At 44.7% G+C, this 70,955-nt stretch overlaps 3 protein-coding genes and 1 long non-coding RNA gene across 5 annotated transcripts in view; 2 read left to right on the forward strand and 2 right to left on the reverse strand.

The window, feature by feature from the left end:
- Positions 1–1,474, forward strand: part of AAMP (angio associated migratory cell protein) — a 5,067-nt gene extending 3,593 nt beyond the window's left edge. For both annotated transcript variants that reach the window (XM_082658300.1, XM_082658301.1), the window contains exons 8-11: positions 1–9; positions 131–221; positions 416–570; positions 992–1,474. The exon at positions 1–9 is cut by the window's left edge and continues 95 nt beyond it. In XM_082658300.1, the coding sequence (XP_082514426.1) occupies positions 1–9; positions 131–221; positions 416–570; positions 992–1,067 (331 nt within the window). In that variant the 3' untranslated portion in view covers positions 1,068–1,474. The remainder of the gene's footprint in view (positions 10–130; positions 222–415; positions 571–991) is intronic.
- A 281-nt stretch (positions 1,475–1,755) lies between these two features.
- On the reverse strand, positions 1,756–4,713 carry GPBAR1 (G protein-coupled bile acid receptor 1). Its single transcript, XM_082658161.1, has 2 exons — positions 4,583–4,713; positions 1,756–2,912 (listed from the first exon to the last, which is right to left on the reverse strand). Exon 2 carries the CDS (start codon positions 2,865–2,867, stop codon positions 1,878–1,880), a length of 990 nt encoding a protein of 329 aa, XP_082514287.1. The 5' UTR covers positions 2,868–2,912; positions 4,583–4,713; the 3' UTR covers positions 1,756–1,877.
- Positions 4,714–9,819: 5,106 nt separating this feature from the next.
- Positions 9,820–39,444, reverse strand: ARPC2 (actin related protein 2/3 complex subunit 2). Its single transcript, XM_082658141.1, has 11 exons — positions 39,322–39,444; positions 39,021–39,102; positions 30,818–30,852; positions 29,054–29,166; positions 25,378–25,423; positions 21,767–21,953; positions 21,024–21,117; positions 15,049–15,175; positions 13,397–13,497; positions 12,966–13,066; positions 9,820–10,281 (listed from the first exon to the last, which is right to left on the reverse strand). Exons 2-11 carry the CDS (start codon positions 39,092–39,094, stop codon positions 10,257–10,259), a joined length of 903 nt encoding a protein of 300 aa, XP_082514267.1. The 5' UTR covers positions 39,095–39,102; positions 39,322–39,444; the 3' UTR covers positions 9,820–10,256.
- Positions 39,445–39,497: 53 nt separating this feature from the next.
- Positions 39,498–40,838, forward strand: LOC309825465. Its single transcript, XR_014297033.1, has 2 exons — positions 39,498–39,605; positions 39,857–40,838. It is a non-coding gene; the product is annotated as an uncharacterized lncRNA (long non-coding RNA).
- The last annotated feature ends 30,117 nt before the right edge of the window (positions 40,839–70,955 follow it).

Consider the following 70,955-nt stretch of genomic DNA (forward strand, 5'->3'; position numbering starts at 1 on the left):
TTGCAGTGTGTGAGTGTGAGCGGGGCCTCAGCCTGACACGAGAGCAGGGGGCTTGGGGGAGGGGGCCTGGGCTGGGGGACCCCGAGTCCAGGTCCCTCCACGAGCTGTCGTGATACTCTCCTCTGCCCAGGATGCCTCTGGCAGCTGTTGGCTACCTGGATGGGACCTTGGCCATCTATGACCTGTCTACGCAGACCCTCAGGCACCAGTGTCAGCACCAGGTACAGGCAGCCTGGAGCCATGGCCACGGCCATGGGAATCCCAGGTCTCTGGGAGCGTCTGCCCCAGACCTGGCTCCTGTCTGGTCCTTCCCTATGGCCCATAGTCCCTCCCTCCTTCCTTGAGAGGTGGGAGCAGATGCCTGTCAGCTCTCCCGCCCCTGACCGCACGCCGCTTCTGCCGTACCCTGCTGCAGTCGGGCATCGTGCAGCTGCTGTGGGAGGCAGGCACCGCCGTGGTTTACACTTGCAGCCTGGATGGCATTGTGCGCCTCTGGGACGCTCGGACCGGCCGCCTGCTTACTGACTACCGGGGCCACACAGCCGAGATCCTGGACTTTGCTCTCAGCAAGTAAGTGAATTGGGCAAGGGCTGGGGTCTCTGTGTGTTTGGAAGGTGGGAATAGCCCATGGGGGTGTCACAGGGTCCTTAGGGTGTAGGGGGCAGCTGGGCCCCAAGGCCTGGGCCTGCCTGTGAGGCAGGAGAGCTGGCAGGCCTGCGGGAGTCATCTTCCGTTGACGGTGCGGCCTCACATCTCATCCCCTGGGCGCAGGGGCTGGGACCCCTTCCCCTATGCGGGGGGCTCTCCTCTGATCCCCTTGCCGGTTGCTGGCTTCAGGCGTGTTCACTGGGTGTGGGTCCGCCCAGCGCCAGGCACTAGGGGTCTGGAGTTGAGGATGAGCTGCAGGAGGTCCCCAGAGGGCCCCTGGGTGGTGGGCCTGGGGTGGGCCCGAGGTCTTCCAGTCCCTCCCAGCTGTGTCTTCTGTCCACAGAGATGCCTCCCTGGTGGTGACCACGTCAGGAGACCACAAAGCAAAAGTATTTTGTGTCCAGAGGCCTGACCGCTAACAGCTGCAGCCTCTGCTTTGTGTCTGGTGTGGCGGGGGCACAGAGATCCCCATCAGCAGAGGCGGTAGGGTAGGAGGGAAGAGGAGGGGACGGGCCTCGGACTCACTTTACAACCACTTCAAACTGACTTGCCCCCTCTCTGTCCCTTTCTTAAGAGTCCCACCCCTCGGGCCCCTCCTTCCTGCCCTCTCCCTCGTAGTCCTCGCCCAGACCTGGCACGCCCTTCAGAGGGAGGTTCAGACCTCTTTCTCTTTCACTTCCTTTGCTGGTGTGAGCCATGGGGGTGTGTATTTGTATGTGGGGAGTAGGTCTTCGAAGTTCCCACTCTTTCCCTTCCCAAGTCTCTGGGGGCGGAAAGGAGGAAGAGATATTAGTTAACAGATTTTAAAAATGTAAATAAAATATACTTCCCAGAGACGTGTCTGTGTGGATTTCGTGGTGGCCGGACACGAGGAGGAACCAGTGAGGGGCGTGTCGGGGTGAGGCTCCCTGCCACATCTGCTGGATCTCAAGGTGCCTCAGCTCACCCCCTCAGGCAGCAGCATCCTCACCTACAGCTAGCTGCCTGCCTGTCTGGAACTGGAATCTCCCTGGATCCTCTAGGTTCTTTCCGCAGCTGCTCGCCTGTCCCTCCCTTGCTAAGATGTGGAATGAGATAACCACAGCTGGGAGCCAGGGGAGCTTTATTCAGTCAGGGTGGGGTCGTATAGGGGCAGGGTCTCTGATCCAGAGGTGCGGGGATAAGTGGAGATGGGCTTGGTGGCCAAGATGGACGGATGCTTCTAGTAGGAACGAGCAGGGGCCCCTCCCCTAGTTCAAGTTGAGGTCCATGCTGCTTTGGTTGCTGGTGTGGTAGGCGGGGCTGGGTCCAGGACTGCCCTGGGGTCTTCCCCGCAGCACCCGGAGCCACTTCTGGGCGGCCGCCCTCCAGGGGGCCGTGTAGCGCTGATCACCCAGCCCCATGGCCACGGGCACGGCCGCCGCACTGGCGCTGCCCAGGGAGATGAGGGACAGCAGAGTTCCGGGCCCCAGCGGCGGGCGCTGCTCATAGGCCAGGACGGAGAGGAGCAGGGTGGCCACGTAGGGCCCCCAGCACAGCCCGAAGAGCAACGTGGCTCCAGCCTGTGCCCTGGCCTGCCGCCAGGTGAGGGCGCGGGCCAGGGCCGAGGGCGCGCCGCGGCACACGGCCCGCTCCAGCCGGCGGATGTCCTGCAGCTGACGGCGGGCGGTGGCCAGCACGTGGACCGAGAGAAGGGCGGCAGCGCCCACGGCGGGCAGCAGGACCCCATAGACTTCGAGGTAGAGGTAGGGGGCTGGGAAGACAGCCTGGGAGCTGCAGTTGGCCCCAGGGGCCCAGTGGTTCCAGCCCAGGGCAGGCAGGCTGGCAAAGAGCAGGGGGCCAGCCCAGGTGAGGAGCAGGGCCATCCTGGTGCTCCCGCGGGGCCGCAGAGGCCGCAGCACTGCCATATAGCGCTCCCCGTGCACCAGCAGGAGGTTGGCAAGCAGGGAGAGGAAGGAGAAATTGGGAGCCAAGTAGAGGAAGAGGCAGGACCAGTAGCCTCGGCGGCTCTGGTTCCATAGGCCTGGCAGCACGGGCAGCGCCAGCCCGGTGAGCAGCCCGGCCAGCAGCAGGCTCAGGAAGAAGCAGCCAGCGGGTGGGCCGCGCAGGCGGTGGTCCCTGGCGATGCCCAGGGCCAGGAACAGGTTGGCAGCGACGATGAGGCTTGCCAGGGCCAGGGAGAGCCCCAGGGCCCCTGCGGGAATGGGGCTGGGCATCTCCCTGGTGCTGTTGGGTGTCATCTTGGGCCTGGGGACGGGGGAGACCTGGAGCAGCAGCGGGCGTGCCTAGACGGAAGATGGGGCAACCGGAGTTAGGGTGGGGCTGCAGGTCACTGTCTGCTCGGCAAGGCTGCACATTAATCCAGAGGTCGCAGACCAACAGACTGTGGGCCATATCCTGTTTGCTGATACACATTTTCCCCCCAATGAATTGCCAATTAAAATTTACATAAAAATTCATATTTTGGGCTTAAAAAAAATCAGGTCCTGCCTGTATGATAGCAACCAGCTGGAGTTGAGTTGTGGCTGCCTTCAGACAGCTCCCACAGTCCCCACCCAGCCCCGTCGGCCCATTTCTGTTATCTGTCTGGTCCTCTCTGGGCAGCTGTGTTTATGCCTCTGTTTAGGCTGAAAAGTGGACCCACCCATCCCCAAAGCATTTTGACCATCCCTGCCTCCACCGGGTGAGGCATCTAACAAATTAGCTGACAGGATAGGATAGGGTCTGGCTGGTGTGTAGTGGTCCTCTGGCCAGCCAACAGTTGATGGCCTCCTTCGGGCTGGGGCCAGAGCCGGGACAAGGGACTCGGGGTGGGTGCTAAATGAAGGAGGGCGGTCCTTGTCTTCAGATGCTCGCAGGCTCGTGGGCACCCGTGCATTAAGAGGTGGTAGGTTGCTAAGGATTCGGGGTGCAGGTAGGGGCAGAAGTCACCCTGAGGCAGGGCTCACTGAGTTAGTGATGAGGCCAGGGCAATGGGTGGCAGCAAGGGGTTGCCTGGTCCCTTGCACCTCCCCTCCATCCGCCTTGTCACCAGTTACACCTCAGTGAGCAGCCTCCGGGCAGGACTTCCAGCCCATAAACTTGACGCGTCCCGACCTCTCTAGCAACAGGGCCTTTCCTGGGAACTGGAGGAGGGGAGGAGTTGCTGGGAGGGGGAGGGTTGGCAGTGAATGTGCAGATGCCGGCGGCAGAGGGCTGAAGCGAGCCCAGAGAGGGAGGAGGAGCCGCTGGGCAGGGCCTGGCCTCTCTGTGGCTCTGACCTGTCCCAGTCCTCCCATGCCCTGTCCCCACTGCCACATCATAGGGATGGGGGACAGGGGAGGGGTCCTGGGCCCTGTGGGAACTCCTGCTTCTGTCAACGGGAGCAGCCGCTGTTGCTAGGATTAAAGTCAAGAGGGAAAGGATTCCTACCTGCCCCCTCCCCCGGGTCAGAGGATTAGAGGGCCCCACGGCCACCCTGAGCGCAGGAGATGTTGCCCCTTCTATCCCCAGCTCCCCTCAGGTCCCCCCAAGCTGCTGCACCCCTTTACCCTCAGCTTCTGTTTCTTCTTCCTCAACCTCCCCCAGTGCCGTTCGCTGGGAACATCTTTGCCTCTCCAGCGGCCCTCCAGTTTCTGTTCCCCTTCATCCCTGCACTGTCAACTTTATTAAACCCCAGGAGACCTCAGAGTCCGTAACTTCAATCCTGGACTCTGGAGTCATGGGCTGGAGCTCCCAGCTCTTCGCTGGAGTGAGTCTCCCACCCTACCTCCAACAGACCAGCGAGAAAGGTAGGGTCGGCCGCCGGGGCGACTTCCCAGCAGTCTTATGGGTGTGCTGGCTGTGTGACCTGCACAACCCGGAGGCTCTGGTGGCTCAGGCTGCGTGCAATGGCCTCTGCAAGATCTGGGATCGAGGTCTCCAGGTGTGGCCCCGGGGGCCGGGTGGGGAAGGGGGAGAGGGGGTAGGTACTCACATGGCTGTGAGGGACAGGTGTTGCTCCCCCAGCCTGGGCTTTCCTCTGAGTGTCAGGGAGTTGCAGCCAGCGCTGCAGGGCTTCTGGCGATGTCTGGTGTCCTGACCGGTGAGGGCATGGTACCTCCACTGTGCGAGGACAGCAGGGCCCCAGCTCTCCACTGCTCTCCCTGGCTCTGCCGTCGCCTGGGTTCCTGGAGGGATGGAGCTGAGGCTGGCGGGGATCAGCCTGGCCCCGCCTCTGGGGGGTGGGACCTGGCACACCCTGAGCTGCAGTACTGGGAGGCCTTCCTCCCCTTTCTCCAGTGCCCCCTCCTTACCCTCCTGTACCAGTGGCCCCCTCTCCAGCCACTGGCCATAGCTTGCCACCAAGGCAGGTCACCCAGCTTGGAGCCCTCTGGCCTGCTACTGCTTAGCTAATCTGAGAAATGCATTCCAGCTAGTGAACAATGATTTAGTCTACCTTCTCCACTTCCCAGCTCATATATTTACATTTTATGAGCCTCAAACCCCTGGAGTGGCCAAGCCAGCTGACAGCGCATTCACCTCTGTAATTCTGCCAGTCCGCATAGTGGTGTGTGTCTGATGGTGGTGGTGGTGCGGGGATGTTTGGAATATGAGAATCTTCACTGCCTGCCCTTCCTATCACCTGGTAGGGAATTTCAGCTTATAAAGCCAGGCTTGCCTTCCAGAATCTGGGGTCATTCCACACTTTTCTCAACTACTTTGTGAGTCAAGTTCTGGGCTATGAGGCACAAATAGCTCTGGGGTTGTGACTTGGGGCAAGCTACCTCTGGGCCTCAATGTTCTCACCTGTAAAATGGAAACAAGGAAAACCACCTGTCACTGTTGTTGTGGGGAATACCATGGGATAACATGTAACTGCATACATCCCAGTACCTGACACCTAATGGGGGAGGGTTCTCAACCAGTGATTCCCTTCCTCCCTCCTCCATGACAACTAAGAGGCATGAGCCAGTGCTGGAATCCGAAAGCCTGGGTTTAAATCTCAGAATCCTTTTTGGATCCTATTTTTTGGCTGTTTAAACGAGTAAATTATTAAAGTTCTCTTACTTTAATTTCCTCATCTGCAAAATGGGGCTCATATTGTATTCACCTCTTGTGAGACTATATGAGAAAATGTGTGGGGGACTTTGGCAGTCTAGCGGTTAAGACTCTGCGCTTCCACTGCAGGGGACACAGGTTGGATCCCTCGCCGTTGGGATCCTGCATGCTGCCCGGTGCAGCCAAAAAAAAAAAAAAAGCGTGTGATAAGGACTTGGGTCAGTGCTCGGCACAGAAGCACACAATGAAAGGGATTTCTGGCCTTCTCTGCACATCCCTTCCCTCCAGCCACCTGTCCCCTCTGAGAATTCCATTGAGAAAGGCTGATAGGGAGCCTGTACAAAGCAAGAGGGGAATGACACTTTCACTCTACAGGGAAACACAACTAGGCAGAGTGAGAGGAAGGGCAAGTTCAAGGCTAGGAAGACCCAGTTTCCAGCTTGTGTCAAGTGAGGCTTTGGGGTGAGGGAGACAAGCAGTTACACTCTCTTGACGCCTGAAGTGGGAGGGAACAGGCTAAAACTGCAGCAAGAAAGCTGGAGTTTAGACATTAGGAAAACGCTCCTTGTAGACGGAGCAAGGGATTTTCTGTGCTCTCTCGGTGAGACCTGGGCCTGAAGGGCTGGAGGCCTGAGAGGTCTAGCTCTGCCAACCCTGCACAGCAGTCAGGAGTCCTGGAGAGAAGGACCTCTGTTGGGACAAAAACTGGGAAGAGGAAAGCACCCAGCCTCAAACCCATCCTCAAGGGAGCTGGTGGGTGGGAGGATGCTGCATTCCAGTGGACGCTCTCGGCCCCATGCTATCTGGCGGTGCAGAAGTCAGAGGCTCTGGGAGAGTTCACCCTGGGGCCTTGACAGAAGTGGGAGTGGGGCGTCTCATGTTGGATTGCCAGGAATAAACAGACCTCCTTCTGTTCCCAGCCCTGGCCTCCTCCCTGCAGGATCCAAGATGTCTGTGTTTCTTCTTCGCTACTCTGTCTAAACACTGTGCGGGATGACGTGTAAAGGAGAACAAGTTCGGGAGCCAGAGCCGCGGAGCCTGGGTTCTGTCCTCAGCTCAGCCCTGTTTCCTCCTTATTGGATCATTTAGTTCCTCTCTGTTCCATCAGTCCCTGGGACTGACTTATCCCCAGCCTTCTCTCCTTCGCCCACAAGAGGGCTCTGGTGCAGACAGTTTTCAGATGCTCCATCCAGCGGATCTGTGGGCCCTAGAGTTCCCCACCTCAGTCCCCGTTGTCCTCTCAGGTAGAGCCTGTATCATGGTGTCCAGTCTGGACTGTGGCAGGAGATCCACCTGGGTCTCCTTCGTGCACCCCATTCTCCTGGAAATTTTCCTGTCGGCCCTGGGTGGCTCCCCATAGGCTCCGGCTGATGAGCCCTTGGGAGCCTCTGAAGGGCTCTGGGGACAGTCCTGTGACCAAGTCTGGCCAGGATCCTGGCTTCAGGAAGACTTTAAAGTCAGCTATATGGGCAGAGGAAACTCTGGTCCTTCCTGTCAGGGCTACGACAGATTCTTCAAGCCTCCCTCGGAGTCACACAAACTGCAGTGCTTTTAGCAATCCCCAGAAGGGGGAAGCATTGAATTCAAAATGGCCTCCAGAGCCGACCCAGGCTTTGGTCTTAGGTCTCTGTAGCTGCTGGGACGAGGGTCCCTCAGGCCTACTGCGAATGAGACTGAAGGGAACTGAAATGGTAACTGTCAGGTATCAGCTCTGGGTAGAAGGGCTGACGCAGCAGCTGGCATTACTTCCTCTTCCTGGCTTCAGCTTCATGTCCTCTGGTTCCACACCTCCACTTCCTGTTACAGTCTTATTTGCTTTTCCATCAAGCTCCTGGTTCTTAGCTTGCCCAGGTCGCACTTTATCCAGACTTGGAGCTTCCCACTAACACCCTTCTCACCCCACGCGGCAGTCTGAGGGCCACCAAACAGTGAAAAATATCACCGTTTTTGGTGAGGACCTGAAAAACCCCAATGCAGAGCGACCTTGGTTTATGCTGGACTTGGCTTCTCAGCAGTCCTGCCACTCTGATCCTCTTAGAGTACAAGAATGTAACTAAGATTTATTAGACGGTGTTATCAATGATAATTATAGGCATTATAAATGCCTACAATGTGATAGGCACTTATTATCTGTTCTCTATTCCTTTTTAAGAGCCCTGTGAAATAGGTGGTGTCATGTCCAAAGATGAGGCCATCGGGGCTCAGATTAAGAAATTTACCCAGTCACATAGCTACTAAGTGGTGGAACATGGATTCAAACCCAGGTCTGTCTTAAACACTGCTTCCACCTCTCCAGCTTATATCCCAGCTCATCTATACCTCCCAGGTATGGACCTTTAGGGTAAGGCAGCAAATTAGCAGCAATTGAGACTAGATCCCGTTTCTCATCACCCACATCCTCTCAGCATGCTGACCCTCAGCTTGAGACCTCCCTCCTCCTACAATTCTATGGGCTTTGGCTGAAGTTACAGTGTGCCTTTGTCCACAAAGGGGACGGAGGGTCCTTGAGAAAGAGTTAACTGTGCCCTGGAAACAGATGAAGACAAAGGAGCATGTCTGGAGAGGGGTTTTCACCAGCATGGGTTTTTATGCTGACAAAGTCTTGGAATTAAGACAATTCCTTAGGGTTTATTAAAAAATATTTAATGCCTCTTTTTCTCCTAACTCCATATTTTCTAAGCAACTCTGGTTTTGCCATTTACAGCACTTTTCAGAAGTCTGATCCCCATTATTGGCAAAATACAGTGAGTTCCAACTTACTAAGGAGTTATGTTCTGAAGTCAGCAGGAGAGCAAAAACAACTTCTGGCCAAAATTACCCTTGCAAACCCCTTCAATAGCTCCTGGGGTACAGAACACTTCTATGTCACTGTCTCTCAACAGATCTAATTTAGCCCAGTTTTCCATCCACCAGAAGTAGGTGATGAGGCGCCACATCCCAGGAAAACACTGGGAAGACTCGATGTGGTGAACTCTCTCCACTGAAAGTCATGGTCAGCCCCACCAAGGGGACAGCACTCTCCCGGGCACATATTTGTTGAGGGGATGGGAACGTAACTGATCCTGAGTGAAACGAAGCCAGGATAACGAAATGACCTGTTGCTTTTAAATCTGATCATGACCCACAGTAAAAAGACATTTTTACAATCTAGTCAACATGTCTATAACTAAATCAGTACTTACCCTTAATAGGAGTGACGCATTCTGATTAGTATATATATACTACTCTATTTTTAAAAAACGTTGATGAAGTCACACGTGAAAAAAAATGCACGGAAGACACAACACACACACACACACACACACACACACACACACAAACGAGTGTATGCAAAACTGGTGCAGTCTGAGCAAGGCTGGGATTGTGTCAGTGTCAACTTCCTGGCTGTGATACTGTACTACAGAATTTCTGTACTATTTCTTACAACTGCAGTGAATGTACAATTATCTCACAATAGTTTAGGAAATAAAAATGTCAGGACATTTCACAATTCATTAACAGTCTCAAACCAGTTTGAAACACACTGAACTTGATGGAGACAAAAGGGAAAGCAAGAAGGTAGAAACCATTAGGGTCACCCTTAGACCATTTCAGGTGCCCCTAAAGTTCTTTTCTTCACCAAGCCAACTTTCTGAACCAACTGTATTTTAGGGATCAGTGGGGACAGCAGGATACCTTGCTAGGCTCTGTCCTGTTTATTAGGTAAGCATCTCCCACAGTGAGTTTTGTGGAATGCCAGGCTATTGGGCTCTTGTGTGAGAAAGAAACTGCCCAGTTGTTTGCATTAGACCCACAATGACCTGCAGAACCACACACACCATGAAACACATTTGGGGAAACGTTATACATTATTCAAGATAAAAGACTTCACCAGAAAACACATTATAAAGTGCCTGTCACTGTCCTGCAAGCTTCTTGGCCACAGCCAAGACTTAGTAACCAAGCTTTACAGTGAGCATGTTTAAGTTTACCCAGAAATGCCAACTAAGAGCTTACCAGTGAGCCATTCTCTCCTCTACAGGGAGGCTGGCAGGGGGTGGGGTGGGGAGGGGCCTCCGGAACCTAAGCTTTTCCAGTGCAGGTTTGCAGGTTCAAGGGCAGTACTGGTGCACCCTTCATCCCTTCTCCTCTCTTGTTTGGACTCACAGTCCAGAAACCCAGTGAATTCTCATGTAAGATAGAAAGATTTTCTTTATTAATGACCCCAACCGTGTTTCTTTAGATACAGGAGTTCTGAACTCAAATACTTAGGAGAAAACAAGTTAAGATTGCATTATCCTGCAACTCATTACCAGTAACATACTGCAAAGCAAAACAGCTTGGAAAAGAGGGGGAGGGGAAGGGGAGTGAGGGAGGGAAGATAAAGAAAAGGAATTAAGTTGATCAAGTGGAATTCGTTTTTTTCCTTTTTTTTAAAATTCTTGGGAACCATGAAGTCCTTGCAAGCACAGCTCGTTTTTGCAGATTATTTTCCAAACGTGTACAAAATGGAACCAAAACGGAGAATCCCTTAAGAACCTGAAGAGGTGCAACATTAAAAGCTACGATTATCCAGTAGCAAGTGTTCCAGCCTTCAGCTGCCAGCCGCTTCCTCTTCCTGTTCCCAAGAGTTAGCGGGATGAAAACGTCTTCCCCCTTCAAAAGCAGAGAGTAAGTGTGAAGGCTGGTTTCTGTTCACCTTTCCGTCCACCTCATGCTCTGGGCTAGGAATGGGGTCCCGGAAGAGACAGCAAACACGAGGTGGTAAGGTTCCTCAGGCAGAGGTATGTAGGAATTCCAGGCACGGGCTAAGGTCCAGCTTTCACAGAAATGTCTCATCATCTCTTCCTCCCTATTGAATACTTTGGGGTACCAAGTAATACCTGTGCTAATAAGCCCACGAGGACAGTAAATGTACCAAGTTAGACAGGAGAATCACCTGCCCACAATTTCTGGATGGCCTAGACCTATTTGCATTTCAGACTGGGCTCAATCCTCTTCCGAGTAAAGCATTCAGGGTCCTCCTACACAGTTTATACCTATTCGGGCTAGCAGACAGCAGTTCCTTAAATCTTTCACCACGGGGGCAGGACGTCCAAAGAAGCAACCTCCAAACTTCCAAGGTTAAAGGTGCTTCGTGCTGTCACGTGGTGACTACACTCAGCCACGGAACACCTGCCTGACTTAAGGTTCCTGAACTGGGGCGTCCTGTTCCACCCAGTTTCTCCCCAGAATAGCCAACTGTGGGAACAGGCTGGTTCCCGAAGATAGGGGTGCGCATTTGGTAAAGCATCCTGGAAGCTAGAGCTGAGAACTACGGGAAACTGAGGCAAAAATACAGGCGCTAAAGCTTTCCTGCCCTGATCGTCTCATCCAACCCCAAATGAAACTAAAATATTTTGTTATCCATTCCCCGGTAAAAAGCTCACGTGTATCCAATTCAGGCAGAGCTCTGCGGGGTGCTGACGGTTGGCTTCTGATCATAGCAGACCCGCCATGCGCCTTCATGCTGCTCTGGGTTCTGAAACCTCACACAGCAGGGCAGGGGTCCCGGCTTCTTCTGCCCACCCTTGGGAACACGATCTGGTTTTCAGGGTGGATGCAGTTGTTTACCTCACCCTTCTCCTTTCTGGGGCCCACCTCTGCCATTGACGTCATAGGACAGAAAAAGGCAAAGCTGTTCCTCGTAAGTTCCAGGAAGGAGGTTTATGGACAGTTTGCTCATTTCACGGATTCATCTCTTCCCAGTCCCCCATCAGGATAGGGAATTGTCCCTGCCCTCTGTCCACTGCACTCGCTTTGCAATGACCCCCCACGACCGCCTGCTGGCTGTGTTAACAGGGCAGGGGAGAAGCCGTGCAGGGAGACACTGGGTGGTGGCTGCCTGGTGGGCCCTTCTCCTGAATGGACAAGGCAGTTACAGGGCTGACGGTGACACAGCAGCTCATGATGCCCAGCCTTCCTGTTCGGTGGGCGACAGGCTGGCCAGGTCAGGTTGCCTTCTGCTGGCTCACCTCCTGGCCTCTACTGAACTGCCTGTCTCTTCACTGGGCCCTGAAAGTGGCACAAAATTGGCTGCCTCACACTCAAGGTCACCAAAGTGGTGTGGGTGAGAGAAGCAAGCAGGGAAAGGGGGACCTGTAAACTCTAGGACGGAGGCAAGGTTCTGCAGGGCAGCGAGAGCGTCCGTCCCCCAGGGCACACACCCTGCTGTCTCCCCCCTTGTGAGTTCTGCCTATTTTAGGGTATGCCACGAAGCTGGCATCTGTGGCTATGCCACGGTAGAAGGAATGATACTGCCACGGCACGTGGACACCTCTCTCTAAGCAGAGGATTGAGCTGTGGACTGAACACTCCGCTGGCTCTGGGCAGTGGGCGGAGCTATTATAGAGAAAGGCCTTTGGTACCAATTTCCTAACGAAGAGACAGGCAGCCTCTAAAGCCTAAAGAAGGCAGGGGCGACTTAACCTGTTCTGTATAAATGTCTGAGGTTAAAACCCTCTGCCCAGGCAAGCAAGCGTCAGACGCCTCTCTCACCCTGCTGAATGGCAGCAGGAACTAGCTGGGCAGAAGAGGCCAGGGGGAGGAGCCTGAAGCCCTAGGCACACCATACCTACTGAAGGCTCCCCCCAAGATTACGGGGTGCTGGCAAATGCACTGGCTGTGAGGGTTGTGGGTAGGCTTAGTTCACCTCAAGATTTTTAACTCAGTGGGCACAAAAGACAGCAGATCAGCACTTATTACTCTACCTGGAGAACAGGACTGCCTAAACTTCACCAGAGGGGGACCCAAGATCTGGCACCTGGCACAGACCCAAATCCCCAGGCCTCAGACCACGCTGGCCTCCTGCATGTAGAGCCTCACACCATTTAGGGCTCTCATCACCTCCATCCCTGATAAAGGTAACTTCCTCTCCATGCAAAATTCCTGCCGCGAAGTGGACCAGGAAAAAGAACACTTAGGGGTGGTTCCACACCTATTTACTCAACTAAATGTCCTTAAGCAAATTACTTCATTTCTCCAAGAAGACCCTGAGAAGGACAAGACTGGCCCCTCAACTCAGGCCCAAAGAGAACACAGCTGATGTCAGTAAAAAGGTCCCTCTGTATTTTATCCTAGCTGCCACTCTCCTCGCTTATAAAGATGTAGAAACAAGGAAACCCACTAAGAAGTGAAAACCTGTGTGTCCCATCTTTAGTCTGCTGGGCAGCTACAGGCCCAACCCTGCCTGCCTCACATGCAGCTACTGCCCAGACACACCTGGGCCACCGACACCACTACCTCCTTCTTGGTGAGCTTAGGAGAGGAAGGTGGTCCTTCTGCAGGACGGTGTGACTCACGTGATTGTTTTCATTTCTTTTTTCTCAGCATCTGGGCGTGCACGATTCAGCACCTTGAGGAAGTCAGATGTTTTTGCCCGCATACGTGTGTGAATATAGGCCTGGAGGCAAACACAATGGGCACTGAAGCAGAGTCATCTTCTAGAAAGACAGCTTTGCTCTAATTAGCAGAAATTATCAGGAAGGTCTGGGAATATCCACCCTAGGGTTGACACAGGGCCATGCAAGGAAGCATATATTCACCTCTCTGCTATGGGGAGGGGTGAGTGAGAGATGGAGAAAGGCCGTGATTTCTTGAAGCCTCTAGAACCACCTACAAGAGGTCATAGCAAGAGCCTGGAATACAGAGATGACTTTCTACGGCATCAGCTCTGGTGGAGAGAATGACCCAGAGCACAGGACACTGAGGCGCTGCAGCTGCTCTCACTCACCTTTGAGCACTTGATGTGGTAGTGCAGGTAGTCCCGGAACGTGTGGATCAGGTTGATGGTGTTGTCTCGAGCACTGGCGTTGGTGTGGCGAGGGAACAGCACTGGGCGGCGGTGGGGGAGGGGGATAGGCAAGGCGTCAGGGTCTAATAACACCAATGCCAAAGGGCGGGACGACCAGCAGCCTACAGTCAGCTCCATCTCTCCCTCCTTAAGGACCGTCCACTCATTTCATTATGCCTGGGCTTTGTCAGGGTTTCCTGCCAGTGAGTGCAAATGGAGGCGATCATGGTCGAAAACCAGAGCTCCTCAGGGAAAGGGTTTGGCCCTGGCATTCATTCCAGGTCTGGATTCTCTGGCTGTGCACTGTGAAATCTACTCCTTCTGCCACACACCTATGAGCTCCTGCCTCTGCAGCTCAGCAGTCTCTCTGGAGGATGACACTACTGGCTACCTGGGTGGACTGTGGAGCAATCAGGATTAGAGAACAAAGCCTGCCTGTCCTAGGTCCTTGGTGCTGAAGCAGAGTAAGTCTTCAGATAAACTAGATCCACAGAGGGTCATGTAGTCTGTGGTGAAAACCGAACAGCAAGGGAGAAGGATCTGAGCGCTCTTGATGAGGATGGGCAGGAGAAGCTGCTTTGGCTGGGGGCTGAGAAAAGCCCCCCTGCCGCCAACCCCCTGAAGCCCTGTGCAGTCACTCAGCCCTGCGCCTGGGCCAACCTGCACACCTCTCCTTCTGGCTCCCTGGAGCCCTCTCTATCTTCTGCACCCACTCTACTCAGTGGTCTCACCATAAGCAAAATCCTCAAGTATAAAGATTTGTTGAAATGAAAAGGAATGCCTCATAAGAAAGGGTGGGACCCCTGTGTCAGCTTGCCCTGAGAGAAAAGAGCACCAGGCCAGGAGATAACAGCATTGCAAAGGTGCTGAGATGCTAATGACTGTAAGTTTACCATCAGTTTAGGTACCATAAAGAGAGATGCTGCCAAATTAAACTGTGGCAGCCTGCGAATTGTGAGCTGTGTGCCAAACTCAGAGAGTAACGTGAAAAAACAATGTACCTTAGATTTAATGAAACCTGGTAAATCAACTCGCTCATCTTTGATAAACTGGTGCACCTTCAGCACTGAGGTGAATTAAAGAAAACTCCAGAAAGGGGGACATTTTAGTGGCATCTGGGGCAGTGGGTGAACAAGCTGCGGTTCTAAACCGTCAGCTATAATGATGAGCCAGCTCACTAGGCTGAAGCAACTGTAACAGGGGAGCATGTGAATTTTTTCAGGGGGAAAGTGGAGTAAGTGAATCATGGCTGGAGCTCTGGTCTAAATCAGCAAAAAACCAAGAAACGCCAAAGGACACAGTATTCCCACCCAGCTGCTTAGCAATGCTTACATGGCCCTAACTCCTCACACTTGGTATCACAGGCTACACTTTTTTCCTTAGGATTTAGGAAAAACAGGGAAAAAAGGAAAATGATTACTGTATAAAAATAGCACTCGACCTGTACTAGCGTCCGTGGCAGGCCTCCTACAGTCATGGCAGCGGCAACAGGAATGATCGATATGCCTGCTTTCACCCCCGCCCCCCTTAACCACTTCAACTGCAGTATGAACCCATCAAGGTGCGCAAACGCGGCAACCCGCCCCGCTCACCGAAGGTAATGTAGCCGATGTTGTCGCCCACGGCGGCATCGGTGTCTTTCAGCTCGAGAGGAGGTTCCCTGTGGCTAAAGAGGACCTGTGGGGCTGTGTGGCTGGCTCTGCGTCCTTCTTTGAACTCCTGCCAGGATGAAGCAAAAAGCAACCAGAAGAGAATCTGGTGTGAGATGAACGGCAACTTACGCTCCAGGGTGTGCCCTATGGGTGTGACCTCTGAGCCCTCTGACCAGCAGAGGCTAATAATAACCTACACCTAATGTGAAATATTACAAGTGCTGGCTGCTATCAATGCACTTCAGATTCAGAGGAGAGATCACAAAGTACTTAACAAGCCCGATCCTCAATGAGTGTGGAAAAGCACTGTTAATCCTTTTGCCTTTCTCTTGTTCTGGAAGAACATAGGTGATAAAATTACTTCTGAGACTAAACAGACAGCAAATTGCAAAGCACTGGGAGAACCAGATTACATTCAGGATAATGACTACTGCTTATTAGTCTCTTTTGATTTAATGTGAAAAGAGGTTACATTTTTCAGGAAATTTAAAAAATTTCTGGGTGAATGGAACCCAAGCTTTAGCGTAAGACTTCAAGTTAGGGACTTCCCTGGTGGTGCAGTGGTTGAGAATCCGACTGCCAATGCAGGGGACATGGGTTCAATCCCTGATCCAGGAAGATCCCACATGCCGCGGAGCAACTAAGCCCGTGAGCCGCAACTACAGAAGCCCATGTGCCACAACTACTGAGCCCGAGTGCTGCAACTACTGAAGCCCGGTGCCTAGAGCCCGTGTTCCGCAACAAGAGAACCCACCACAATGAGAAGCCTGCGTACCGCAACGAAGAGTAGTCCCCACACAACCAAAAAAAAAAAGACTTCGAGCTGAAGTCTTAACTCATTTAACCTTTGCACACAAAGCCCTTTATGAGCTGACCGATTTTTCATCCCTCCTCTCACCCCACCTCCACTTCTTCCAGTTTCATGAATACTATGCTTTCTCTGGGCTCTGAGCCTTTGCACAAGTCTTGTTTCACTGAGGTAACTTAGACCCTGTTACTGTTTATAATTCATCAATGAGAACTTTAGACCAAATTTAAGCCCTTCTTGGGAGAAGACAACAATGTTAAAGAAGTTGAGCAGTCTTAGTGTTCACTGAGAAAAGGAGACTGTGTGACATGAGAATTGGAAGTCCGACTTTTGACTCTCGCTCTAGAACGGCCGTGGATGAAATCACCACCACCCTGCATAAGAGCTCACCCTTGACAAAATGTATCCACCCTCACCAAACTACAGAAAAATGCCTAAGGAAGTAAAACACCAGGCCATTCCTTCCATGTTCTAATCTCCACATCTCAAGCTTTCCCAATCTATACATTCCTGTGTAAATAGACAAGTGATACAATGAATCCCTGTCTCAACCCAGATCTGCAAGAACAGGACTAGATTTTCCAGTCATGCCAGTAAAACCGCCGATTCAAATTCTCTGAGTGATGGCAGAAGGATGGAACCAAAGGCTTTCCAAGGTCTCTGAGTTTTATGAGTATACTGAAAGCATGTTATATAGCCATTTGGTCTGCAACGCTCTTCTACTGCTGCTCAGATATGACCTCTTCTATAACGTTATCTCCAATAGCCTGGGGGTAGCTGGCTGCTCTCCCCTCAGGGTTCCCATGTCTTTTCTCTACTGTGATACTTTACTATTCATTAATGCATCTGGCTTCCCCACCAGGTTGTGAAAGTTCCTCAAGCCAAGGATCCTGCTTTTATTCATCTCTGTATCTAGTCCTCTGCCCTTCAAAGAGGCTGTCTAGCACATGGCTTGCTGAATGAAAGAAAGCACCTCTACCCTAGCTGACTTCAGTGCCAGTGTCAGGACACTGTAAAGGAGCAGGGACTATGTTTCCATTTGCAGGTAGGAGAATACGCACTGATCAGCAAGCCTTCAGTAAACGAGGAAGGATAACACCTGAGGAGGTCTAATGCCCAGTCTGGGATCTCGCCTGTTTCACCACCCTGCCTCCTGAGCTCACTGCGTGGCTTCTAAAGGTTGGTGGGAAATAAATTAACATCACTGGGTTAGGTTAGCTCCCCTTTGAATTTTGTTCCCCAAAGGAAAAATACTTGGAGAGGGAGGAAAGGATCCAAGATCATTCAAAATGGAAATTCTTAAAGCAAAGCTTGTGAGATTGCCCTTCTCTAGAAAACACCTTTCATTCTGCAACTGGGTTGGGAGGTTCTCTAAGTTCTGTCAGTTTTCCTCTTTAGCCTCGGGGGAGAAAACAGAACAGATAATAACTGCCCGCCAGTATTTTCTTGTGTTTAGTAAGCTTCCTGAAGGCTCCAGTTCACTGGCACACGTGGCATTCACAACCAGCTGGAGTATTTGTAAGCCTGTGGTGACTTGGCAGCATTTCAACAGTTCTGTATATGGAAAGTGATACATTTCAAACCTTTCAGACTTGGTTAACAATATACATCTGATTTGGGGCTATCCTTTAGGCAATCTCATGTTTCTCCTTGGTTTTCTCTCTTACATAACACTTAAAAGCCAATCAACCCACCAACCAGCAGCTCTCTTTTCCTTAGTGTCTTTGTTACATATGTATCAGCAATACTGCCTCTTTTTTCTCCCTCCAGCTGGGATGTCTTTTGAACATCACAATACTATTTCTTTCCTCCATCAAAGCACAAATGACCACAGGAAGTTTAGAATAAACGCAAATATACACAGAAATTTAGTATATGATAAAGGTAGCATCTTAAAATCAGTAGTGTAAACATGGGCTTTTAAATAATTGCTGCTGGGACCAGTGGGTAGCCACTTAGAAAAAAAGATGTATCCACCTTTCATACCATGTACCAAGAGAAACTCCACACAGGTAATAAGATTTATGTGTAAAATATGAAACTATAAAAACACCAGGAAAATAATACAGGTAAACTTCTTTATAACCTTGCAGTAGGGAAGGAGTTTCTAACTATGACTCAAAATCTGGAAGCCATAAGAGGTTGACCAATTTAACTATGTGAAAATAAAGTTCTGCATGGGGAAAAAGCAAAACAAAACAACAACAAAAACAACTCACAAAGTCTAACGACCAACTGGAAAAAATATTTGCAATTCTTATCACAGAAAAAGGGCTAATCTCCCTAGCATATGAAGAAATTGAGAAGATCAATAACCCAACAGAAAAATGCATAGGGGACATAAAGAGACATTTCACAGGAAAAAAGAAACAAATAGCCTGCAGCATAAAAAAAGATGTTTTGACCTTGTTCATAAGAAAAGTAGATAGCATTTTTAACCTGTCAGATTGGCAGAAATCCAAAAGTTCAACACTTTGGGGAAATGGACACTCTCATGCATTGGTGGTGGGAGGGCAAATGGCACAACTTCTATGGAGAAGAGTTTGGCAATGCCCTCCAAAATTACTCACTTTGAATCAGTGTTCCCAGTTCAGGAAAATATCCTATAGATACAACCCCACATGTATACAGGTAGCAAGGGGCCTCAAAAGGGGCATCTTCACAATTGCCTAAGAGGCAAATTGCTTCTGTCTTGTCTCTGAACATGGAGAAACCAGTGGTTTCCACTTAACTTCTCTTACTTACTGAACTAACTTAAAGATCTAATAATATAAAAAAATCCTAGCTCACCATACTCCAATGTCCAAAAGGGTAACTATTGTTTCTATTGCTTTTCAGGTAATAAGCGTTGAAATGAGGATATCTACCAGATTTTCCCTGGTGCTCAGCTCACACGCCTACAAAGATAATGCCCCAAAGCCGAGCACTGGGACATCCTTATGAGTGGGGAATGGAAACTCCCTGTTTTTTTCCTTACGGCAGCAATAAGCATCCCTCTAAGTCTGCCTGCCAAATGACAAAAGCAGGGACTGTGCTCTGCCCCGGTTGGAGGTGCGTATGCCGGCATGAGAAAACAGAGACCTGCAGCAAGCAGATAGTGACCACAAGGAACTGCAAACAGCCTCCCCAGGTCACAACACTCTGTGCTGGGCATCCACTGTTCTCCCTTCTCCTAGAAATTTAAAACAACTAGGCCCAGGACAATGATCAGATGATTTATTCTGGAGGGGAAAACCAGCCAAATAAGTCCAGCTTTCTATGGTCATTTCAAATAAATTACCTCAGCCTTTGAGTTTGGAGAGGGAGGCAGGGCAGATGGCTTCCTGAGCACTGCCTTCTCACATGGTGCCAGTCCCATCACTCACTGGAGAAACTGTCAGTGCAAAAATGCAGACTTTCTTTTTCCTTTTAGAAGTGCCCTACCACATGTACTTTGAGGGAGAGCTTAAGTTCACATGCAAAAAAGAACACACAAAATTCTCCTAAGGAACAAATCTCCAGTACACTCTCCAAGATCAGATCTGTCTAAAGTATAAAAATAAGTTAAGATGTTGTCTGGGATAAAATGGAACAAGACTGGTAAAAAAACAGCCAAATCTAAATATATAGTTCATAGCTTTTAAAATTAGCTTGTCAGTCTGGATTTAGCCCAATTTCTGAGCTACTGCATTTAATTCCCCTGTCAATTCTGCATAGAAACGCATGAAATGCCTGCCTGAGGCGTACATTTAGGACCTAAGATATACATATCTATATATACATGTACATACACACACACTTTCGTAAGTTTGAGTACTCTCAAATGCTGCGTCAATATTCCAATTTTTCTGCACAGGGACTACAAAATTAGTTTCTGATTAATTAGCTTAAACACAAAAAGCCATGGGCTTCCCTGGTGGCACAGTGGTTAAGAATCCACCTGCCAATGCAGGGGACGTGGGTTCAATCCCTGGTCCGGGAAGATCCCACATGCCACAGAGCAACTAAACCCATGCGCCACAACTACTGAGCCTGTGCTCCAGAGCCTGCGAGCCACAACTGCTGAAGCCCGCACACCTGAGCCCGTGCTCTGCAACAAGAGAAGCCACCACAATGAGAAGCCTGCACACGGTAACAAAGAGTAGCCCCCGTTCGCCGCAACTAGAGAAAGACCGCGCGCAGCAACAAAGACCCAACACAGCCAAAAATAAATAAATTTATAAAAACAAAAAAACCCAAAAAGCCACCACAGATGGATCAAACTGAGAATATCCTTTTTGAAGATTTCCCTAGCCACTTAGAATGGCTACACATAAAGTATTCTCACTATATTAAGCACAATTGTCTTTCAACCTAACCTGGCAAAAGAGATTCTGTCCCAGAATTCTTAAACCTCTTCACCCTGCTAAGGAACAGAATGAACCTACAAGTGTTTTGAAATTTAACCACTGTACTAGATTTTGAATGCTGAGCCATCTCAGAAGAAACCAGCCAGGATACCACTTCACCAATGAGCTCTCACATCCTAAAGCCAGCAACTGGTTAGCAGACAGCATGACAAAGCCACAGCGGGTGTGTTGTGTCAGACCTGAGTCCAACCGTACCAGAAATCCAATTTCAAAGTGTCCTGCTAAACCCATTACTCTTCTAGTAGATGAGCTTCTTCTGAGGGAGGCACTCCCTCCATGGGGGCCTCGGTCAAACTCAGGCCCCTTCTCGTCACTGTCAGTTCGACAACTCTACCCTATTAATGCATTACCTACTACTTAAGAATTTTCTCTAGATTCCATTCTAAAAAGACTTTATTTGGGACTAAGCCAAGCCAGTAGACCTTGCTGGAAACTTGAGGAAACATAAGAGGGCAGGAAATGCGACCAAGCTTTAAATTAAAGACCCCATGGCAGGAAGGATGCTTAATATTCAGTCATTTTGTCAGTATGTTTAATATTCAATTCACCCTCTAGTCCAGTCCTGCAAAAGGGCTAAATCCACCAAGAAAAAAAATTCAGTGAGTTTGATGGGGGCTGTTTAATCAAAGGAGCTGCCAGTTCTATGGTCATGGTGTGCTTTGATGACGAGGTGTAAGTCACCAGGCCATGGCTCCCCCCACAAGATGTCTGCTCCATACCTGCATGAACACCTTTCCAATGACCACATCGTCGTCATCCTTAAACACTGTGCTGAAGACTACTGTGACTCTGTCCTTTTTAGACTCAACATACCTGAGGGAAACAAAACCCATGAGAGTGAGTGCAGAACCAGAACAGGGTTTTGTCAAGAACTTGATCTACAAGTGAAGTAGGAGGGTAAAGTCACGAATCTGTTAATTCATAAAACAAGGTGGCCAACAAAGTCAGTATAATAAATGCATGCCTAAATAAATAAATAAATAAATAAATGCCCTATGTGAGGCAAGAGATGAAAATCACCCAAAGTGGATGTTATTAACTTGTCTACATGCTCCGACATGGAATCCAGAGTTAGTGATTCTCAGAATTCCACTTTAAAGAATGTATTCCTTTATATACTATGAGACTCATAGCATGTAGATGATCCAAGAGTTGCAACAACACAGAACCTACAGTCACCCTCTGCCTCCCGATTATCCAGCTATACTACTGAAGGGGACTCAAAATGATGGTGCCTTCAAGGAGAGCACTGGATTCTCTTTTCATCTTTTGCCAACTTTCAGTATCTGGAGACAAGAAGTGGCCTTTCTCCCTCAACACTTACATCCTGGGTTAAAAAATTTTATGAGAAAGACACTTGGGGGATTCACACAATAGAGTTTAAGGTTTGACTTAGCCGAATGACTTTCAGTAAGCATGCGTGACAGCCACACCAGGCTTCAGGACCAAATTCTATACTCACATGGTCTCATCATCCCTATAATGGATAACTGCCCTGTTCTCTCCTTCCTTGCCCTCTTCTTGGAATTGGAAATATTTCTCAAAGACAGAGGCAAAACAGTTTCGTTTCAACATGCCAGCCTGATGCACGATGGAATCCTTGGATGCAGGCAGATTTTCAAGGTCATATAGCAAAGAGACATTGTATCCTGGAGGGGAAAAAAAAACACCCAACAATTATATTAAAAAAAACTTTACAGGTTCTAATGACATTTTATTTTGTCTCAATGTCTATACTTTTAACCCAGGTAGAAAGCTGTCCATTCCCATTTACTTCAAAGGGCAAATGAGATGAAATAAAAAATCTTAATTCTTGCAGAATTACTGTAAATATATATATAGCTAATTAACAGATAATATGCAAAAATTTGAATCAATATCAAAGATGACTGATTACAAATAAGGAATGGGAGGAAGTCATAATCCTGGAAACTTCATTAGAAATTTAATGTTCCAGACACAGCTGTGAAGGGGGCTGAAGATGCTATCAAGCTATAATATGAGTTACATATTTTCCTCATGAGGTTTAACATGCCAAGTGCCAACACGGCCAGCAGTTGGGTTGCTTTTTGATAATAAAATATACCCGCTTACATGCTATCACAAACCCTGAGGATGGAGGTAGGGAAAAAAACCTAAAAAGGGGAAAAAAAAGGGTACATATACCTCCCCAATAGATTTGTGTACCCTGTAAAATTTTCAAGGTGTTTTAAAATATTTGACTTCATTTGATCTCCATAAGAATTCTTTGGGGACTTCCCTGGTGGTGCAGTGATTAAGAATCCGCCTGCCAATGCAGGGGACACGGGTTTGAGTCCTGGTCCGGGAAGATCTCACATGCCGCAGAGCAACTAAGCCTGTGCGCCACAACTGAGACTGCGCTCTACAGACCGCAAGGCAAAACTACTGAGCCTGCGTGTCGCAACTATTGAAGCCCGCGCGTCTAGAGCCCGTGCTCCACAAGAGAAGCCACTGCAATGAGAAGCTCTCACACTGCAACGAAGAGTAGCCCCCTCTCACCACAACTAGAGAAAGCCCGCGTGCAGCAACGAAGACCCAACGCAACCAAAAATAAATACATAAAATTAAAAAAAAAAGAATTCTTCGAAATAGGTAGGCTAGAATATGGTTATTCTCATTTTAAAGGGAAAAAGAGGTTCAAAGAAGCAAAGTGCCAGGCCAAATGCAGCATGATATAAAGGTGGAGGCAACTCTTTCTTGAGCTGAACAAAAACTGGGTCCAAATCCTGGCGTTGACACTTCTGGCCTTGGACAAATTGCCTAACTTCTACAATTCCTGCATCTGTTAAAAAAAAAGGGTGGTGAGTTGGGGGAGGCTGTTGGGAGAATTAAAAGAACACACAGTATTTAAAGTGCCTGGAACATAGCAGGTCATCAATAAACGGGGCAGAACAGAGACTGAAGTCTGAGTGTACTGACCACTACACTATTCTGCCTCCTTTATAGCGTGTCCAGCACAAATTCCAACAAGGCTGGGATGCTTTATTTTATAATCTAGTCAAATAATACCTGCCCAAAAATCTATAGATGATTCTGCAAGAGTATCTGTACATCACTGAGGATCATTTCATATTCTAGACAACTGATCGCAATAATTTTGCCAGAACTGTATAGATTTCACAGTTCCAAGTATCTTAGACCTTTATACTTTGTTACTATTTAATTTTTTCCCAAAAGCATTCCTGGGGTCTGTGTTTTTTGTTGGATCTATCCTCACTGAGAGCACTGGCTGGCTATCTAAATCTCTGTTCTAGACAGTGCTTAGCACATTTTTGGCACTCCAATATTAAATAATACCAATCACCATTCCATTTTGGATACCTGAAAACCAGATAAATAGACCACAAGATTAGATTAAAAAAGAAAATATTTAAACTTGAGGTTTGCTATTTTTAAGAAGCCAAATAAAACAAACGAAATAAAACTATAACTGAAGCCAGACTTAAGTACGGCTTCTGACATGATGAACAGAACATACTGAAGAAAAGTAAAAATCTAGTATGCCCTGCTGAGTTTTCCAAACTTGCCTAGATAAATCCATAGAAAAAGAGGAAGAGACATGCTACCTTCACATCTTTTTATACTTTGCACTCGCCTGAACACAAGGTCTGCAATTTGGTAGCGTGTGCTTTAGCAAAGAAAGCGGAAGAGAAGGCCCAGAGACAGAAACATAAGCTCTCTGAGTTATACTCTGCTTGTTCTGATAGATTTTAGGATCTGAGCGGTGACAAGCATGTCTGAGAGTTCCTTTATGCTTTTTCTGCTATAGTTCTTTTTTTTCCTTTCTTTCTGAAATTCCTTGATTCCTCTTAAAGCCTACAGTGTTATTTATCTTTTGGCTTTTATTTCTGAGATACGTTTGGACCATCAATTTGGGGATTAACACATTTCAGTATTCTTTAGGAGTGCAAAGCTCTCATCCATAAATACTCCTAGTAGCAAGTTACATTCCAAAGGCGCTTTTTCTTTATTAGATATTTTGTTTCCAAAGCAGCATATAAGAGTCACAGGAAGGTATTCTAATGGGAATGGTGAGATGGTGTCATGTTGTTGTTGTTGTTTTGCAGTACGCGGGCCTCTCACTGTTGTGGCCTCTCCCGTTGCGGAGCACAGGCTCCGGACGCACAGGCTCAGCGGCCACGGCTCACGGGCCTAGCTGCTCCGCGGCATGTGGGATCTTCCCGGACCGGGGCACGAACCCGTGCCGTGTCCCCTGCATCGGCAGGTGGACTCTCAACCACTGCGCCACCAGGGAAGCCCTGTTGTTGTTTTTAAAGTAACTTGTTAAAAGAGACAGACACACCTTCCTTTTTAGAAGGATTTGTTAGTCAAGGTACCACAGTCACAGGATTTGAGTAACAAATATTATGTTCAAACAGTCTTACAACTTGGTCCTGACTATGCGGCCCCGGCTAGACACCTCAGAATTTGAAACTACCACTTAATCATAGGGATAAAAATACTGTTTATTTTTTTCTACTTTAAACTTCCTTTAAAGCTGTGTAACATAGCTGTTCTAATCAAGGATGGCCATGGTGTTTCCAATACCTCTGGCCATGAAGGAGGCAGAGATCACTGATCAGAACAGATGAAAGGGGCTGAAATTTTTGTTACTTGAAAATGTGAGAATAGTTGTGAATATTGCTTTTCCTTCTCCAAATGTACAGTGTACAAACGTTACTAGGGGCTGGGAGGGAGACTCAATGTTTGCTTAGTCTTCTCAAAAGGCATTTTAATCATCATGGGCAAACAAAGGTGGCCCTCTGGCTGAAACATTAAGGGAGAGTCATTAGGCCTTAGCCAGTAAATGTTAAAAATGGCATACGTCAATTCTCTGTGTGACTATAACAATAATGTGTACCATTACTGGACAATGCAAACCCCTTAAAAGCTATTTTTATGGAAAGAGTTGAAGTGGGAACTGAACTAATGCAAAAATATTTGTAAGATGAATTAACATTTAAACGAAATCCTTTGGCTAAAAAAAGCATAGCACAAAAAAGGACAGGTCTCTTTCTATGTCATCCCACAGCTGCTCACATTACTACATACCTGACTCTGGATTTACCAAAAAACTCCCGTACACTCTCTTTAATAACTAGAAAACACAAAAACAAATAGGTTAATTCAAAGTCCATGATAATTTCATTATTTTCAAAGCACTGTGCTGGCTAAGCTTTTCCTAAGCCAGCGTTCTTCCTAAGTTTCAAATGGCGAATGAGAAACTGGATAGAGGGGGAAGCAGATTTATCTGAGTTACCAAGCAAATCACTCACAGAACTGCAATTAACTCCAAAAGGTTGGTCTAGGATCTGTGTTTCAATCAATGTTCACCCTTTACTCTTTTAGGACTCAGTCACACCCGTTACATGACGAGATACAACCAGAACTGTCGGGAACTGATTCCAGTTAGCTTGCTTATCTTGTATGCTTTAAAATTATTTAGCTCACCATCATCTTTTTTTAAAAGACAAAAAGCAATGGATAACTGAATCTTAGCCAGTTATTTATGCTGGTGGGTCCACAGAAGCTTGTACTCTCTAAATGTCTTTTTCTCAAAACCAACAAACAGCTGGCTACTTCCCAGCTTTTTGGAGTAAATGATAAAACAAGAGCCCCTTTTACACCTTCTTATTTTTTCTCTGCCGGTATGACTGCTCTCCCTGGTAGAAACTGCTCCTAGGCTGACATGGTTTAAGAAACAAACTTTTTATTCGGGAAGGAACAGTTCTGACTTAAACGTTATATGGGACATATTAAGCGGAAGAAAGGCAGTTATTTGAAGAGAGAAAAAAAATATTAAAGTCACTAGAATTTAATAACCTCTCAGTATTTAGTAGTCTTTATATGTTTAAGAGGCAAAACACAGACAGGGCTTATTACTATGTCTCCTTAAAACCTTACACTTAGGGAGGCAAGGTGTCATCACTATTTTACAGGAAGGTAGAACTGAGGCCAATATATTAACCCTCAATAGTATAACAGGCTGTAGGGTTTTGTCTCTAGGCATCCAATTTCTAACTCTATGCCACCACAAACACACTAATGATTCTCTTGCATTTTCTGGGCTATCAAAAAAAGAGGTACTGAATCTAAGACAAGTTACCAAGTTAAAAATGAACAAGGGTACAAACTTGTTTTAATTGTAAGAGTGGCATGTGTGTTTTAAAGGATCCCACTAGCCAGCGAAAAGCACTGCGAACACAGGCAGCACTAGAGTGGAGGTCCATGTGAGCAGGGCCTCTGTCTCGTTCACTCCTGTGGTCTCATTGCCCATCTCTGACATCCGGGGACTCATAATAGATCTGAGCAAATGTCGATGCTTTTCTTCTAACCTTATTTTCAATGTACCCTCTAGGTTATTTAAAACAAACACAACAAACAAACCAGGAGCAAACCATTTATTTCACGTCCCATTTAAAAAAATTATCACATGGTAGGTTCTTTCCCCCCATTCTTAAATATTCTTTAGTATTCCACATATCAATCATTATCCTATAGCTGGAAGAAATTCTCAACATGCAAAACTTGGATACTAGGGTGGACCTCACTGCATGAATCAGTGACCACACTTTTTGTATAAAGGTAAAAGATAAGTAATGTCACATGTAGTTCCTATTTGGTGACCATACAGCCACTGTAAGGTATCTCTTTTACAGAAGAGGAACTAAAGGGAGAAGTTCAAGGTCATAGAGTCTGTTGACCTTCAGGTGTCCCATATACCACTTCTCCTTAACTGTCTGGGGGAAAAATAAAGTAACACACATATCCCATTAACAATTTTAACTAGCTACAATTCTGTACTGTGTGTACTTGGAGGAAGGGAAAATCAGATGTGGGAGAAACCACAGCACCTAAGATTTAGTTTAATTCCAAGTTACCAAATTAATACTCTGAGATCTAAGAGGTTTTTAGAGCCAAAATTACACCACATTCAACTCCTTTGCGCCCTCCTCTTGGCAAAACCTGCCAGCGCTTCCCTGCTGACTTCACTTGCACTTTTAACCATGATTCACTTTTCAATTTGTGCCCCCTCTTTAACAGGCCACCAGAAGTTCAGACCTTCCCACCCCAGCAGCTGAGGCTTTCTGCTTTGAAAAAGGGCCTGTGACAAAGTAACAAGCTTCCTGTGGTTATCCCAGGCTGGTCACTGTTTAACCAACCCAGGGAGCCATTTACTGTGCACTCTGCCCCAACACTGCCAATGTTACGTACTCCACCCACTTGAGTGGGTGGGGCTGTTTCTTTGACCCTTGTGGTACCTACGAGAATAGCAATGTGTTCTGGAGTTCTACCATAAGGAAAGCACAGATTGGAAAGGAGATTTAAGAAATCTAGCTTAACACTTTCTCTCCCTCCCAAGGATTGTTCTTATTGCACCTATATCTTTAAAGAGAGAGGACTATCTAGGGAGAATGATCACACAATTTTTTAGTTGTTTGTTCAAATGTTCAACAGTTCTTTCCAGGTAGTTGTCTTCTACTTCATCTAATGCCCGGCCAGCTTAACGCCATTTGTTTCCCCTTGCTCTTCATCTGGTAAAGAGTCAGCCAGTATCACTTATATAATTAATAATCTTTCAAATGCTTTAAAAGACTAGGTCTTTCTCCTGAAGCTCTTCCTTTTCTGGTAAAATAACCCTGAATACAAATTCTCTAAACCATCCTTCTTCCCTTGAATTTATGAGGCAAATCAGAAAAGGTTTTAGCTCTACCCTTGAACTTACAGGGCAAACCAATCACATATGAAGAAGGAAGGGAAGTGACGGTGTATGGCTCTTGGTATTCTTCATGGTTAACATCAATTTTAATTTTTATTGTTAAGATTTTGATTATACTCTTTTGCAAACAGCCTTTTTCATTACATAAATTTTAAAGAAGTCAAAAGCTACTACTCTTAATCAGAAAGAAAATATATCTGATTTCATTCACCAGACTGTATCTTCATTCACCAGATTAAGGAGAACCTACTTTGTTAAAACTAAAAGATATTTGAAAACTGATTCAGGAACTGAGTCATACTTCCTGCTTTGAGACCCAACCACAACGTGCACACACTGGTGTAATAGCATTTTCTTTCTTCCATAAATGGCTCTCCCCAGAGCAAACATAGTTCAACAGGAACCAAACCCATTGAAAGAAGCCAGTGAATAAAGCATGGCCATCAGAGTTTCAAAATGCATGGACACCCTTTCTTATTTCCCCTAAGGTAGTCATAAAGAAGAGCAGATATTTAAAGAGGCCAGCTCTAAAGAGCATTAAATTTAAAAATTGAAAGGGCAGATTTGTGCCTAAATTTCCAAAATAAGAAATTAAGATTGTAAACTTGAAACAGGTCAGAGGTTATATACCTACTTCACAATGTAACAGAAATAGAACAGAACCCATCTCAGTCTTGTGATAGTTATTTTTGTATTGGTCAAGGAAAAGTATTCTTTGCTCCATTTTTTGAGAACTAAAGCTGTTTTTGATTTCATTGGTTAGAGAACATCTTTATTTCTTCAGAGTAAAAAGCAGGCAAGCAAAGAACCAAAACTCTTTCTGGGAAACACCCTTCTTTACGACTATGGGAAACAGAGTCAAGAGCCCCTGGTTAGGTGAGCAAGCCAACCAGAGTGGCCCGTGCCAGTAGGGATGACTCAGTGCCGTGGATCTTCTAGGAGTGGCAAGCTACCAAGAAAAGGTGAGAAGGAAAAAAGAGTCCCAAGGAAAAGTGATGTGGAACTTACCTCATCAGCACCATGTGCCTGAAGTTCCTTGTAGAATTTCAAAGAAATACTGACCATTACTTTTGTTTTGTCTCCATTAGGATTTGAAATATGATAGAGGACTCCATCAAAATCTGCAAGGAAAAGCAAATAAGGTTGCTTAAGTTGGGAATAGGGAATAATATCTCAAAGTACCTGCCTACATGTTGCAGGCCACAAGGAAGTCTCCGTTACAAGTAGGCATATAAGTAAAACTGCATTTATTTTAAATCCATGTGGAAAGTCAGCAGAAACACTGAGATAGAATTAGAGAGTACCTATCTCTTTGCTCTTTTCTAAAATTACAAAGCTATTTTTACTTTAATCACAGCTTGGTGCTGAAAGAATTTGAAAAAACATCTTTATTGTGATGTATTTTAAACATGTATAAAATATAATTTATAACAAACCCGTATTCTCATCATGGCTTCAACAATTATCAACATATGGCCAATCTTGTTTCACTCAGACACACCCCTTCCCAATGATTTATTCTGAAGCAAATTGCATACGTCACTTCATCCATAAATATTTCAGAATACACCTCTAAAAGGTAAAGAAGACAGTTGAAAAGAAAAGAAAATAACGCCAATTCCACTGTCATGCCTAAATTAAAAAAAAAATTTATTAATATCAAATATCCAGTCAAGCACTGAAATATTGTCTCAAGAATTTAAAAAAAAATATTATTGTCTTACTTATGTAAAACGTTCAAAGAAGAGAATGAATAATATTAAGCCATTCTTGATTAGGCCTGATAGCTTAGCTGACTTTTTTTTTTTTTTTGTCTTTTAGCCTATTACCTTTTTTAAAATTTGGACCAAGCTGTTAGTCTCCAAAAACTGAGTGACAGTGGTGATGTTAGTGAGGTTTTTTCAATATAGAATCCCTGTGCACAGATAATCATCATAGTACCAAGCTGAAGGAATCAAATGGAGCCACATTTAAATAAGTCTAATTTGAATTTCAGAATGTGCTGTGTTGGGACGTTGTGGCCACCTTTGCCACGCATGTTCTGTTGATTCTGTCAATAAAGAAGACTTCAGCTTCAAAAAAAAAATTTTTTTTGTCTTATTTGAATTAGGATCCAAACAAGCCCACACACTGCATTTGGTTATCCCTTAAGTTTCTGTACTCCACAGGCCTCCCCTCTCTTGTAGTTCCTGAAACCAGGTGCTGAGTGTAATTACTTTAGGGAGATCTGGCATTGCTAGTTAGTATGAGGGGAAGGGGATGGTGCCTGGCCTCCAAGTCACAGCACTTCAGAGCTGCAAAAAGTGTTCCAAGATCATCTAGCCAAGTACCCTCATTTCTACAGAGCATAACTATCCAACTCCTCAAAGTTCACACAGCAAGTGAGTAGTATCAATACCTAATTCTTTCTAGGAAAAGAAAGCAGCAACATCTCTCTCTGACTTGTGGAACAGGTCTCTAGCACTTTTGTAATTCCCCACTCCTCTAGTGCTAGGCAAACTAAGATGATGGTTAAAGATAATAACAAAATATTTCCAAATTTAAAAAACCTTAGTTTGTACCACAAAATTAAACCCAAACTTCTAAGATATCAGCAGGCAACTTTATATAGCTCACTAAATCCATGGAATAATCATCTAAAATAAAGACCCCCCCCCTCCACACACAAAGACAATCAAGATAGTAGCCCTAAAAAGCTTATTTTAGGAAGAATTTTATTTTCTATTTTTTATATTGTGCCTTCTTCTTAGTAGGTGAGATAAAGGCACTTACCTGCAAATGTTACTTCTACAGCTTCTGGTTTGTTTCTGCAAAACAAAACAAGTCCTTTAGTTAAGATAACTATATTGCTGGGACTTCCCTGGTGGTCCAGTGGTTAAGACGCCGCACTTCCAATGCAGGGGGCACGAGTTCGATCCCTGATCAGGGAACTAACATTCTGCGTGCCGCATGGTACAGCCAAAAAACAATATAACTATATTGCTGTTTGCCTTCAGGGGGCCTTGCAAAAGGCTCCTGAGCTTTATTTAAGATCGGACCATCCTGTAAAAATCTTATACTTACCATTGATCCAGGTACACAATTCATTTTCTTATGCATCTAAACCTCTGTAGTTATTTAGGGTGGAGGACTGAAAAAAGGAAGCAGGACAGATAAAGCTTTTGTTTTGCAGCTGGAATCTCTGCTGTGGTTGTGCTCACCTTCAATTCTCAACTCCTTAAGACCATGATAGACGTTTGTATATGTGACCCACAAAATGCCCTCTTTTGGTCAATCCCTCCCCCATGGGACATACTCAGTAGAGGTAGCACACTCAGCAGGAAAACTGCTAAACAGAGCATAGAATGGTTTAAATTTACTTAAAGTGAAAGGATGATTTCAGGCTATAAACGATACAGTTCTATTCCATTTCGAAGACAATCTGTCTTCCTACACATCTTTCCCTCTCCCTTACATGAGCGAAGTTCTCACCACTCTCCTTAGTGAAGCCCTCTTTGGTTCCACCCTAGTTTTTTTGGTTTTGTTTTTAAATTCCAGTGTGTACGTCCATAAAGTGTAGCACAAAATAACACTGCGAAATCACTGAGAACAGTTAAGACACCTGTTTTCCAACTTCAGCCTTTTCTCCAGGACCATGTTTTCAGACAAATTAACACTACACACCTTCTTTTTCTTGCCTATTCACCTATGAAATGGGAGAACACAAATGATCCTACCTACCTCTCACAACTGCTAAAGATAAAATAAGAGAACAGACACAGAAGAACTTATCCTGGAAGGCAAAGACAGTCTAACACCTTCTGGGCGATTCCCAGATGAGCCTGGAACATGGACTTCTATGTGATAAATGCTGCTGAGTTATTACCTAGAAAGCATGACATATATCCTAGCTATAAACAATAAGTCAATTAACCTCCAGTGAAAAGCTACTTCACATGCTTTCCTCACTTTTCCTCAAAGCCCAATGGTAGGAATCGAATGAAGACTCTACAGTTTTATCAGCTAACACCCTAAAACTCAAATGATTCCACTCTGTTTTATGGGCCAGCAGACAAGATATACACATTTTCATATTTATTCTTGCCTAGCTTGCTCAAGACCTCACGATCAAGTGCGTATCTCTTTTACTATCTCCGCTCCCTCACCTGTAAAAGGAACAAAGACTGAGTTACCCTCCAGAGTTGCTGGGAAATAATGGAATAGATAACGTGGTTTATGACTGTTAAAAAGCTGCAGCAGAGCTAAACAATGCCTTTCAAGGAAACTGGCCTCTCCTAAGCATATGTTAGCCCTGCTGTAAAATCAGCCTATACAAATAACATACAAAGTTCCACTCTGCTTCTTCAAAGCCATCCATCCATATGTGACTTAGATAAAGTATTTTGGGTGTCTGAGAATGAAGCATCAAGTGGGTTTATGGACAAGCAGTGAGTTCGGAATATGATGAAAAGAACTGTATAAAAATTTAAGTTGTTTCTGATCTTTCATTTGAAATTGTAGCCTGGAGACTAAGGCAATGACTGGTCAACCACCATTTTTCTCTTCTAGAAAACAGGAGCCAAGGAAGAAGTAGACACGTTAATCTACGGCCCGCTTGAGTAAAATATTAAGAGGCTGCACAACGGGAGGAAGCACTGAAGCACATTTTCCAGAGGAAGGCTGGCTGTGCCAAAGAGGCAGGGTGGAGGCTTATAAAAGGCCACATTGTTTCACTTAGTAGGCGGCTGGTTTTGTTTTTTTGTTTGTTTTTTTTTAACCTTTAGGCTTTAATTCAGCCAAGGAAGGACTGAGTTCCTCACTTTCTCACTTCATCAACAGACCGAGAAAAATCAAGTATAGATAAAAAACCTTAGAGTTCCAACATTTTGACTCAGAAATTCTGCATTTCTCTAAGCCGTAAAGTTCCCTGAGCACAGCTCCCCACTGGGAGAAGTCTCTAAGATCTATACTACGTGGTTTGCTGCTTGACTTGGGAATATTTGTCAAATCACTGCCATTAATATGTTAGCTTACTATTTATGGCTGCATAAAGGTTGTAGAGGAGAGAGGCAGGCTGCTGAGGAGAGCACTGGGCCAAAGGAGTCCTCCTGAGGCATCAGCTGGGAGTCAGAGGTCTGAGAACTCTGTGCCCCAACATGGAGACTGCACAGAGCGGGAAATACACCAGGACCATGGTGTATGGGCCATGACTCAATTCCAAGACCAGGTGTTTCTTATTTACTTTTGTGGTTTAAAATCATGGAGCTAGAAGGGAATAAGATTGGTCTGGGAGAAAGTGTACCATTTAATAGGCCAAAAGGGTAAATCGTTATTTTCTGTTCCACTGTCTGCTAAAGTTTCAGATGCTGCGGGTGAGTTTAATCACAGAAAAAGCATGTCTTTCAGAGTTGGCTCTTCACCTCAAGTTCTGTCCCTTACTGGCTATGTAACCACAGGCAATGTTACTCAAACGTCTGCGAGCCTAAAATTCTTTTTCTAGAAAACGGAGATTAAAAGCATCTACCACACAAGGTTGTTGTGAAGACTAACCGAGATGCTATGTGGACAGCAAAGTTTCCCAATCAGGGTCTTGTGACTAAGTTATAGATATGCTGAGATAATGATCCCCACAGCCCTTAGGGCAGCCCAGAGGCAGGATCTCTAGGCTAGACCATTTACCCAGATGTGCCACAGGTATGGTCATGTTCTGTGTGTGACATACCAGGAGTCACCGGGGAAGGGTGCCTGTACAATGCTTAATATATACGTCTACCCCCTCTCCAAGAGCCCCAGTTTTGTCAACTGTATTATTGGAACTGCTGTCACCCAGGCACACTCTGAAATGGAACAAAACCACGTTAAAGCTTATAGTAAAGCGCCTGGTTCATAGAAGGTGATCAATGAATTAGTTTTTCTTCTAGGTAGAATCAGAGATCAGACTTTGGAGTCATGGTTGAGAGAGGTTTTGGGAGTGTGGTTAACTCCCAGTATCAGGAATTGGTCAGCACAACAAGGAGAAACAGAACCATATTACTGTCAGACTGTTGTAATGTCTGGAATCCTAGAATAAAGCCCCCTGGATAAGCCCTCAGGGTTACTGACTGGACAGTACAAGACACTAAAACATATTCAATTCATTCAGATGGGTTTCAAGAGCCATTCTTAAAATCCTTTAGAAAAAAATTTCCTTTTATCCTTTTTCTAAGGAAGCTTCTAGAATTTCACTAATCAGTCAATAAAGAACTCCTGGCAACTGTTATTGTCCAATCCTCTTTCTTCACTAAGGGTTTTAGAGTTTTTACTCCCGAATGCATCCAGTTCCCCGTTGTGCATTTGTGTCCCTCTTCTAGTTATCCCTTCCATAAACTGAATTAGAGGAATTATTGAATTCTGCTCATCATCTCACCATAAAGTTTTTGATTACTCTCCTTTAAGTCCTCTCTAAGGCTCCCATCCTCCTTTTTGAGCAAAGCCTAGAAAAATGGATCATGTTAGGTAAGAAGTGGGTGGTCCTACTCTCTGTTAAGCCACGTCTCAAAATAAGAACAAAGAGGGTCTAAAAGCTCATTCACACAATGTCAGAAAAGTGATAAACTGCTAAAGAAACTAAGAACCATTCTATCTGGCTTCATCCATTGCTTCAAGGAAACACTTATTAAGCTGACTATACACACAGTGAGAATGCTGGGAAAACAAAGATGATGAAACCACAGGCCCTGCCCCTAAGGAGTCACAGGTTTGGTACACACGTAGGGAGTGCAGCTCTGGGGCTTTATGCCCAAAGTGGTCCCAAGGCAGCCAGAGGGTGGGCAGCAGTGTTTAACTACAGTGACCTGTAAAAAGACCAACTAGATCGTCTCAGCAAGTCAGCCACTACGTCCAATTTCTTCTAAATGCTTAAACAATGTCCTAATTCCAAATCACTTCAAACCAGTATGTCTCTCTGAGGACATATGCAGCATATCTGGGATGAGAACAAGGTATCAGCAAGATTTAATTTATTCCTTTCTCAAACTTCTCCTCCCACAGTCCTCGCCCACCCCAACTGGCACAGCCTGCTTACTGAGCTTCACTCCCCCTTATAGAACCACAGCTCCCCACAATATGCACAGCTGTGGCAAGGAGCCAGCATGCACTTAAAATCAACAGCAATTTGCATCTGACAGCATTTCCTCAATTTTGGACTCTAGCTAAGCCGACAAGCCTAGTTTCTGAGGCTGTAAAGGTTCTTGGTGTGTATATACTAACAAAAGAATTAAATTAATTTGCCAGATTACTTCTGCTTTAATTGGGGGCCTGGGTAATACTTCCTAAATGATTAAAAAAAACAAAAACAAAATGCTGTTGACAAGACCTGCACATGAGGTTATCTGCAGTGTTCAAAATAGCTTCTTAATCAGTCAGTCTCTTAGCTTGGAGGCTGTTGGGAAGACAATTTACCAATAACTATCATTCTGTGAGGATACAGAAATCATTCCAATAAGCCACCTTCCCAATAGGGCGGTAGAAAAAAAAAAAAAAGGTAAATCGTTTGGAATGAATCTTAGGCTTTGTCAGAACTGCCTCCAAATTAAAAGGGTGTCGTGACCAAATGTATTCTTTTTTTTTTTTTTTTTAGTTTATTTATTTTTGGCTGTGTTGGGTCTTCACTGCTGCACGTGGGCTTTCTCTAATTGCAGCGAGCGGGGGCTACTCTTTGTTGCGGTGCGCGGGCTTCTCACTGTGGTGGCTTCGCTTGCTGTGGAGCACAGGCTCTAGGCACGCGGGCTTCAGTAGTTGTGGCACGCAGGCTCAGTAGTTGTGGCACACGGGCTTAGTTGCTCCGCGGCATGTGGGATCTTCCTGGACCAGGGCTTGAACTCACGTTCCCTGCATTGGCAGGTGGATTCTTAACCACTGTGCCACCAGGGAAGTCCCCAAATGTATTCTTAAACAATTCAGATGACAGAATTGCTTTATTTGAAGGAAATTTAGACTTTCAGTAGGATGTCACAAGCAAGAAGACCCAGCAGGATGATATGAGAGGCATCACTCTCTTCTGTTTCATACTGTACAACACCCTTCAGTGCTCACAGTCCACAGGTAAGGAGGCTGGGCAATGGTTCGAGGCTGCAATTTACTCTCGCATGGGTACATTATGAGAGGCCCATAGAGAAGGACCTGTCATAAATCCATTACCATGCTCTGAGAGGCGTTTAAAATAAGATCAACTTCAAAAGGAAAATTACTCTAACAGTATTCTAAAGTATATACGACAGAGCTATTTTTAAGACTATCTATCTCATGCTTATGTTCTTAGTAGCTGGAACAGTGCTACATTTCCAAATGCAGGCTTTCTGCAATAATGGAAATGTTCTACATCTCTGCTACCCAAATACCGCTGCTCCTAGCCACATGTGGCAACTCAACCCTAGAACTGTGGCTAGTGTGACTGAGAAACTTAATTTTAATTCACTTTAATTAATTTTTATTTAAACTTAAACTAGCCACATGTTGTTACTGGCTATCATTATTGGACATCGTGGAGATGGAAGATTCACTCTGGGGAAGGCTGCTCAGAACCTAATTTCCCCAACTGGTTTGTTGAGAAGTGTAAAGCAGGGTGGAGCTGACCTCTCCCAGCATGTTCCCACAAGGGCCAAGCCTTTCAAATCCCCAGGGTTTCTCCTCAGCACTACAGCCTTTCTTTAATCTTTCTCTGATCTCCACCCCAACACGTGTCACCCCTTTGGTCCTCTGTAACTTTGCCAATGCTCTCAGAAAGGTCCCCCTTTCCTGTTCCTGCCTGGTGCTGAGCACTGGGAGAAGCCTACCAACGTTTATGATTATCACACTAGTCACCCTTCTCTGGAAGCTCTGGCTAGGCATGCACCTTGATAAATTCTTAACTACTCTACTGCTGCCTCACCTTACTGGTATGCCTGGAAATTCACACTCCGTCTAGAAACAGGCTTCTGCTAGGTGTTACATTTGCAATCCCAGGAAAGCCCTACCTCCTAGGCTGAATATCATAGTCTCTTTTCAAAGGTTTTCAAAGTGCTTTACAGCAGAATACGTTTTGAGCCCATTTACTTAAAGACACACCTCAAAGGGAAGAAGAGCCAGAAGAAAAGACAAAGCTTGCTGCCTTGCCCCAATATTCAACATCGCTACAACATATACTTTGTAAAAAAAAGTCCCAGAAGTTCTAACTCATGCCTTCCAGACTTGAGTGCCTACTTTACTCCCACTGAAATGGTTAGTAGCTCTTTTTAAGAGTAATGTTCTAAAAGCAGAAGAGCTGAAGCTCTGAGTTATGGGCTACATTTCAGAATCACAAGTTATTAACAAACAAGTAGTTGTGAAGGTACTCCTACACCACAAGGCATGCTTCTACTTGAAATGCACAGGCATTTATCTTGTAGATCAGCTTATAACCACCCAGGTCTCATTTTTTGCTAGTCTAAACTTGAGAATTCACTTGAGATCAGCTGTGAAAATGCAGAAGTTAATTTAACTTCCTCCTATGTGCTACACTGCTCAAAAAAGGACAGAGCAATCACCCAAAATAAGCCACTAAGCTGATTCGTTTGAACATTTAAAATGCAAAGCAACTGGTAAGTGAGGCTGAAGACACGAAGCAAGTTAGCCTAAAATATAAGCAACTGCAGTCCCTGGCAGGAAACAGTAGCTACTGCTCACTGTAAGTGTTACTTCAAGAAACGTTGTGCTTTGCTTTACAGATAAAATCTGTGGCCTTATAAAAGAGATAGACAATATATTCAATTTAAGCAGTGGGTTATAAGTATTTTTTTTAATGCCTCCAAGCCACAAGTTCATTATGTCCACTTAGAATTTCCCCTCCACCAATCCTCTTCCATCCGTGGCTCTCCAAGCACTTGCTCTTTTTATTAGTTCCCAGTTCACCAGAAACGGTTTGCACTTATTTCCTCAACTGTGTAAGCAAGATGTGAAGCCCCATCCTCACAGATGGGGAAATGAGGCAAAGGGACTGGCCACAAGCCACCAGAAATTAGAAGCTAAAACCAACTCCTTGGTTTAAATATATTACAAAAGCAAAGCAGCTTTGGGGGAAGAGGTTGTCTTCTACTGATTCTTGTGTTTGACAGAGAAGGGTGCCTTTGAAACATGTCCTAAAGCCCACTTTTAAAAAAGCCAATGGCTAAAAACAGGTTTCATCTAAGAACTTAACAGACTCAGGAGGCTTTTAACTGTGTATCTAGGCCAGAATTACTGCAGAAGAAATCACAGACCAGGGGTATGGTATAAGAATTTAAAAGATAAACAACCAGATAGAGGACAGCGCGTGAGGAAAGGATTATTAGAACCTCAGAAGAGCGATAAGAAAGGGCTGTGGATGTGGGGGACGACTAACTTTGTTTGAGAAATGTAACAAAATGGCCAGTGTCTCTCACAGCTGGGTTCAGGGAAGGTAAACTAGGGAGATCATCGGGTTTTCCGGCTGCAAGGCTGGGCCTGCCTTCAGTCTTCCCTCCCGCTCCCTTAGACGAGGTGGGGGGTGGGGAGCGAGAAGATTGGTGGTGATCTGGGCCTGCATCTTCTTTCCTCCTCCAGTCCTGGGAATTCCTGAAAACTCCTTCCAACCCAATCCCAAATGGGCTCTCTCCGGGTTCTGAACAATGACGGGGAATACAGAGGGAAGTGGTCCCCTGCTCGCTCCAGCGGGCAATGGGATCCTCCAGCGAGAGTTCTGGCCCAAGCTACCCTCACGTCCCACAGGTCTCCTGCACTTTGGCACGCGCTCTCCTGTCCACTCACTGCTTCCGCATCCCTCCTCTGAGCCTCTCCCCACGCATCTCTGCCCCTCACCCCACCGCGCCCAATCACCGCCCACGTCTACACCGCCTGGGCAGTCCCCACACCCTGCCAGGTCTCCCACCTCCCTCCTCCATGTCTGGGGGGGCTGAACGATTAGCAGGGGTCAACTCTGCCTCCCCCGCCACCCACCAGCCCCCGGCCCCCAGCGCGCGCTCACCCGGCGGCCGCGTTCTCGAACTTGAGCGCGAGCGTCTCCTCGATGATGCGGTTGTTCACCTCCAGCAGGATCATGGCGGCGGCTGCCCCGGGCAGGGGAAGGAGAAACAAGGGCGGGTGAGGGTGGGTAAAGGAGGAAAGGACGGAGGGAGCGGCCCTGCTGCCCCCTGAGGAGGGGAGCTGGGTGGGGTAGGAGGTTAGGGGAGAAGGGGAAAGGGATCGGGGTGGGGGTAAGGGAACGCGCGCGCGCTGGCCCGCGCACGCACTCACTGTGGAGACACCTACCCACCCACCCGACCGACCTGGCCCCCGAAGCCTGAACCCGCCTGCCAAGCCGCCGCCGCCGCCGCTGCCGCCTCACTGACGAGCCCGGTCCCCGCCCAGCCCCCGGCTCTAGCCGGCCACTTCCGCTCTCACACCCACTTCCGCTCGCTGCCCGGACGCGCGGCCCCGCGGGGCCATTTCCGCTCCGACCCCTCGTGCACGCGCACGCAGGCGCGCCGGGCGGGGGCGGAGGCCGTGCATGCGCATGTGCGGTGCCGCTAGTTCCAACTCCACTTTCCCGTAGACGCTCCAACTGGCTGTGGTTAGTGTGTTTCCTACCCTGCTGTCCTTCCCCGAGGCCTGCCTCACTGTCCGCCGTCTCCCTCCCGCACTCCCCAAAGGTTTACTTCCACTCTTCCCGTCTTGTACTTTCAGAGACCCTACAAGAAGCTCGCCCTTGTCATCTCCCAGCCGGCTTCTTTGCTCTCAGTTTGTTTGCTGTCGGTGTGACCCTTCCTCATGCCACACTAATGGCTGTCCGGCGGCACCATCGTGCATTCATTTCTTCCACAGATGTTTAACGGGCTCCTGCTCTGCGCTGGGGATACAGTGGCGCGTGAAACAGATGAGGTCCCCCCCTCGTGGAGCTCATAGTCTGGTAAAGGAAACGGACTACAAACTCAATTTATGTAACTACAGAGTGTTAAAAGGGCAAGGAAGGAAAGGAATGAGAAGTCACCGAAGTGAATAAGCCTGCCTGGTTTCCTGTCATGCCTCCATTTCTCTGCCGGGAGCTGCCTCCAAGGTGCCCCGAACATGATATTCTCTGCCTCTGAAACCCTTACCTTCCAGTACCTCTGCCAGGGACATACTTTTTTTACTCAACTTCATGTGGGAAATGAACTCATTTTTGTGCTGCGTCTGTACCTTCTGCCTGTGTGCCTTGTTTTGTATTTTTCCTTCTCCAGGGAGGATCTGACAAACTTGAGTTATTTTTACATGTATTGATTTATTTTATGCTAAGTGCTCCCAGGAAAGCGGGGGATGGGGAATGCAGAAAATGAGCAAAAAACTAGCTCTTGTCATCGAGGCCCAGAGAGCCCTTCAAAACGGATTTATTTACCGGCCATGGATAAACTTCGAGACATTGCGGATACCCCTAAATAATATGCTAATATTTTGACGTTGTTTATTGAACTAAAATAATACGCATACATAGTTTAAAATATATATACATATACTAGAAGGCTTGTAATGAAGAAAGCAGTTCTCTGGCCTACTCTTTAGAGGCAATAGCCTCAACTCCTTTAGATACTCATCCAGATTAGATCCATATATCTAAATAAATGTGTATACTACTAATTCTTGATTTGTTAATTTTAAGGGTTATTTGTTGACTTCCTGCCGTGATAGATAAGAACATGAATGAGTCTATCACTTCTGTTCTCCACCTCCACATTTATATAACTATTTTTAGTTAAACCAATAATCAGCATTTAAATTATGTTTGCGAATACTGTTTACTAATGAGCCAATAAAGGTAGTACAACCATGCCTTCTAGCTTATACAGCCCTCCATTTTTCTTAGAGTTAATTATTGCCTTTTTTTCCCCACTTGTCAATTTTCTATATTATCTACAGTTGGCTGCCCCCACCCCTGCAAGTGCTCCAAGACTCTGTCCAAAACTCTAGCAATATTTTCCATATACTCAAATGCATAAATTCCATTTTTTTCTTTAGAGTCTTTGTCCCAGAGCCTCCTTCCTCTTGTTTCAATCTGGGCTGACTGATCTCTAGACTTGCTATACAGTTGTCATTCTGGGATTTTCCTTCGTTGCTGTCATGGGCTGGTTTTGCCCATTTCATGGATCCCATGCCTTCTTCTTTCTTAATTTACTTCTTTGTTTTGCTAAAGCACCTCCTTTAGTAACCTTGTAAGGAAGAGAGATAGGGGATATGTTGTTGGGATCTTTGCATATTTTAAAATGTCTTAATTTTATTCTAATACTTGATTTGTAATTGAATTTATAGTTGGGCTGGTTATTGAATTCAAGTTTGAAAATAATTTTCCATCATAATTTTGAGGGTATTATTCATTTTCTTTTACCTTCCAGGGTTGCTATTGTAAAAAGTCTGATTCCTGTTCATATTCCTGATCCTTCGTATGTTACATCTTCTCCATCTCCATCTCTGGAAGCATTAGGATTTTCTCTTTAGGCTGTTGGTTGGAAATTTTATAATGATGTGCTTTGCTGTGACTCTTAATTGTTTTGTACTGAGCACTCATTCAGAGTGGAAACTCATGTACTTCAGTTTTGGAGGAAATTTTCTTTATTTACTTGATAATTTCTTCTCCTCCACTTTTTTTTGTTCTCTTTCTGGAATGCCTGTTATTTAGAAGTTAGATTTCTGGATTGATCCTTTCATTTTTTTCTTCTATTTTTTGTTTCTTTGGGTTTGTTTGTTTTATTTTTAATTGTGGTAAATGTACATAACATAAAATTTCTCATCTTAACCTTTTTTTTTTTTTTTTTTTTTTTGCGGTACACGGGCCACTCGCTGTTGTGGCCTCTCCCGTTGCGGAGCACAGGCTCCGGACGCGCAGGCTCAGCGGCCATGGCTCATGGGCCCAGCCGTTTCGCGGCATGTGGGATCTTCCCGGACCGGGGCACGAACCCGTGTCCCCTGCATCAGCAGGCGGACTCTCAACCACTGCGCCACCAGGGAAGCCCATCTTAACCATTTTTAAGTGTACAGTTCAGTAGTGTTAAGTTTATTGACATTGTAATGCAACCAATCTCAAAAACTCTTTTCATCTTGCAAAACTGAAACTCTGTACCCATTGTTTGTTTGTTTTTGTTCTATTTTTCTGCGATATTTCCGTGTCATTATCTTCAACCATTTTAAATTTCAGTTTTCTTATTTTTAATTCCCAAGACCTTTTTTCCCCAACTCCCCTTCCCATATTCTATCCTTGTTTTATTGACAGGAATATCTTCTATCTTTCTGAGGCTATTATATGTTTTATGGACAGGAATATCTTCTTTCTGAGGATACTATAGTGTGTTTGTTTTTAGTTTTTCTCTAAAAACTAAACTGCTCTTTGCTCTGTTTCTTTCTTTTCTTTTCTCATCTCTCTCATTTATGTTAATGGCCATCCTCAAAAGTCTGGTTACTTTAGCAGCCTGTTCGTATTTAGGGATGAGACTCCAAAAAGCTGAGTGGAGGCTGAAGTGTGTGGGCAAGATGTGTTGACAAGCACCTTACTACTTAAAAGGGACTGGCAGCATTGGCTTCCTCTGGAAGCTTTTTGGAAACACAGAATCTCAGGTCCCACCATAAACTACAGATTTAGAATCTGCCTCTGAGCAAGATCCCTAGGTGATTCAAATGCATATTATGTAGTGAGAAGCACTGGATTAATGGACTTCACTCTAAGGTGCGCTGATGATGTGCCAGATTTCATAGAGGGCCCTCATATGTCAATATTGGTCTTTTCTCCAGAGAAGGATCCTCTAGTTGCTTTGGGCTTATAAACTTGGCTATGAGTGTTCCCAGAGTCTTAAGAATGCTTTTAAAGTTCCAGCCCACTTCCACTTAATGCCATTATAATCCCTGTGCCTCCCCACTGCCTTCCGCTGGGTTTGAGTGTATAGAAAATGAATCTCTGTTGGTGGAGATGGAGGAAGGGGTGGAAATGGGATGGGCCAGTGGGGAAATGGGATACAGATTTTCAACCAATCTTCCGATTTTCTTCATCTTGCTTTTGTTTTTTTAAACTTCTGACTGATTGAACAAATATCTTTGTCCCACCACCCAGCTTCCTTGAATCTTAACATTTTATAATTAAACTTGCTTCACAGCTTTTGTTTTTTTCTCTTTTTTTTTCAGAGGTTTTTAAAAAAGAAATACAGTTGAAACTTCCTGTGAACCCCACCCAATTCTATTCCTTTTTCTCCTTCCTCCCCCTCCTCTTCAAAGGTAACCATCACCTTGCATTTGGTGTTTATCCTTCCCACACATGTTTTTACACTTTTACTACATATGCATGTATCCATAAACAATGTGTAGCAAATTTGCATGATTTTAAGCTTTTTGTCGATAAGTGTCATACTGTACATCTCCTTTTGAAACTTGTTTCTTTTAGTCAGCAATATGTTTTTGAGATTTACCCATCATTACGTGAACCTCTTTTAACTGTGATATAGCATTCCAATGTACGATTATATGTTATGATTACCAAGGTATTTATCCATTCTCCTGTTGAAGGACACTAAAGTTCTTCCCAGTATTTTTTCTCTTACAAGCAGTGCTGTTTGGAACATTCTTGCACACATTTCCTGTGTACAGGTGTGAAGGTTTCTTTAGAGTATAGCCCTAGGATTGTAACTGTTGAGATGTGGATTATGGACACCTTTAACTTTTCCAGATATTGCCAAATTGCTCTCCAAAATAGCTGTACCAATTTATACTTCCACTTGCAATGTATGAAGGTTCTCATTGCTCCTTGTCCTTACTAGCACTTGGCATTGTCAGACTTTAAGTGGATGGATATTAAAACACATCTGATTGTTTTTAAAACAAGAATTAGCCAGGTAGATAAAGAGAGGTAGAGCTGGAGAGGGGAAGTGCCAAGAGATGGACAGCTGGAAACACAGTAATAGCTAACATTCAGGTGGAAGATTTATTCTGTGCTAGGTGCTGTTTTAAGAACTTTACATGTATCTCTTTGAATTCCTGTGACAGCTCTAAGAAGTAGGAGCTACTATTAATTCATTTTATAGATGATGAAACTGAGATGCTGATAGGCTAAAGAATGTATCCAAAGTAATATATGTGGCTGGTCATTGAACTGGGATTTAGACTCCAGATGTCATGTTTTGACATGCAATATTGGTATCCAACAGGATAGTTGACATGACATGCAATACTGGTATCCAGTACTGAACTGGATAGTTCTGCATTTTAGTTTCAAGTATGATAAAATCAAAGTATAAAAAACTGGACCTGACACTTCATTTAAATAAAGACAACAGCTTCTTGATTGAACCTTCATCCTGCTGAACCCTGATGGCCAAAGTAGGGAAAGCGACTGTTCTAAAACAGCCTGAAATTTGCTGCTTTCAGTCGTAAAGACAGAGGATGGAGGTCATTTTGGGGTTGGGGGGCTGGAATAAATTGAAACTTGATTTTTGTCCATTTAGGATGTCAGTTGTAATCCCCAGGGTAACCACTAAGATAATAGCTAAAAAAATGTATAGAAAAGGAAATGAAGAAGGGATCAAAACTGTACACTAGAAAAATCAGTCGAAAGTAGGGTGTATTCAAGGAAATAAAGAAAAAAGTTTAAGATATAAAGAAAACAAATAGCACAATGGTAGAAGTAAGTCCTTTATTATCAGTGATCATTTTAAACGTAAACGGATAAGGTCAATTTATTAAAAGATGGAGATTAGCAGAATGTACAAAAATCTGTGATCCAGCTATATGCTGCTTACAAGAAACTTTAGAAGCAAAGACACAAATAGGTTGAAATGATTGGAAAAATATATTCTATGCAAATAGTAGCTACAAGAGAGCTGGGGTGGCTATACTAGCATCAGACAAAACAGATTTTAAGTTAAAAGTTGTTACAAGAGACAGAAGAATGCTGTATATTGATAAAAGGATCAATTTATTGAGAAAATACAGTAATTATAAACATATACACCCAAAATATAAGAATCAAATACTGACAGAATTAAAGAGAGAAATAGATAATGCTACAATAACAGTTGGAGTTGGCCTCAATATCTCACTTTAAATAATGGCTTGAATATCTAGACAGAAGATCAATAAGGAAATAGAGGACTTGAAGAACATTATAAATCAAGTAAACTGAACATACATGTACAGAACATCCCATCCAACAACAGCAGAAATACATTCTCCTCAAGTGTACGTGGAACATTCTCCAGGATAGACCATACGTTAGACCATAAAAAAATCTCAGTGAATTTTAAAAGATCAAAATTGTACAAAATATTTTCTTCGACGACTGGAGAATGAAACTAGAAATCAGTAACAGAAGAAAACTGAAAAATTCACAAATGCATGGAAATTGAGCAACACATTCTTTAACAACCAGTACATTAAAGAAGAAATTACTAGGGAAATTAGAAAATACTTTGACATGGATGAAAATGAAAACATAATATACCAAAACTTATGGGATGCAGTGAAAGCAGTGCTCAGAGGGATATTTACAGATCAACACCCTAACTTTATACCTTAAGAAACTAGGAAAAGAAGAGCAAACTAAACCCAAAGCTAGCAAAGGAAGGAAATGATAAAGTTTAGAGCATATATAAATTAAATGGAGAATAGAAAAACAATAGAGACAACCAATAAAACCAAAAGAAAAGTTCTTTTTAAAAAAGATCCAACAAAATTGACAAACTTTTAGCTCAACTAAGAGAAAAAAGAAGATGCAAGTAACTAAAATCAGAAATAAAAATGAAGATCTAACAGAAAAGGATTATAAGAGAATATTATAAACAATTGTATGCCAACAAATTAGATAATCTAGATGAAATGAACAAATTTTTTAGAAATGCACAAATTACCAAAACTCACTCAAGAAGAAATAGCAAATACCAACAGACTTCTAACAAGTAAAGATATTGAATCAATAATCAAAAACCTCACAAGAGGGGCTTCCCTGGTGGTGCAGTGGTTGAGTCCGCCTGCCGATGCAGGGGACACGGGTTCGTGCCCCGGTCTGGGAAGATCCCACATGCCACGGAGCGGCTGGGCCCGTGAGCCATGGCCGCTGAGCCTTCGTGTCCGGAGCCTGTGCTCCTCAACTGGAGAGGCCACAACAGTGAGAGGCCCGCGTACAGCAAATACAAACAAACAAACAAAAAAACCTCACAAGAAAGAAATGTCCAGGACCAGGTGGCTTCACTAGTGAATTCTGATAAACATGTAAAGAATAATTAATACTGACTCTATCCAAACTCTTCCAAGAAACAGAAGAGGAAGGAAAACTTCCTAACACATTCTATGAGGCCAGCATTACCTTGATAGCAAAGCTAGACAAAGATACCACAAGAAAAGCAAATTACAGACCAGTATCTTTTATGAGTATAGATACAAAAATCTTCAACAAAATGCTAGCAAGCCAAACCCAAGAGCACGTTAAAAGGATTGTATACCACAACCAAGTGGAATTTATTCCAAGAATGCAGGGTGGTTCAAAATAAGACAATCAATCAATGCGATACAGAACATTAAGAGAATGAAGGAAAAGAATAAAGAACATCTCATAGATGCAGGAAAGGCATTTGACAGAATACAGCACCTTTTAATGATAAAAATACTCAGAAAACTAGGAATAAAAGGGAATTTCCTTAACACAATAATGGACATTTATGAAAAAACCCACAACTAACATCATACACAGTTATGAAAGACTAAAAGCTTTCCCCCTCAGATCAGGAACAAGACAAAGATATCTGCTTTCACCATTGCTATTTAGCATTGTACCAGAAGTCCTAGCAGAGCAATTAGGCAATAAAAATAAAGAAAAGACATCCACACTGGAACACAAGAATTAAACTATCTCTATTTGTGCTTTGGTTTTGTTTTGTTTTTGGCTGCACTGTGCGGCATGTGGGATCTTAGTTCCCAGACCAGGGATTAAACCTGTGCTCCCTGCAGTGGAAGTGCAAAGTCCCAGACACTGGACCACCAGGGAATCCCCTAAACTATCTCTATTTGTGGATGACATGATTCTATATAAAGAAGATCCCATAGAATACACACACACACACACACACACACACGCACACGCACACACACACACACACACCAGCTAGAGCTAATAAGTGAATTCAGCAAAATTTTAGGGAACAATATCAACACACAGAAATCAGTTGCATTTCTATACATCAGCAATAAACAATCTGAAAAGGAAATTAAGAAAACTTTATTTCCAATAGCATCTAAAAGAATAAATTACCTGGGAATAAGAATAGCCAAGGAGGTGAAAGACTTGTACACTAAAAACTACAAAACATTGCTAAAAGAAATTAAGACCTGAATCAGTGGAAAGACATCCCATGTTCATGAATTGAAACACCTAATATTGTTAAGCTGGCAATATTCTCGAAAGCAACCTACAGATTCAATGCAATCCCTAACAAAATTCCAGTAGCCTTTTTGCATAAATGGAGAAGCCGATCTTCAAATTTATAGGGAACTGCAAGGGCCTCTAAATAGCCAAAACAATGTTTTTAAAAAAGCAAAACAAAATCAGAGACTCACACTTCCTGGTTTCAAAACTTACTACAAAATGGGACTTCCCTGGTGGTACACTGGTTAAGACTCCATGCTTCCACTGCAGGGGGCATGGGTTTGATCCCTGGTTGCAGAACTAAAATTCCACATACCATGCAGCATGGTAAGAAAAAAAGAAAAGAAAAGAAAGAAAAAACTTATTACAGAGCTACAGCAATCAAAACAGTGTGACACTGCCATAAAGGCAGACATATGTAGACCAGTGGCATAGAATTGAGAGTTCAGCAATAAACCCAACACTTATGGCCAACTGACTTTTGACAAGGGTGCCAAGGCCATTCAATGGGGGAAAGAAGAGTCTCTCTTTAACAGATTGTACTGGGACAACTGGATAACCTCATGCAAAAGAAGGAAGTTGTACCCTTACCTCACTCCTTATACAAAAATTAATTTAAACTGGATCAACAACCTAAATATAAATGCCAAAACTATAAAACTATTAGAAGAAAACATAGGGGTAGAATCTTTAGAACCTCAGATTTGTCAATGGATTCTTAGACTTGACACTAAAAGCAGAAGCAACAAGAGGAAAAAATAAATTGTTCTTCATCAAAATTAAAAACGTGATAGACACATACAAGCTGTACCTCTAAACCTGAGGTGAGTCAGCCAAGAGCTCTCATTAGGTATAGTCAGCTGAAAGTCTAAATATGAATAATGCTATTGGTTGTGCTATTTACAGAAAATTAGAGATTTATTTAAATTTTAAGTGGTTTCATGTGCCTCCCAAGAAGTTATCTGCTTTAGGAAAATCACATGTATTGAGCCTCTCATTTTGGCATAAAAAGAGAGACACACCACTTTTATTAATAGTTTCTCCCATTTCTGCTGAATAAATGTTGAATTGAAGGAACGCCAAAGCATTCGCTTGCCTGGGATGCTTTCATGTCTTGGCCCTGTGCTAATAGGAGGGACAGATGTGACAGGGGAGATCAGGAGGCTATTCTATTTGTCTGGGTAGGAGATGATGACAGTTTGCTCTGGGTGGAGTAGTGGAGATGGAGAGAATTGGATGTTTTTGAGAGTTATTTCAGTGAAGGAATCAAAAAGTTCTGGTGATAGATTGAATAGGTGCTGCCTTAATTATCTATACTGAGTAACAAATTATCAGAAACTTAGCGACCTAAAATAACATCCATTTATTAGCTCACAGTTTCTATAGGTCAGAAGTCCAGGCATAGCTTGACTGAGTCCTCTGCTCAGGATCTCACCAGACTTCAATCCAAGTACTGACTGGGGCTGTGAATCAGAGATTCAACTGGGAAAAGATCCACTTCCAAGCTCCCCCAGATTGTTGGCAGAATTCATCTCTTTGCAGCTGTAGCACTGAGCTCCCCATTTTCTTTCTGGCTGTCAGAGGGCCCCCCACACTTCCTTGACAAATATGACAGCTTAATTCTTTAAAGCCAACAAGGATGTCTCTCTCACTTCAGCCTGCAGGATGGAGTCTTATAATAATGGGAGTCCTATAATTATGGGATTGACATCCTGTCACCCTCGCAATATAAGACAACCTGAACAAGAGGCTGACGTTCATCACCTTGGCCACATTCTACTGATTAGAAACATGTCACAGGTTCTGCCTTAAGGAGAAGGGATTATACAAAGGCATAACTCAGTAGAGGGGGGTTATCACTTTAGAGTGTGTCCCCCACAGGTAGGATAAGGGAAAGCAAAGTGTCAGCTCTAATATTCAGATTTCTGCCTTGAGCAGGTGGGTGGAAATTGTGCTATTTGTTGAGATGAGAGCATGGGGGAGCATGTTGGTTGAGGGCAGATCTTGGGCTTAGTTGTTGACCTGTCAAGTTAAAATGCTCAAGGGCATGAAGGACGCCTATTCTGTTCTTCACTCGTTATCCAGTACCTAGTGTAGTTCCTGCCTAATAGTAGGTGCTCAATAGAATGAAATGAATGGATGAACGAATGAGTCTGTGAGACATCCAAGTGGAGACAGTGATAAGCCAATATCTCTTGGAGGTCACTGGTGTTTGTACAATGATTAACACACTGCCTTGGATGAGACTGCCTAGGAAAGAGGGTAGAGGGAGGAGGGCAAGGGTCTCAGGATTGAGTGCTGGGGCCCCCAGTACTGAGAGGTCAGCCTGGAGAGGAAACACTGCCAAAGGATACCAAGAAAGGATGGGCACAAGAGTATGGTGTCAAAGCCTCCTGAGAAGCCAAGACAGTACCGAGAGGTGTCCATGGGGAGAACTGGTTTTGGCGGAGTGGTGGAGCTAAGGAGTGGACAGGAGGTAAGGAAAGGGAGGGCAAGCCAACAAGTCTTTCTAGAAGTCTGGCTGTAGGGGAGGAGAGATTGAATGATAACTGGAGAGAGATGTCATCCACTATAGAGATCAGCCAGGTTCTGATGTTGAGAGAGGGCAGCTCAAGGCAGGTGCTGGGGCTAGACCAGCTTTCTTGGTCAGAGTGGTAGAGAACAACTTCTCTGCTGATCTCATGGTCTTGCTTTTATACTACTTTCTTTATCACGTTTTTTATTGTAGTCAAGCTAACACATTTCTTTAAGAATGTTAAGGATGGAAAATACACTCAAGAGGTCTCTTTCCTTCCCCCTTTTTTCCTCCTCTTCCCTCCTTTCGTCCTGCTCCCAAATCATTCTGTCCAGAATGTGTTTCCTTCCCTTCCTCCCTCCCTCCCTCCCTTCCCCCCTTCCTTCCTCCCTTCCTTCTTTCCTTCCTTCCTTCCTTCCTTCCCTCCATTGGTATGGAAGACACTTGAGCAGTTTTCATTGAGGACTAGTAGGCTGCAAAAGAGAAGAAGTTGAAGGTAAAGCAAAGATGGTAATTAATAGTGTGAGGCTTCTGAGAGAACGGTGGGGAGACGGATGGTAGGGCACGAACTGGCTTCGTGGTGGCTGAGGGACGCAACTCCTCTGTGGCACAAGCAAGGAGGAAGGCGTGCGGTGGGCCCAGTGAAAGTATTGGTTTGGTGTCACGAAGTAGAGGGAGGTTTCCAGGGCTTAGGTCCAAGTGCCTTTTGTGTCCACCTCCATCCGCAAGACACAACTTTTCATGTAATAAACAATATTTGTTGAATAAAAGAATACGTGCAGAAATCCCTTAAAGGACAGCGTAAATAGCATTTGTCTTCCTTGATTTTTCAAAATGAAATACTGATTGACTTTAGTTATCCTACAGATAATACATGCTCCTTATAAAAAATGTAAATAATATAGAAAATTTCCCTTGAAATTCTCCCCCACAGAGATAACACCTGTAAATGGTGAGCATCTACCTTGCCAGTGGGTTATACATTAAACAAAAGAGGATCACCTCATACGTGGAATTGGGTGAGCTGTTTTTCTCACTTTAACGTTGTATCCTTTGTGTCAATACATAAAGGCTGTCCTTATCTTTCATAACACCTGCTTGCTATCCACCTCTGAGTCTCATACATTTATTTAACAAAAACCCTTTGATAATCATGTAGGTTGTTGCTAATTTTTCAGTACAGCTTTGCACACCTGCACCATTATTTTATGAAAATAAATTTAGAGGAGGGCAGCACATATGCACATTTCAAATTTTGATACCCATCTCCAAATTGCCCTCCAAAGGACTGTGCCAATTTAAGCTTCCATCAACAGGATGTCAGGTTGCCTGTTTCCACACACTCTTGCCAACAACCAGCTATTAGAAATCTTTTTAATCCTGTCCATCTAAGTGAAAAATGAATCTCGTTTTAATTTGCTTGGATGTAGTTATTAGTGAGGTTTGACATCTTGAATATGAATTTTGGCCATTAACAAGTCTTCTTTTATGGAGTGCTTCTTTGTGCCTTTTCTTTTCTATTTGGCTTGTAATTTTCTTAGTTATTTCTAAATAATCCATAGTTTAATAATACCACTCTTTCTCCAGCATGTTGCAAATATTTTTTTCCATTTTGTTATTCGTCTTTTAGCTATGCTGTTGATTTGCCTTGCTATACAGAGATTTTTTCATTTTCACATCAATTTTCTCAATTTTTTAAAAAAATGGTTTTTGTCACTGGCATAGTACTAAGAAAGCTGATTGTCTCATCAAAATTATTGAAAAATTCTTCTGTTTTCTCTATTAGTTTGTCGTTTATCATTTTTTAGTTAAACTTTTATCTGTTTCTGCTTATTTTTAATGACAAGAGCAATATATGAGTACATCCTAGTCGCTTCCTTAGAAGTGATCACTGCTATTCGATCAAGGTCTGTGCTTTCAAACTCTTATATGTTCATATGAAGATACACACACATATTCAATATAAATGGCATCATTCTATATGTGTTATTTATAACTTGTTTTTTCATTGAACAGTGTTTAAATATTTCCTTGTCAGTACCTATGGATTGATTTCTTTCCTTCTAACTGCTGAATGATAGTTTATTGTATGAATGTACCATAAATTGTGGCTTTTATAAAATATTTGTCTGCAACTCACCTGAATTTGTGTGTGTGTTGTGTAGAGTGAGAGATATAACTTAATTTTTCCCAATAATTTTCCAACTATCTTAATACCATGTGTTGAATAACCCATCTTTCCTCTACTGACTTGAAATGTTACTTTATAGTTGAGTGAACACTAGATTGACAATGTTGGGAGATGGGCATAGCAAAGTGCTCAGGAGAATATGAAGGCTTTCCTCTTCTGCTGTACCAGCTGTACTAGCTGGCCTGGCATTCTTGTTTCTCCCCTGGCCATGTAGCTTGCACTGAACAGACATGAAGGGCTGACCAATATTCCCTAGTTGTTTTATACCCATGTACAGAGAAATCTTAGCTTTGAAATGGGGCCATTTCTCCTTCTTCTCCTTCACCACCATCATCATCATCCTGTATAAGGTGGTGGTAGACCTGCCAACTATTTCCGTCTCCCCTGAGTTACTTGAGGTGTGTACAGCCTTATGCACCATGTGACTCAGGGGAAGACCCTCATCTATAACATTCCCTCCTGGAAATCTGGAACAGGAATATCTAGTCATCTGGCTTTGCTTTCGCAAAGTGCTCCACTGGTAAAAACGAGATGATTTGGGGTGGTACATAGTGAATCTGTTTTAATTTAATTTAATTATAATTTAAAAATTATTATTCTTTTTTACTTACATTGTAAAGGATACAAATGAACAGCCAGATGAACAGGCAAGGTCTAGAAGTGTCCTGAGAGCAGGATCTTCCCTGTGGAGATGGGATGTACCACCCTCGTGGCCAGCAAATGTACTCAGCAATCCAGAAACTGTTTTAATTTTAATCGTTACATTTATTTATTTATTTTATTCTAATGGGTATTAAAAAAAAATGACACACACGAGAGCACAAGGCTTAAAACAGGTATTTAATTTAACACAAGTGAATAAATGTAAAGAACACTGTGTTTGAGTGGACGTGGCAAAATGCTACAGAAGGTTTGAGGATGATTGAAGTTTGGAAAATCCCAAATTAGATGGCAGTATTATCAGTCAAGAGTGCCCTCAGGGGAATTCCCTGGTGGTCCAGTGGTTAGGACTCTGGGCTTTCACTGCCGAGGGTAAGGTTCGATCCTTGGGTGGGGAACTAAGATCCCACAAGCTGTGCGGTGGCCAAAAAAAAAAAAAAAAGGAGTGCCCTCAGATGCAAGTAACAAAAACCTAACTCATGGTGGCTTAAAAGCATGGAGGTGAGGTTTTAAAAAGAAGTTGGTTTTTGTCTTTGTTTTTTGGGTTTTGTTATTTTACACATAATTTCCACTTGGACAATGTTGGTTCAGGGGCTCGATGATGTCTGAGGGTGAAAGACCTCTCTGTGATTCTTTTGGCCTTTTCCTCATGGTCCCATGATGGCTGCTGCTGCTCTGGCTATCACAACCAAAAGGAAGAAAAAGGAAGAGGTGGCACAAAGCAGTGCCTTGCCTTTTGTCAGGAAAAGCAAGAGCTTTCCCAGAGTTCCCAGCAGTCTTCTCCTTAAGCCTCATTTGCCAGAACCGTATAAATGGCCACTGCCATTTGAACTTCCACTGCCAAAGTGGACTGTAGATTGTTGTAATTGGCTTAGACCATCCTCATCAAACCGAGGTCCTCTTAGTGAGGAAGGAACGGGAACGGGTTGTGGGTAGACAACTGCAGTGTCTGCCATGTGGGGATGTGTGGACCTGCAGAGAGAAGCAGACATGGGATACCATCTGCCCCAAAGAGATGCTACTGTGGAACGAATGTCAGGCTCTCAGCTCCAATCCCTAAATGACCAACTGTACTTCATTTCCTGTTCTTGCAAGTTGGCAAGATTGCCTGTTGTATCATTTCCATAAACCATCTTTGACTTGAGCTAGTGAGAGTGGGTTTTTATTCATTATAGCCCCAAGCAGTTTTTTTTTTATTTTACTGAAGTATAGTTAATTTACAATGTTGTGTTAGTTTCAAGTGTACAGCAAACTGACTCAGTTTTATATATATATATATATATAGTTTTCTTTTCTATTATAGGTTATTACAAGATATTGAATATAGTTCCCCATGCTCCAAGCAGAGTTTTTGACATGTGTTAAAGTGTGTTTTCTCGTTTGTTCTTTACAGCAGTTACTAGAATCCTTATTCTACACAAGAGGAAAAAGAAGCTCTGAGGTTAACTTGCTCAACTTCATGTGACTTTAACAGGTTTTCTGACAACTAATATATTCTTTATGCCATCTCTGTATTTTTTAGAGGACCATCTTTAAAGGCGAAGTGTTTATTCCTTAAATAGCATCAAGAGGACAAAGGAATAAGTACGTGAGAGAGGGAGTTTCCTTGGGGGCTGGTCAATGTCACCCATCAGCTCTGTCCCTGGCTTAAATCAAAAGGCAGAAGGCAGCCTAACTCTGTCACGCATCTGGGTTTCAGAGACCTAGGGAATGTTTAGTTTTCTGCTTGTCTATTTCCAAACTTCATGCATGTAATTTATTGTCCTGATTACAATTTAACGTGGTTAGAGGATGTGAGACATCCAAGTTACAGATCTGTGTGAGAAGCACAAGAGAAATCAAATGCATTTGGGAGCTGTGGTCTTCCTCCCTTCTCACACCAGAGTCGCTCCGTGGGTGACCTCAACCAGCCGTGATTTTAACCACCACCGAGACAGTGCTGACTCTCAAGATCTTGATTCATCCTGGTCCGGTGGAAATCATTACCTCCTCTCCCTAAACTTGATGTTTTTCTTGCATTCCCTATCTTGGCAAATGGTAGAGCCATCTACACAGTCATGCCAGGACGTCATCTCCCCCACATGCAAACCCTTGCCACATTATGTAGATTCTTTCCTCTAAATCACGCTGTAATACGCCCTTTCTTTCCTTCCCCGAATGCTTCAGTTCAGCCCTTCATTCCCTTTCAGAGGATGGTGGCTGCCATCTCCTGGATTTGGTGATTTCCAAGTTCGTTGGAAAACCTGGGGCACTTGCTAATCATCTAGATTCCCAGGCCCTTCTCCTAGACTCTGAGTCAATAGGCCCGGGGTAGGGCCCTGGAATCTGTATGCTTAACAAGCGTCCCAGGGAATCTTTCCAAGCAATGGGCAGCACTGATACCTCACTGGTCTCCCTGCCTCAGGTCTCTCCCTTGTCAATCTAGCCCTGCTCTGCTGCAGAAGTATCTTCCTAAAATGTACCAGAGGCTTTTTTTTTGTGCTGCACAAAACTCAGCCTCTGTAACTTTATAAACAGGGTGTGATTTAGTCACTACCTCCCTCTCCAGTCTCATTTCCTGCCTTCCCTGGACTTTAATAATACAAATTGTTCATCAGATTTGAGGATCCCATTGCCTTTTCACTGCTCAATGCCTTTGCCTATGTTGTTCTTTCTGCCTGGACAGTCCACCTTCCCCAGGTCTACCTGGAAAACTCCTATCCATCCTGCAAGATCCAACTCAAGTGTTCCCTCTTCCCTGAAGCTTTCCTTGCCACCTTTGGAGCTTGAGCATATGTTTATTATTGCAGCTGCCTCACTGAAGTCTCTGTGGCAGAGTCTCTGCTTAGCCCACAGGTACAGGTAGTATTTGTAGTTGTTGCAGGTGCTCGTTAAACAGCTACTGAATAGATAGCTTTTTCTCTGTGAGAGGAAATTTAGTGAAAGCAAATAGGGCAATTTCCCAGAAAATAGTATTCCCACTCTTTCCCCTGTGAGTCTAAACTCTATAGAGTTTCTTACTGTGAAAAGCAGTCCTTATTCTATCTGTTTACATTTGCAAATTCAATACGTTAAACTGTGTAATAACAGTCAACATTTACCTGGTGCCCATTGTGTGCTAGAAATTTTGCATTCACCACTTCACTTATCCTACAGATGAAAAAACTGAGGCTCACAGGTGATTTAATTTGCCCAGGATCACAAAATTGGTAAGTGCCAGGATTGGTACAATGCTATTCTGCCTCTTTCAGAGATTTATATAATAACCACTAGGATATGCCATATGTGTTTAGGATAAAACATCCCTGTATTGAGGGGTGCAGGTAATGTAAGTGAGTGAAGCAGTGTGGGCATGAGGCAATAAGGAGGGGTGTGGAGTGTGGCAAACCGGAGGGTGTACTCTCTGCTTCAAGGAGGTAGCCAAGCCTTAGTGCCAGCTGATCTGTCTCCCCAGCATTTTTGTGAAAAATTTCTAACATGTAGCAAAGCTGAAAGAATTTTACAGTGTATGCCTATCTACCTAGTACCTAGATTCTACTATGAACATTTTACTTGCTTTATCTCATATCTATCCATTTATTCATTAATCAATTTTATTTTTTTCTACTGTAAATATTTCAAAGTAAATTGCACGCACATCTCCCTATATACACCAGTATGTACATTAACTAGAGATCAATATTTGTTTTTAGTTTTAGATATAAAATTTATGTACAGTGAAATGCACAGAACTTCAGTGTATATTCACTAAGTTTTGACAAATAACGTGCTCTTGTCATCTAAATTTCTATTGAGAAATATCCCCCAATCTAGAAAACATCACCATCATTCCCAAAATAGCCTCACGTTCCTCCTAGGTTTGTCTCTGCTTCCATCCCCCTAAAGTAACAACTGTTTTGATTATTTTTCTTTCATAAATTAGTGTTGCCTGTTCTAGAACTTTATAAAAGCAGAATCATACAGTATATACTCTTTTGTGTAAGACTTCTTTCACTCAGCATAAAGTTTTAAAGATACATCCATGTTGTTGAGTGTATCAGCAGCTCTTTCCTTTCTGTTGCTGAGAAGTATTCCATTGTACTTGACTTATGAACATACCACAGTTTGTTTATCCATCTTCCTATGCATGGACACCTGGGCTGTTTCTAGTTTTTGGCTATTATGAATAAAGCTATTAATATTTTTGCACAGATATGTTTGTGGGCATGTATTTCCACTTCTCTGGGTATATTCTTAGGAGTGGAATTTCTGGGTCATAGAGGAGGAGTATGTTTACTTTTATAAAAACACTGCCAGACCTTTTACCAAAGTGGTTGCACCATTTTACATTCCCATCAACAATGTATGAGAATTCCAGTTGCTCCACATCCTCACCAGCACTTGATTTAAACATTTAAACAACATTTTCATTTAAACATTTTTTTGAGTCATTCTGGTGATTACATAGTGGTATTTCCATTGTGGTTATAATCTGCATTTCCCTGATGGCCAATGATGTTGAACACTTTTCATGTATATATTACTCATTTGTATATTGTCTTTTGTGAAGTATCTGTTCCAATCTTTTGCCCATTTTGGGGAGAGTTGCTTGTGTTTTATTATTTTTGGAATTCTTTGTATATCCTCGATGCCAGTCACATACATGTTTTGCAATTATTTTCTCCCAGCTTGTGGCTTGTTTAATACTTTTTACAATGGTGTCTCTTCTGATGAACATAAACTTAAAATTTTGACAAAGGCTCATTCACCAAAAAAATTTTAAAGGTTATTGCTTTCTTTGATTTGTAAAAAATAGCTTGCTTACGCCCAAGTCATGATAGTCATCTACATTTTTCTCTAAAAGCTTTGCAGTTTTGGCTTTTACATCTAGACCTAGGATTCATCTCAACATAATATTTGTGTATAACGTAGGGGTCAAAGTTCATATTTTTCCATATCTAGTTATTCCACCACCATTTTATGGATGAAATTTTCCTTTCCCCACTTGATTGCTTTGACACTTTTGTTGAAAATCAAGTGATGGTGTGAGTGTGGTTCTCCTTCTAGGATCTCCTTTATGTACCAACTTTAGCTGATTTTTGCCACGGGCTCAGTAGTGTCCCATCTTCCAAATTTTAGAAGAGAGGATAGAAATCCAGATTTCTTTTAATGTGAAAAAGTTTAAATTTTAATAGGTTGAAAATCAATTCTAATTTAAATGAACAAATAAAGAAGCCAAACCTGTGTAGCCAAGGAAACTCATCTGCAGGCTGATCGGGTCTGTGGCATGGAGACTAGGAGAGGTAATTTCAGCAGGAAGCTGGTTATACTATCTATGTTCAAGTATAAATCAAGGGCCTTATTTCGTTTTTTCTTTGAGGTTGAAGAATATATTTTGAATAAATCAAGGAAGTATAAGTTTGTGCGACTATTATTTCACTAAGATAATTAGTTATCTATTATTATAATACTTAAAGTTTAAATATAGGAATATGTTATTACGGAATTTGTATATCAACATACTCATTTAATTTTCTGAAAATTTTCCTTCAAATATGTTAAAAAAATTTTTTTTTTAAATTGAAGTATAGTTGATTTAAGGGCCTTATTTTAAGGGAAAGAAAGTGGGAATGTTGCCAGGGAAAGTAGGTGGGTTTCCATAGTCCAGGAGAGTCTATGAGAATTCACTGCCAGGGCGAGTTTAAAACCCAGAGCCTGAAACAACAAGGTCCTACTGTATAGCACAGAGAACCATATTCAGTATCCTATGATAAACCATAATGGAAAAGAATATTATGTATAACTGAGTCAGTTGCTGTACAGCAGAAATTAACAGAACATTGTAAACAATAAACATTGTACTTCAATTAAAAAAAAGTCAAAAAAAAAAAAAAAGCCCCAGGGCCTGAGGTTTCTTTGGTGCCTAGGAGAGTGGGGAAGGACAGCAGCGGAGCTATTTGGAATTGCATCTAGCAACAATACAGAGAGAGGGCCTAGTGGGAGACAAGAGAGTCCAGGACACCCTTGGTTGCAATGGAGGGGAGAGTGTAAGCAGCTAGACAGACCAGTGACGGGAGAGGGACAAGGACCAAGAGAGTCCAGGGTGAGCTGACTTGGAGTTAAGGGTCTGGAGTGATGGGGACTAAGAGAAGTGACAGGCCTCTAGGCCCAGGCCCAGGAAGATGCTTCCTGGAGTTGGCTGAGGCCTCTTCGGCTCACTGGGTGGAAGGTGAGACAGCAGCCAGAAGACATACAAGTGCGGATGCCAGAGCTTCAAGGATAGCTCCCAGCAGCACGACATACTTCCCATCCCCATGGTTAAGTTACTGGCTTTTAACATGTTAAGATTATATTTCACACTTAAAACTTAGAACGGGAACCATGTCACATGTTTCAAAAATAAAAAAAATTAAAAGCTATTGATGAAGTCTTCTTCATCAATACCTGCTTTCCATCTGCCCAGTCCCCATCTCCAACCCCTCCACCCCCAGGTAAACGTTTGTGCTGTTTATTTGTATTGCAACCAAGGATGCTACTTTGGCTGCCCCGTCTGTCAGACAAAATGTTGATTATGCTGATTGAGCCACACAGAGTAGAGCTTAGTGCAGCTGGCAGCATATAAGAGAACATGAGCAAGTCTGCATTAAAGACAGAAGTTTGGGGCTTCCCTGGTGGTGCAGTGGTTGAGAGTCCATCTGCCGATGCAGGGGACACGGGTTCGTGCCCCGGTCCGGGAAGATCCCACATGTCGCAGAGCGGCTAGGCCCGTGAGCCATGGCTGCTGAGCCTGCGCGTCCGGAGCCTGTGCTCTTCAACGGGAGAGGCCACAACAGTGAGAGGCCCTCATACCACAAAAAAAAAAAAAAAATTCTTGTTTTTTGGAAGAAAATCCAAGATGGCTGTAACGGAGATCAATCACTTCCTGTGATTACATTTTAGTAGAATTAGAAAAAAGTAACAAAAGTTGGAGTAAACCAGGTCTTTCCCCAGACACTGAATCTGCCAGGGCCATCAAAATTCACGTGTTGAAGTCCTAACCTCCAATGTGATGGTATTTTGTGGTGCTGGTGGGGTCTTTGGGACGCAACTAGGTTTAGATGAAGTCATGAGGGTGAGGGCTCCCCTCCCCGCCTCAAGTGATGGGATTAGTCTCCTTATAAGAGGAGGAAGAGGCCAGAGCTCTTTCTTTTTCTGCACAGAAGGTGGTGGTCTGCAAGCCAGGAAGAGAGCTCTCACCAAGAACCCTACCAGGACTTTGTCTCACAAACTGTGAGAAATAAATATCTGTTGTTTAAGCCACTGAGTCCACAGTATTTTGTGATGGCAGCCCCAGCTGACTAAGACAATTTTGGAATTTTGGAGAACCAAAAAGTGAGCTATGAAAAGATTTTCAGTTGTCTGAAATAATACCTTTTAATTGCTTTGCCAAGTGTGTCCAAACGTGCTGTGTTTAAAAGTGTGGGTTCACACAAAGAGGCTGAGAACCGCTGGTCTGGAGGAAGGGTCTGCGGAGGAAGGGGGATGGCCACAGGGACAGCTATTCATGAAGCCTGTGACAAGTTTGTGAGATACGACCTAACGGGTGGTAAACTTCACCTGCTCATCTCAAGCCGCGCTCACGCTCTGGCAATTGCTAAACTCTCATCTGGGAGGACGTTAAGGGGAGAATGAATGTATGCGAAAAGGTTTGCAGACCTTAAAAGGTGGTGTTACGTTCTAGACATTGGCTGCCTAATCCAACTTCTAGCGGGTAGAGGGTATTTCCACGTGGATTATTTCACTGCCCGCCCCTTCCCTCGCCTGCCTGCCGGCCCCCTCGCCGTGTTTGGTTTGAATTGAAGGTAATGCTGCCCTCTTCTGGATTTATCTTGAAACTACAGTTCCTGGCCACCAGTAGTAGATTTTTTTTCCCCGACTCTTGCTAGATCTCAGGTGCTGTCAGCATCGCTAGGGGTCTCATGCTGTCCAAAGCCATGGTGGGGTCCACTTTCCCTCCAGGGTAATTTCCCAGAGGCCAGATGCGAGATAAACAGAAGGCAAGCCACTCGTGGGTCTCCCAGTGTCTAGAAATATAATCCATCTTTCTTTCCTTTTCTTTCATCAACAACTTTTTATGGCACCCTAATTGCCAAGCTGTCTCATAGGCACTTGAGATACAGTGATAAAAATAGGTAAGGATCACTGCCCCCGTGACGCTTATGTTCTAGAGAGGAGACAGACAATAAACAACAGAGCCTATAGTAAACAAGTAGATTATATAGTATGTTAGAAAGTGTTAAGTGCTGTGGGGGAGGAACGTGCAAAATAAAGCGGGGTTAGGGACACCCAGCAATGGTGATGCAACTGTAAATAGGTGGACAGGCTGGGCCCCATTGAGAAGGTAGCATCTGAGCAAACACTTGGAGGAGGCGAGGGAATTACCCGCAGGAGCATCTACAGAAGGACATTACCAGAAGCATGAACTGCAGAGGCAATGCCCTAAGGCAGGAGCAAAGCCAGCAGGCCAATGTGGCTGGAGCAGAGCTCTAAGGGAAAAAAGAGGATACGATTAGAGAGTACTATGGACTGAATTGTGTCCCTTACCCCTAAATTCATATGTTGAAGCCCTAACATCCACTACATCAAAATGGACCTTATTAAGAATCCGCCTGCCAATGCAGGGGACACAGGTTCGAGCCCTGGTCTGGGAAGATCCCACATGCCGCGGAGCAGCTAAACCCGTGCGCCACAACTACTGAAGCCTGTGCGCCTAGAGCCCATGCTCGGCAACAAGAGAAGCCACCACAGTGAGAAGCCCATGCAACGAAGGGTAGCCCGGCTCGCTGCAACTAGAGAGAGCCCGTGCACAGCAACGAAGACCCAACATAACCAAAAATAAAAAAAGAAAATAAATTTTAAATTAAAAAAAAATGGGACCTTATTTGGAAATAGGGTCCTTGCAGATTAATTAATTAAGATGAGGTCATCAGAGGGGGCCCTAATCCAACATAATTGTTGTCCTATAAAAAGGGGAAATTTGGACACAAACACATGCACACAAGGAGAACAGCATGTGAAGATGAAGGCAGAGACTGTAGCGATGTTCCCACAATAAAGGAACGCCAGAGCTTGTTAGCAAACCACCAGAAGCTCGGGAACAGGCCTGGAACAGATTCTCCCTCGCAGCCCTTGGAAGGAACCAATCCTATTGACACCCTGATCTTGGGCTTCCAGCTTCCAGAACTGTGAGAAAATACTTTTCTGTTGTTTAAGCCACCCGGTTTGTGGCCCAGAGTGCAGGGGGTGGAGGAGTGATGGAGAAAGCCTTAAAGGCTATTTAAGGACTTTCACTTTTATCAAATTCACTTTTTTTCATGATTAAGTGGGCTATATCACCCCCAATGCAAGCATTACTCAATGTTAGAAAACCATAATATAATTCATACGCTAATATATCTAAGAAGAAGAAAAAAACCCCATATGACTATCTTGATAGGCCTTTGACAAAATTCAGTACCTATTCCTGATTTAAAAAATAAAGCTCTGGGACTTCCCTGGTGGTGCAGTGGTTAAGAATCTGCCTGCCAATGCAGGGGACATGGGTTCGAGCCCTGGTCCGGGAAGATCCCACATGCCATGGAGCAGCTAAGCCCATGCACCACAACTACTGAGCCCACGTGCCACAACTACTGAAGCCCACATGCCATAATTCCTGAAGCTCACGCACCTAGAGCCTGTGCTCCACAGCAAGAGAAGCCACCACAATAAGCCTGCACACTGCAACAAAGAGTAGCCCCCGCTCGCCGCAACTAGAGAAAAGCCCGCAGCAGCAATGAAGACCCAATGCGGCCAGAGAAAACACAAAAATTAAAAAAAAAAAAGTCATTAAAACATAATAGGTAACAACGTTAATAGCAAGTATTAACTAAACTCCAGATTTTATCTGGATTTTCCATTATCTCCTTTTTCTGTACCAAGATCCAATCCAGGGTTCCCCATGGCATTCAGTTGGCATGGCTTCCCAATCTCCTTGGTCTGTGATAGTTTTGCTTAGTCTTTCCTTGCTTTTCATGACCTTGACAGAGTTGAGGAGTGCTGGCCAGGTATTGTGTAGAATATGCCCCAATCTGGGCATGTCTGATGTTTTCCTCATGATTAGACGGGGTGATGGGTTTTTGGAGAGACTATCAATGGAGGTGAGGTGCCCTTCTCTTCACATCGTCTCGAGGGTACGTGAGACCCACACAGCATCCCTGGTAGCATCAGCCTTCCTCACTTGGTGAATGAAGGCAGTGTTTGTCTGGTTTCTCCACTGTGCAGTTACTTAAAAGGCACTTAAGAAAATGAAAGCAGTAAAATTCATCCTTTGGAGACATTGGAGGGTAGTAAGAAGGCATGACATGATCTGACTTAAAACAAACAGATTACTCTGGCTGGTGTGACGAGAACAGACTGTAGGAGAGAAGGGGCAGACGCAGGGGAGACTGGGCGGTCACCTTAGCGATTTAGGTGAGAAGGGATGGTGGCAGGGGCCAGGGCAATAGCAGTAGAGGAGATGAGAAAGTAGGAGTTGGAATTTATTTTGGTAGAGGTAGCAGAATTTTCTGGTAGATTGAATGTTGGGTGTAAGAGATAAAGACGTGTCAATGATGAGTCCACGAATTCTGGCCTGAGCTGTTGGAAGGATGGAGTTGCCATCACCTGAACTCAGGTAAAAAGTCCCATCTGCCGTTTATCTCTTCTCCACTCCTTCAATATTTCACCCACCTAAGAAATATTTATTTGGTGTCTGGGCTGGTTGTATAATTTGCAGGACCCAATGTAAAGTGATAATGCAGGGTCCCTTGTTCAAAAAGCAGGAAAAAGCTTGTTTCTTTCTTCCATGGTCTTTCTCTCAAGGGGACAGACTGGGGAATTCCCCGGTGGTCCAGTGGTTAGGACTCCACGCTTCCACTGCAGGGGGTCTGGGTTTGATCCCTGGTCGGGGAACTAAGATCCCACAAGCTGCATGGTATGCCCCCCTCCAAAGAAAAGGAGCACAGAGTGTTTTTTATTTTCTATCTAATGTTGCACTCCCTGAGGCTTGGGGTATTTGGGGGTGGGGGGAGAGGGAGGCTGAGCCCCTTGTCCCAGGGAGGCAACAAGAGGTGGGACTGCACTAGAGCAGAGCTCTAAGCCCCTGTGCGTGTTCCATTGCCCCATCAGACCTCAATTACAAAACACAAATTCCAAGATAAAATCATAATTTTGTCTGGCCACAGAGCATTACACCCCAAGCGCAGGGCTCTTCCGAGCATGGGACCCTGTACTACTGCACAATCACACGCCCACTCCCTGTTCGGCATCTACTATTATGTGTCACACACTTTGCTGGGCACTACGGATGCAAAATAGAATCCTTTACAGAGGGGCAAGGAGGAAAGGACGAGGTGCTTTATTCATCACTGCTTTGTGTCAGAGTCTTGCCTATTCCCAGTTTGGTGGGAGAAAGAGTCCTAGAAATGAGTGTATTCCAGTCTGAAAAGTACAATAGTAGAGAACGGGGTGGGTGGTACTGGGCCCCGAGGTGAAAGAGACTGTAGCGGACTGAAGGGTTGAGGAGTTAGGAGGAGGCTGAGTCTTGGACATCTGGTCACCAACCTCGCTGGACAGCCAAATCTGAGGGAGAAGGAAGATGACCATCAGAGTGTTATTTATTTACTTTTGAATGAAAATGGCTGAATACATTTTTTTTTCTGATTGCAAAATTAATGCTCATTTTAGAAATTGGGCCACATCAAAGGATATAAGCAAGAAAGCAAATATCCATAATCCCAACACCCAAAGATAACCACTGTTGACATTTTGACTCTTATTTTCTGCCTGTGCACATACATCCATACATTTAGTACAAAATGTTATCATCCTGTACATTCTGCTTCTATTATAGATACCTTTCCACAGCACTAAGAGTAGCTATACACTATTGTGTTTAATAGAAACATAGTGCTCCATTTTACAGATCTACTATAATTTGTATAAAAAAGTTTTTTGAAGGGCATTGAAATATTTCCAAATTTTATTATTATAAGCAACCCCGAGATAAACTTTATGCTCCCGCTTCCTCCCTGTTCCTACTTCTTTCCTTCTTTCCTTCCCTCACGTAAGTGGGATTGCAGGGTCAGAGGGTTTGCATTGTTTAGTGAGTCTGATACGTATTCACCCAACAGGACTGTATATAGACAGTTAAAAGTCATGGAACATTTATTATCTGCTGGATACTATACTAAGCACTTTAATTTACTCAACGATCCTCATACCAACCCTATGAGCTGGCTCCTGCTTTCAGTCTCATTTTACAGAGGAGAAAACTGAGGACAGAGTGGGTATCTAGCTTCCCAATGCACACAGCTGGCCAGAGACAGAGCTGGGATTTGCACCGAGGTGATTTGGTTCTAGAGCCTGTGATCTTACCCCATTTCATCATCACATAGCTCCATGAGGCAAGTATCCCCATTAAAAAAAAAGAATTGATTTATCTGGTTGGTTGCACCAGGTCTTAGTTGCGGCAGGGGGGCTCCATACTTGTGGCATGCGAACTCTTAGTTGTGGCATTTGGGATCTAGTTTCCTGACCAGGGATCAAACTCGGGCCCCCTCCATTGGGAGCATGGAGTCTTATTCACTGTGCTACCAGGGAAGTCCCAAGTATCCCCATTTTTATGGTTAAGGATTTTTTTTTTTTGCGGTACGCGGGCCTCTCACTGCCGTGGCCTTTCCCGTTGTGGAACACAGGCTCCGGATGCGCAGGCTCAGCGGCCATGGCTCATGGGCCCAGCCGCTCCACGGCATGTGGGATCTTCCCGGACTGGGGCACGAACCCGTGTCCCCTGCATTGGCAGGCGGACTCTCAACCACTGCGCCACCAGGGAAGCCCATATAAGGATATTTTGATACATGCTAAGAAACGTGTCCAAGGTCAAAAACTGTTAAAGGAAAGCCGACGTTTGAATCGTGGTCTGTCTTCCTCCAAAGCAGGGGTTTCTGGGTCCCTCGTGAGGATTTCTGAGTTCATTCAGGAGAGTGTCCTCAGCTGGGGTCTCACCTGCTCACTCTCCAAGGTTCCTCTCTGGCTTCCACCAGAGGCTGGCAACCAGGGCTGGGAGGTCTGCACCCCCAGGACACACCCCTGTCAAGTCCTGCCGTTACCTGACTGTCTGCCTGGACCCAGTGTCACACTGACATTCCTTCCCCTCTCCTCTCATCCTAGATCACCGTCGGGTTCCAGAACTCTCTCAGCTGGTCACAGTTTTGGTTGCGTGTACCAGACAACTCCATTTGAACTGGGCTTAACAACGAAGACAATTTATTGCTTCATGTAACTGAAAAGTACACAGAGAAGAAGACCTCTGGGCATGGTATGTTCAGGGCCCTGGCTCTGTTTTTCTGTGATTATCTCTGATCTGTCCTCCTCCACGTGTTAGTTTTTGTCTCTGGATTGGTTTGCCATTTATGGTAGCAAAATGATTTGCAGCAGCAACAAGACTACATACTTGCTTTTCCACAGTCATTAAACAACCATCCTGAACTTGGCTCTGAGTGGGATCATCTTAGGTCACATACTTGCCCTTGAACCTGTCACTATGGCAACGGGGACCATCACCGGGGAGAGGGGTGAACCTTCTCCTCCACCTCCCTTGCCTCTACTTTGGTCCCCAGGTCCAAGTGGATTATTCTGCAGGGATGAGAAGAGATGCTGATGCTGGCATCAAAGCTGACAAAGGGACGAAATAGATATCCTTACAGCTATATTGTGCTGTTCACATGGTCTTGCATAGAAGCTGCCATTTCTAAAAGAGAATGGCAAGAACAGGCCTCTGCATTTTGCCAGAGGACTGGCATTTGGGCTGCACATGTCACAACAATCTTTGTGGCACTGGATGTTCTGCACAGAATGGAAAAATGCTCTCCCATTAGGAACATTATAGATCCATTTAAGAGGGAGCCGTTATAAGTGGAAAGTGACGTACGGAAGATACGTTGGGTGGGCGAACTTGCTGGAACATTTTCAAGTGGGTAAAATTTTATTCCAAGCACATCTGTATGTGCCTTTCCCCCTCCTTCAGTGAAATGCTCTTTCCCACCATGAAGGGAAAGATTCTTTTCAACTCTTGTCCTCCAGATCGTCTTCCCACTGGAGACCTAAGTTAGCACTATTGTCACTCCCATGCTCATCCAGAGGGGTTGCTTCCCTTTTACTCCTCGGGTTTGAGGGAGTACCAGACCCTTCCCTAGGACCCCAGTGATTAGTTGAAATAGACTCGAACGCTGAACCAACTTGACTGAGGGCCTGGGAAAGCAGAAGGGAATTTTACACGAAGAGGAGCTTAAAACCAGGTATTAGATCAGGCTGCTCTCTCCCTGGTCTTTCTCAATGGGTCTCTTCCTTGCAAAGACTTCCGTGTCCAGTGACTGCTGCCCCCTCGTGGCAAATACTCTCTCAGCTTGCATTGAGTGTGTATAGGCTTTTGCAGTACACAACTTGGGCAGTCTGTTTTCTCTTGTGTTCCCTAACTTCTGCTCCAGGAGCTACCTTTTCCTTAGATGATTAATAGGAGTAATGTCTGCTCCCTCAAGGGACTACGCCATCTTCATGTTCTTTCTAGTCTAAGCATCAGATCACAATTGGTCAACACTTGTAAAAGCAAAGTGTGGGTAACCCCAGGGCAATTGTCTCCTTACACTTCCTGCTATTACTCATAAAGGATAAGAGAACCCGGGAGGAGAGCATGACTTAGTTTAAGAAATATGGGGCTTCCCTGGTGGCGCAGTGGTTGAGAGTCCGCCTGCCGATGCAGGGGACACGGGTTCGTGTCCCAGTCCGGGAAGATCCCACATGCTGCGGAGCGGCTGGGCCCGTGAGCCATGGCCGCTGAGCCTGTGCGTCCGGAGCAATGGGAGAGGCCACAACAGTGAGAGGCCCGCGTACCGCACACACACACACACACACAAAAGCCTCAAATGGATGTGTAATTCAGTGAGTCCTGGCTGACTGTGGCTTAGGGGCCCCCCAGTATGACACTAGTTGCCTTAAGAAATACAATGAAATTCTCAAAATCAGTTCTGAAAATAAAGGACCTAAATTAAAAAAAAAAAAAAAAAGAAATATGCTTGCCCGTGGCAGAATTGTAGGTACCAGTGCCATGATAAATTCAGCACTTAGGGTAGGGGCAGGATTTACGCCTGCGTAGGTTAGCACCAACTCTAAACAGTAGAGCATGGTTTGGAAAGGACGGGCAGACCAGCTCGGCTGTATGGAAGCTCAGCTTTCAGGCACACCTTACATAGACTGCGTGGCTTCAAGTGATAGACACCCTGAATCATGGTGGGGATCCACGATGCATGAATCAAAGGAGATATGACTGACGTCATTTATTCTACAACCATTGAGTGAGCACTTACTGTTTCCTGGCAGAAAATTGGAGAGGGTCTCTGGCAGCCCACGGTCTAGTGGGACAGGCTGACTTGTAAACACATCATTACAGAATGATAGGCTTCATGTTATAGTGGAGAAGTGACTAAAGTACCAGAGGTAAAGCTAAGGGACAGACATTAGCTGCTGCGAGCAGCTGAGGCAGGTTCCCAGAGATGCCATCCATCATTACTGAGAATCGGGAGAATGACATGACCCCCACTCCTCCATTCACCGACTGCCTCAGCTCCGATGGTCTCCCTGGGGTCCAGCCAGATTTCCAGGAGTGGCCCCCAGCCTCAGGGCCATTCTAATCAACAATCGTGAGCTGGCAGTGGTTGTACCATGGAGCGACTGGCGGTGGAGGGGGTTTAGTTCTCCCTCCAAAGCTCCACCAACAAAGATTTTGCTTCAGCAAATGTTTCACAATTTTAAAAGATATTTGAAAACTGTTGAAAACTGTTTAGGGCGTGATTTCATGGACCAACAAGCTTTCTCCACCAAAGCTTGCCAAAGAAGTCTAGAGTTTAAGTAATTATTGTGTGCTTGCTGTCCAAACACAGGTCAAGTGCAATCTTCTACCTCCTTCCCACTGGGTTGCCCCCTAGTCCTAGTGGAGGACTCCTACAAGGCCCTCCTACTTTGAATTCATTCTGAAGTCTCTACCATGGAAAGTCAAGTCTTTTGCCCTTTATTCATGTCAGGCAAGGTGGAAGCTTGCCTGGAAATAAATGGAAGTAAATGCAAGAAAAGGAAGACAGTAAAAGTAGTCATCCACAGAGTGGAGAATTCAGATAATGGACCCTGAACTCCATCTTCATGCCTGGTTCCCCTGCTTGGACGTGTGGACCCTGGGAGTCTCTGATGCCCTGTGATCACTTGACTTAACCTGTTCTCCAAATGTAGACATGGGCATGGGCTGCCCTGTGATCACTTGACTTAACCTGTTCTCCAAATGTAGACATGGGCAGGGCTCAGGGAGGAGCTGGGCTGTGACGTGCCTTCCCTATTTCATTTTATTAATCAAGTTCTCTCTCAGTGTTAAGTCACTCTGGTCTCTGAATTCCAGGCTCTTACAGTTGGACACACATGGCCAGTGACTCAGGTAGGAAGCCACCTCTGTTTGCCAGGACTTTCTTTGGGGCAGGGTGACTTGGTTTGACTGTATTTTAGAAAATGCATCCATTTGTCTGGGACCTGTGACTTCTGCTCAGTTGACTCCCTGCCTCCTCCCTTGCGACCGTGTATTCAACCCTGTCCTTATACACGGTGACAAGGGGGCCGCAGCCGTCTCATCTCCTCCTTTCATACCTCTCCTTTTTACAGGGAAGAGGATGACTTTCCCCAATCTGATGTTTATTGCTTTGCCCTAAGACTTTGTCTTCTGTGAAAATGCAGTCCTGGCAGGGGTATTAAAATGTGTGAATCGAAATGAACTCATAGAACCTCAGACTTGGAAGCATCTCAGGGATTATTTACTCTGCCTCCCTAAATTCGGATGAGAAAATGGAAATCTGTAGAGGTAGAAGGACCCATTCAAGGTCATGTAACTTATTAATGACAGAATCAGGATAGAGTGAGGACTGGATGCCAGATATCCTTATTTCCAGTCTTGGTAACTTTTTATAGGTTTTCAGATTGTTCTCGGAAGAGCCCTGGGGGTTTTGTGGGAACCTCCATAGTGGCTGTCTGGTTGGAGAGAGCGGCACAACCTCCCTCCCCAGTAGATGAGCTTTTATCTGTTTTACATATTGGGCTTCTGGTAAGATTTTGCTTCAGCAAATGTTTCACGATTTTAAAAGGTATTTGAAAACTGTTGAACGATTCTGTGGCTGTTTAGGGGGTGATTTCATGGACCAAGATGGGGGCTTCTCTTAAATGCTTACACTTCCTTTAGACAAAGGACCCAAACATTTATTGCTCCCTTAGAGAAAAGGCTTAAAATACACCTTTTTTTTTTGGCTGCGCCGCATGGCATGTGGGATCTTAGTTCCCCAGCCAGGGATTGAAGCATGGAGTCTTAACCACTGGACCGCCAGGAAAGTCCTTTAAAATACACTTTAATGCAATCCATTGCTATCATTTTCTTCCCTCAGTAGATTTTAAGAAGGTTAAACAAGAATCAGGAAGGGAATTCCCTGGCAGTCCTGTGGTTAGGACTCAGTGCTTTCACTATTGGGGCCTGGGTTCGATCCCTGGTCAGGGAACTGGGATCTCACAGGCTGCACGGCACGTAGGGGAAATAACATAGAAAGGGACATCTGAACAGATGAAGACATCTGAGGAAGGTTTGCCTCCTTCCATTTTGCCTGATTCTGGCCCTCCCATGAATGTATAGGACCAAGCTGGTCCTCCCATCTGAATGCACAGACATGGCTGAGGATGGAGAAAGCCAAAGAGAGCACAGAGGCAGTATTATAGGTAGAGTCGATGCCGTGGTAGGGCCGACCAACAGCAGAGGTTTTTCCCTGTAGTCCATCTTATCCCACAGTCAAGCCTCGGAGTTATGGAAAACTGACAACACGGTGAAGATGATCTCTAAAGCAGACAGAGATAGAGATGAAAGAAGGGATCTCCGGCTACCAAACTAGCAGAGAAGCAGAAGATATCCCAGTAACCACTATCACGTCCTTTTTAATTACTTACTTACATACTTCCTTCATTTATTGGCTGCATTGGGTCTTCATTGCTGCACAGGCTTTCTCTAGCTGTGGTTAGCAGGGGTTATTCTTCGTTGTGGTGTGCAAGCTTCTCATTGCAGTGGCTTCTCTTCTGGAAGAGCTCAGGCTCTAGGTGTGTGGGC

Source organism: Grampus griseus (assembly GCF_964374135.1).
Source record: "Grampus griseus genome assembly, chromosome: 7".
In the NCBI taxonomy this organism is placed as follows: Eukaryota; Metazoa; Chordata; class Mammalia; order Artiodactyla; family Delphinidae; genus Grampus; species Grampus griseus.

Excerpts from the sequence above, each read along its gene's own strand:
- GPBAR1 (XM_082658161.1), bottom strand. The coding sequence starts at position 2,867 with ATGACACCCAACAGCACCAGGGAGATGCCCAGCCCCATTCCCGCAGGG.
- ARPC2 (XM_082658141.1), bottom strand. The coding sequence starts at position 39,094 with ATGATCCTGCTGGAGGTGAACAACCGCATCATCGAGGAGACGCTCGCG. Across the intron at positions 15,176-21,023 it reads TTGGAAAGGTGTTCATGCAG|GAGTTCAAAGAAGGACGCAG; the intron begins GTATGGAGCAGA and ends TCATCCTGGCAG. Across the intron at positions 13,498-15,048 it reads CATCGGCTACATTACCTTCG|TGCTGTTCCCTCGCCACACC; the intron begins GTGAGCGGGGCG and ends ACCGCCGCCCAG.